Below are 72089 nucleotides of genomic sequence, written 5' to 3'. Positions count from 1 at the left end.
AATTAGAGCATCTTCGGTGGGGGTTGCTCCCCAGTGTATGAATTACTTAAATTTTAGCAAAGTTGTTTGTATGCAACTCCCAGTATTACATCATGCCACATCATATTTATGAGTTGCTTAAATTTTAATAAAATTGTTTGTACAATCAATTTTGCTAAAATTTAAGCAACCCATAAATCTAATGTGGCATGATGTGGTACTAAGCAATCCCCACCCGAGATGCTCTTATGAATAGCTATTCCATGGTTTAAGGGAATTCAGAAAGAAAAAAAATGGGATTAATTAAGTTGGAAACTTCAATATTTAAATTTAAATTTACTTTACTTTATTTTAAAGCTGTGCATTGCATTGTAGAAGCTGCTTTCCTCATTACCTCAAACATACTGCACATCTGATTGAGCATGTCATTAAGTGGTAGCATTGATTTATACCTGACCTTTAATTAAAAAATGACATGTTGATAAATAAAATTAGTTTTTAATTGAAGGAATATAAAATGAATTCAAAATACACTAAACTTTTTTATTATCACTAGATTAGAAACCATCATATATATATATATATATATATATATATATATATATATATATATATATATATATAATTTTCACTGTGTGCTAAAATTCTGAGTCAACTAGCCATAATCTTGCTAAAATTCTGAGTAAATTTATATCCAAACAGACCGTTAATTTTTTTATTCAATGAACTAACATATATCTGTAACAGAATCAAATGAATACATAAAAATATATGATTAAATTATATAAAAATCTTTAAACTATTCTACACTGGAACTACATTCATAAAATAAGTTAAACAATGGTAAGGTAAGAAGCTAACTTAATTGCAAAGTGCAGACATAAAAATCTACACAAATTCACTACACCTGATAGATTTATTCGGTTGTGTACTACTTCGTAGCTATTAAGGAGGCAGCTGAACAAGTAAGCAGGTGGTAATAATCACAGTCCTCTTTATTCAAGCTAGTTATATACACTTAATTAGTACATGGTGACAACATGTATAGTCAGAGAGGTACAATAATGCAAAAAAAAATGCAGCATTCTTTGCCACATCCCTCACATGCAATGTTGGATATCAGTTTAAGTGTTTGTCCTAGCTGGTGACCTGCTGCAACTAGCATGTGCATTCTAAGCTACCCAAACAAATTAAGATTTTGGACATGGTTGGTTATGTCTCCATAAGTGCTGCACATAGTTTTAATTACACCTCCAGCTTTTGGAGGTTAAAGGGTGGACCAGTTTCTTAAGGCAAGACACAAAATTATATGTATAGGTGCCTAGGTGATAGGTACCATATGTCTATGCCCATTTTTTTTATATACCATATAGCTACATGTATTCTATACCAGTTCAATAGAATTATTATGATGGGTAAATCGATTAAATCAGTGATTAAATCGAAACAATCTCATACTAATTCATCAATGTTCGATTATGTCAATCTAAAATTGAGTAATAATATGCAATTAATGTAAATAAGTGGAGCACATGATGAAAGAAAACACATGCCACTAATGTGCAGTTTTCTTGAGCATTAAACTCTATTTCCATTTATTCTTTTGTCTGTGGTTCTATTAATCATCAAATTAAACTGGTCAACGTCTGATATGTTCTCTGCTGCTGCTGCAGACCCGTATCATTGAATATATGATTTTGGATTTGGCCTGTTAGCTGCTCTCATAGTGCCAATAATTTTTTTCATCGTCTAAGAAGGATACATACGAGCAAAACAATGAAAATTGTAGCGTTTAGACAATACTATCTTTTTGGCATGTGAAGTCTTTCGGATTTTAATAACATGAAAAACTATACTTGTTTCTGATACCTGATTCAAGGTTTTAAATGGGTGTAACAGTTTTATCGCGATCCTTAACAATGTTAAAAATTGTCGATAAAGGTAACCGCAATTGCAGTCAGAGTGTATCTTTTAATGCAAGTATATGTTCCGAACTGATCAAGCTGGAACAAGAGCGAGTTGTTCCATGTGTTCCGTAGTAATAGATAGGTAGGTTAAGTTTATGTTAATGGGGTTGTGTTCCTGTTTATGAAAAATTGTTTCAAGTATAAACTTGGATCGATACCACCAAAAATTGCTGATTTTCGTGTCTACGGTAATCTTTTAGAACAGCGCATTGTTGACAAAAATCACTGACTAATCACAGGAAGAATTAACTGGATGTAAACTAATTATTAGTAAATATATCAGAGTTCAAAAGGATAGATTGACAATTTGACATCAACGCTTTGTTCCTTATAAATGGACAAGAAAGAAATCACATTCTTTTTAATGTATTTTCTATTGTTAGGAATACTTGATGAGAAAAAAAAGTATTTTTCTCCTTAATTTTTTGTGACAGGAGAGTAATATATTTTTTTCTCCTTAATTTTTTGTGAAAGTTATACTCTTCAATTTTTAGCTAAAAGCATTTTTCTAGTTATAAGGACATTAATATATATCTCTCTCAAAAAGAATTACCTTTCTTTCTCTTCACTTTGTTTTACATTCATCTTATTTTAGATATAACTTAAAAATCTATTTATTAATGTCTTGACACTTTCTTCTTACTCGTTCTTTCTTTCAATTTTTCCTTTTTTCATTTTCATTTTCAAACCAAAGTGTAGAAGAAAGAAACGGCCTCTAAACAAAAAATTAGAGTTTAGTTAACAGAGAATGAAATTAAATGCAAGAAGATAAGTATAGAAGTGTTGTTACAAAAACTGTATAGTTAAAACACATAAAACAACAAAGTAAGCAATTTATAGCAGGAAAAAAAATAAAGAGAATTATACTCACGTATTTGAGCAATGTGTTGTAAACTCTCCAACAAGTTTAAATTTATGAATAAAAAATTTACTAAAACCTAAGTATAGAGAATTGAAAGAAAAACCAAAAAAAAAAAAACGTAAAATCATAAATTAACTTGCATTAAACTAGATAGAAAAGATATATTTAGAAGCAACTTAATAATGATGGGACTTTTTTTGATAGGAAAAAAAAAAAAAGTAATATGAAAAAGGAGGCTAAATTCCGTCACAAGATAGTCACATAACAAGAAATACAAAACCTGACAACCAAAAGAGATGTAAAAAATAAACCTACACAACTAGTGAACTAGACCATCATCATGGTGCAACTACCATCTGAATAATAATGCATAGCAGAATTCCCTCTTGTCTTCCAATATAACGTGACATATTACTATATGCTTATAACCAGAAAAATAATGGCCATGTAGACTCTTCCATTCAACATTATTTACATATCTAGTTCTTTCATATCAATCTTTATCTATGAAGATTCCACTTGGATTTGTTATCTAGGTTAGTCAGCTTTGCTCATCATAATGTCGAGTATGTATTGAGAGGCAAAATCCAACCACATGATATATAGCAGCTTACACTAAGCAGGATATTGACCAAATGAAATCAACACTCACAAGCTCCCTAAACAGCTTTCTACAGTACCTTCTTCCTAAGGTTATGACTAAAACATCATGCAACTTCCCACTACAACAAAATTTATTATTAACAACAATTATTTAATGATAATAATTTAATTTCCATTATTTAATTATATAATAAAAATATTAATGACTAATATATAATAGTCACTAAAAATGTATTTATATTACATTAAAATTTATTATTAACGATAATTATTTATTGAAAAAAAATTAAGTCTCACATCGATTAGAGATAAGATAATTAAATAGTATATAAGTGAGTAATAACTATCACCTTACAAGTTGATTTTGTAAGGTTGAGTTAGCCTCCTAATTCACTATTATAAATTGGTATCAAATCATTCACTATTACCAAGTTCAATAATGCTATAAAACAATTAGAGAGCAACTTTCACCTTGCAAAGTTGCAAGTCTCACATCTCTTAAGAGACAAGACAATTAAAAAGGTGAAAGTGTCACATCTCTTAGGAGACAATACAATTAAAAAAAATAAAAAAATATATAAATAGAAGACAGCCCTCATCTTACAAGTGTCACATCAACTAGTGATAGAAAGGAGACAATTGAAAAAAAAAACTTTTAATAGCCTTTAAAATAGCTACTAGAATTTCCACTAAAAAAATAAATTTTCCTAACAATTTAGTAGGTCTTTACCAGTATTTTATATAAATTTCAGTAATAACATTAACGACCCTGGATACACCAGCCATTATTTAAATGCTGGTAAAAAAAATAATAGTCTTTTATATAGCCGCTAAAGAATAAATTAATTGCCACAAAAGACTAATTTTGGTGTAGTGCCCCACATAAACAATCCTTAATCCTAACATTTTGTCTATGATAAGCTTGTTTGGATACAGTTTAGAAATTTTTCTTAGAGTTTTCTATTGAAAATAAAAAGTATTTTTTAATATAAAAAAATTCTTAAATTTTTTTATAAATTTGTATCTAAACATGTTTTATGACAAGAGAACACTAAGACTTACCTTCTATGATGAATATCTTATAAAATCTAAAATAAAAAAGTGATTTGCAACTCCCTACTAGAGACAATTAATACAACACCTATAAAGGAAGTGTAACATCCCATTATTGTACCTAGATGCAAAAGAGAATTTCTATTACTTTGGCATATTGATATTAAAAAAAAAGGTGAGGTCCTCTATTTATGCTTGAAAAAAATGACTTAAAAAAAATAAAATTATGAATATGGTTCAACTTGACCTTAACAAAGACATATATAAATCTTCTCTTAACAAATGGCTACCTACATAGAAAAATTGTGATACTTTTTGTCCCTCAAGTATTTAAATATAATAATTAAAATTACTTTTTCAATAAAAAAAATATATCAAAATTTTCAAAACCTATTCGCAAAAGATAAATATTCATATAACAACAATATGAACATCCTTAATTAAACCAAAAGAAAATATAAAGTTAAAATAAATAAATGATTGACACTCGAAAGATCATACAATTGTTTTAAAAACTAAATACAACTAAACATAAAAGTAATCATAACAAGGTTTAACAAAAACTAGAAACTCAAGCTCCAATTACATCGTATTAAAGTAAGATACTCAAATTCCAACAAATGTGAGGTTTAAGTCTCTATCTTAGTATCAACATCTAGTTGATTATTACCTGCAAATAACATTTAATCCAAAACACAAACAAGATGAATAAAAATAGAGAATGAGGTATATCTCACTTATACTTCCAATGTGAAACAAAGGTTGGACTATACCAAACATATATAACAAAGCATATAAAAGTCACAACAATACATTTATAGCTCAAACACATTTGGTGTAATAATTATGTGATGCAATACTATATTATAATGCAATTTTGCCAATGACATCATCTCAAAAACTCAATCTCAATTAGCATAGCCTAGGAGTACATGTAGGTAGACGTAAGCTAATTAACACATAAAACATTTCCAAATGAAGTAGAACCCCTCAAGGTCTAGATTTGAAAAATCCTTAATGTGGCCTCCTTACATAAGATTCCACATTCATATCTTAAAACTTAGGTTATATGCATATGGTACATGTCATGTATCAATTTGTCTCATACAATTCTCAATATCTCAATGATTTGTAGCTCGCTCATTATCTCATGTCTCATGTTCAATTATTCTCATGACAGATCCCATTCTTATAGAATAATTCTCCTTATGATGCACCTTAAATGCCTCAGAATTCTTAAGATTTTCATAAACCATCATTCATAATTACATCAGTATTAAAAACATACATATCAACATTTCAACACAATAAAAGAACCCACTAAATCATACAATAATCAATATGCTCTAATTCTACATATATTCTCATATTATAGCAAGTATTTGTTCATATTTGATGTCAGTGACGGATCCAGAAATTTTAAGTAGTGGGAGAAATATTTAAATACATAAATTTGTAAAAATATAAAAAAAAATTTTATAAAGATAAATACATATCATAATTGTTCTCTACGAGTTTTCATAGTTTGAAAACATTGAATGATTTGCTCATTTTCAATACTATCAAAAACCTCTCTCTCTTTATAAGTAACTAAACAATCATTTAACCATTCATCTCCCATACGATTGCACATTCGATTCTTGATGATATTCACAGTAGAAAAAGCTCTTTCAACTGATGCAGTTGCCACTGGTAGTATCAAGGCTAGCTCTAAAAGCAAATACGCCAATGGATATACAACATGTTTTCTTGTCTCCACAAGCTTCATAGAAAGATCACCAATCCCTTCTAATTTTGAAAAAGCACTGTCAAAACATACATCTATGAAATAATTTTCAAGTTGATTATCTAATGCCAAAAGTTCAACTGGAGAAAATTCAGAAGAATAAAATTGAGCAAAACGAATCAACTTCTCTTTGTCAAATGTAGAAAATGAATCTCTTGGATTTAAACATGCTACACAAAGAAGTAACTCGGTATTTGCTTCTGTGAAACAGTTGTTTAACTCTTGAAGTTGTTGATCAATCACTTGAAAAAATAATTCAACTTGAAAATGATGTAGATTAGAAACTTGCTCTACCCTATGCCTTGACCTTCCTTGTGTTTGAAAAGTGTCATTCATATTTAGAACCACAATGTTATGGTTTTCACAAAATGATGAAACATTATTGAGCAAAGAAGACCAACCATCATCTCTCATTGCTTGTAATCTTTGTTTGGACACTGAAACTAATTTCATAGCATTTACAATATCTTGATCACTTCTTTGCAATGCTTGAGATAACTCATGAGTAGTTCCTAAAATATTTTTCATCAAGTGCAAGGTGAAAACAAATTCAAAAGTTTGCATAGAATTCAATAAAGCGCATTCTTCACCTTTTTGCGCTAAACTCATGCCATCTTCCTCAACTATTTCAAGCACATCAATCATGGAAGGGAACAAGGAAAGTAGACTAAGTAATGTATCATAATGTGAGCTCCATCTAGTATCTCCCGCCTTTTTGATTTTAGTTTCTTGATTTAAGCCATGTCCACTAGAGATTTCTCCTTTTTGCAATGCTTCTTTCACCTTTGCAATTTGACTTTCTCGAAGAATATCTCGACGCTTACATGATGCTCCAACAACATTAGAAATATTAGCAACCAAGTTAAAAAATAATGCAACTCCAACATGTTTTTTTGCCACTGTAACAAGAGCTAATTGAAGTTGATGGGCAAAACAATGAATATAAAATGCGGAACAATTTTCTTTTAATATCAAGCTTTTGAGACCATTAAATTCACCTTGCATATTACTTGCTCCATCATATCCTTGTCCACGCAACCTTGATAAACTTAATCCATATTTTGAAAACAATGAGTCCAAAGCCATTTTCAATGATAAAACATTAGTATTAGAAACATATGAACAAGACCAAGAAAACGCTCTATAACTTGTCCCTTTTATTAACATAACGTAAAACCACAACCATTTTCTCTTTCACTGAGATATCTCGAGATTCATCAATCAAAATAGCAAACAAATTATCTCCTAGATCATCAAGTATAGCTTTAGTAGTTTCACTAGCAGCATATCTAACAATATCTTTTTGTATTGTTGGAGCTATCAACTTAAGATTTCCACGAGCATTTTTTATCACTTTATGAATAACTTCATTGTGCTTAGCAAGAAAATCTAAAAGTTCAAGAAAATTTCCCTTATTACTTGATGACATTGACTCATCATTACCACGGAAAGCTAATCCTTGGCATAATAAGAATCGAATGCAATCAACTATTACAGTCAAATGAATTTGATATTCCTTTTTAGTTTGATCAGACTGCTTACACATTGCAACTTCAATATGTTTCTTTTGTTTCATCAAAGATTGACAATTCCTCCATGCTTGATTATGAAAACTATTTGGACCTCCAACATGAACTTGAAATCTCTCATTTTTTTTCCAATTTGGAAAGCCTTCTGTTATGAATACATCACCACTACCTTTATGTTCCTCAACATGTGATCTCATAAGATAACAATATAAACAATATGTTGCATCCTCCTTTTGACTATATTCTAACCAATTTCCATATTTTAAATACCAATCCGGATTAAATTTACGAATGGTATCTCCAAATTGTCTTTTTGGAAAATTTATCCCTTTTGGTTGATAAGGACCCTTTTGCAAATAATATCTTTTAACTTCATCTCTATCACTTGGATGATAATCTGATATTTTTGGCCTTAGACAAGGATCATCAGGAAGCCTTTCTAAATCACATTCTAAAAATATTTTTTTGGTTGGTGGACCTAATTTGACTTCTTTTTCAACATGTATTTGAGGAGAAGATGGTTGCTCTGAAGATGATTTTCTTTTAAAATACCTTTCCATTGCTACAACTAAAAGAAATATAATTTTAATTAATGTAATGTTCATAACATACAATGTTTCTTCTAAACATAAAAATAGAATGAATAAATTAAAATTAAAATACTGAATTTCTCATTAAAAATAAAAAAAAAATAATTCAAATAAAGAAATATAAAAATAATAACTTTAAATACACTAACCTCAAAGATCACTTTAAATGTATAGTTTAGTTATTCAAACCAAAAGGAGCAGAGATGGAAGAAGAAGTTTGTTTGTTTTTTTTTTTCCTTCCAATTTCACTCTTCTACACTTTAAAATATGTTAGAGGTAGAGGGGAACCTCAAAATATAAAAAGAATTGAAAAAAGTAAAAATAAAATAGAAAAAAGATATAAAATATCTAAAAAGAGGTTAATAACAACTTATGGTTTTTTTTAAACTTAAAATACATACATTATTAATTTATAATTTTTTTTATCTTGATTTACAATTTAAATGCATAACAACTTTTTTTTCCTAAAACATGTAATTTGTTGTTAATTATTATAACATATTAAAATATATTTTTTAAATTTTCTTTCTCACATAAAGATAACTGCAACAAAACTTAAATTCAGTTTTAATTTTATAACTTTTTAAATTTTTTTTGTTTTTAAATTTTAAATGAAAATAATATAATAATATATATATTATTAAAATAAAAACTAAAAAGTTAGTGGGGGCAACTGCCCCCACAAGTCACTACGTGCGTCCGTCCCTGTTTGAACCCTATATATCATTCTTTAAGTTCTTGGAAACTATTCCTTCATTTTCTATTATCCTTTTATACCTCTATGGGGTGTTAACATGATATCTAGAATTAGAATAATGTATCAAGTTGATCTTTATCTCATTGAAAATCTAAAAAGATTATCTACAACTTTTATGTTGGCCTAAAGATTTGGTCTTACCATCTATTGTACTTAAAATTAGAAAATATAACATTTGTATATAACTCTGATAATTTGACTTTTCCTTGCTAATTTTATCAATATATCGATTATAGAAGTAATATTTAGGTGATTTCAAAGTTGGCATTTAGCTAATATCTAAGGATACATTTTATATGAAGATCATTGAGCAAATTAATTTGATCATATAATTCACTTAACAAGACATGAAACTTGTTAAGCGAATTTTTACTTAACACAACTTAACCATCGTAAAACAAAATATATGATAGCAATTGAATTTGAAGCATTATAAATAAAATAAAACAATTTAGTGGGGTCTTGGTCAACCATTTTACCCCCAATTTACAAATCAATAGATCATCAAACAATGATATTATTATTTAATCGAGTCTAGGGTCAACCTTTTTCACCTCCAACTCAAAATTACAACAAAAAGGCTTTTTGGCCAACATAAATAAAAGAAAATAAAATTTTCAAAAATAAATTATTTTAAAAAATATTTACCCAAATAAATAGTTTTGACCATGTTGGCAATGAGATAAAGAAAATGCTACTAGTTTCCAACATTTTGTGTGTATAACAAATTTACACGCATAACATTTAGGGGTCTAGGCATTATCAAGGGAAAAATCATTACATAGATAATGCCACGAGGGTGTAGTGTTATGTGTTAATTTTCTTTAAGTGAATAGAAAATGTTCAAGGGAGACATTTTTTGTTCAATACCTTTTTGCAATTTTTATGCAAGCTCTACAGATAAGGGGGAAATTGGCATAATAAAAAAATGTCCAGGGAGCATTTTCAATTCAATTTTGAACCAAAACACAAAATACCTCGCCTCTTAGGCATTTTGTGATGATCCTCAAGCAACAAAAAAAAATGTCCCACTCCTTGGGTGTTTTGTGTTCACCCCCCCGCCCCACCCCCCCCCCCCCCCCCCCCCCATTTTCACTTGTCAACAAATATAATACCTATACCCTTGTGTGTTTTTATATTTCCTCTTCCTTGCTAACCTTGTGGAAACGACTCACGGTTGCTCATGGGTCATTTTTTAAGTAGATAAGTTCCCTTGCTTTCCTCATGAGATTTGTCTATATATTGAATCCTCACATTGCTTGTTAAATTTCATAACTAGCATGTTCTTTTCCTTTTATAAATCTTTTCTTATCTCCTCCATTTATCCTTTTTAATATAAAATTTCATCATTTTCTCTACATTTTACCAATATGATATTTTGGTTAGGTTAAATTTATTTTAATTTTATGTACATTGCAATGAACTAATTGTTTGTTTCTTTTACAAATGTTTCTTTATATTTATAGTTTACATTATGTTTTATATGATTTTAATTATAACTATTATTATTATAATTTGTAGGAATGTCTCACAAAGGAGTTGATTATATACCAGATAGGGACTATGAACAAGATATTCATTCCAAAGAGAGTTAAAGATCGCTTGCTTGCAACATACTAAAGGGCATTAACAATTGAAAAGAAAAATGAAAAAGATTTTATAAAATCTTCATTGTCACCCCAACCCCAAAGCCATGGGGATGATAATGATGAACAATTTTTTTAATGAACCACAACCTTTCAATCAACAACAACCATTTGTTCAAGGTTGTAGCTCATCTAGCTCTACCCCTCTAATTCCTGGGCCAGTTGGTGCGGTCCAAGCTATCATGAGAAATAGGCAACCGATCAACCTTTACCAACCCAACAATTTTTTTGCAGATATTGGTCGAGCAATAAACATGATATTCAATATTAACCCTTGATGTTATGTTATTCCTTATATTAAATCACAAGGTAAGTTTCTATTTGAACATATGGGATGAAATTTATGTTTAATGTGTAAGTAAAAAGTTTGGTGTATTTAAATTCATATTATATAATTGATACTAATTTGATTTGTCATAAGCCACCCCCATTGAATTGTATTGACCATAATTTTGAAAGAGTATCTATTATTGTTATTTTTGTTTGTAATATCCCAAATTTTATTAAATAAAACAGGTTATTTTGATTTTAAATATTTAGTTTATCATATTTTTATATACGTATTTTACTATTTATATATACGTATTTTATTATTCACATATACGTATTTACGTATTTATAAATAGTAAATATATTATTATTTTAATGAATAGTAATTTCCAAAAACAAGAACGTAAGCACTTACGTTTGTTTCAAATTATTATATTATTTTTTAATGAATAGTAATCCTAATATAATATTATTTTATGAATAGTAATCCTAATATAATATTATATAAATAGTACTTTTCAATTGTTATAAATAGGAAGCAGGAGGTTTTGAAGAATGATACGGCCGAAGTAGAAATTTAGAAGAAAAAAAAAATAGAGAGAGAGAGAAAGTAAGAGGGAAAGAGAGGGAATTCAAAAGAGGAGGTTCTGCTCAAGTTGTAGCTCTTGTTTATTTAGGTAAGGGGGAGGAGAACCTTATCTTTTTAAAATTTTATATACTATTATGTATATTTATTTATGTCATTTACTTGATTATATTTATTTAGTGAGGTGTTACTAACCTCATCTAACTACTTAACTTTTAATTACTATGTTATTGTTATAATTATTCAGTGAGGTGTTCTTAACCTCATCTAACTACTTAACTTTTAATTACTATGTTATTGTTATATTTATTCAGTGAGGTGTTCCTAACCTCATCTAACTACTTAACTTTTAAATTACTATGTTATTGTTATATTTATTCAGTGAGGTGTTCCTAACCTCATCTAACTATTTAACTTTTAATTATTATGTTTATTTATTTACGTTATTATTTAGTGGGGTGTTTCTAACCTCATATATTTGTTTAACCTTTAATTACTATTACTTATTCTATGATTATTCTTATCTATAATAATTATTAATATATTCACATTTTATATTGTTTAATTATTTTATAATAATTGTCATTGTCATTTAATTAATTAGTGCTCTTAATATATTTTATTTAAATTTGTGTTATTTAATTAAAGCTTAAATAATGATAAATTCTTAAATCTATTTTGAGTAAATTTTTTTATGATTAATATAATTTGTTAAAATATCTTTTACTCATTTTAAAGATAATTAATACTCTATGGCCATAGATGATAAAGTTTGAATTATTTGTAGCTGGAGGTTTAACCTTGGGGATTTAAATGAGTAAGAAATGGAGGTGAAATATCTTTTGGTTGGTGTTATAATGATGCTCATTTATCCTGACTAGTCACTACAAGTATAATTCAAATTTTATTGTATCAAGAAAATCTAATATTTAATCTGTATAAATATATATTTATATATATATATATATATGTTAAAATTTTATACATAAATAATTATGTTTATTCGTTCGAATTATTGTATTTATTGGATATTGTTCTTACTCCTTTCTTTTCTTTGTTTTTTTTTTAATTAAATATATTATAAATAGATGGATCAACTTGAGATTCCAGATCATTTTGCTGTTATTGTTACTACTGTCCTACATGGAAGGAAATTGGAATACGGAGGCTATTTGATGGATTTGTTATAACTTTACTTGTCAATCATATTATTTTAATTGTAATTTTCTTTCCGTTATGAATATATATATTGTATTAATAGAGTAAGGAAAATGAATAATGTGTAAAATAATACGTTATTCTAAATATTTTAGAACGATATGTTATGTATTAAATTCACAAGATATTCTTTTCTTTACTTTTATTTTTATTAAATAAATATATAGATATTGTTAATGATATAATTATAAAATATTATAAAATTTTATAATTTTATATGTATAATTTGGGTATTAGAATTAGGCGTTACATTTAATGGTATCAGAGCAACGTTCCATGTGTAACTTGGGGAAATGTGCTAACCATGTTTCTATTATAAGCTAATCTATAAAATTACAGATGGCAGGAAGAAGGAATACCGAACTAACAGAGGCTGTACAAGCTATTAGGGACATGGCTGCCGCCTTGTTAAGGAATCAACCACCAGGAAGAACAGGAGAGTCACAAGGACTTGTAGAATTCAGAAGCAATAACCCTTCCCAATTTGATGGAGGATACAATCCTGAAAAAGCTGAATTATGGATTAAAGAAATAGAAAAAATATTTCGAGCTATGAACTGTCCTGACAACCAAAAAGTAAATTATGCAGTATTTATGTTAGTAGGAGAAGCAGAATATTGGTGGGATAGTACCAGGAGATTATTAGAAGGAGGGGGAATAATCATTACATGGGAAGTATTTAAAACCAAATTTTTTGAAAAATATTTTCCTAATGATGTTAGGAGGGCTAAAGAAATAGAATTTATGCAGTTAAAACAAGGGAATATGACAGTGGGAGAATATGCTTCTAAGTTTGAGGAATTGGGAAAATACTCTACTTTCTTTTATCACCCTGATGAGAGGATGAAGTGTATTAAATTCGAGGATGGACTTAGATCAGAATTAAGAAAGGCAGTAAGGATATTGGAAATCTCTGATTTTCCCACATTAATACACAAGTGTCGATTTTTGGAAGGTTTTGATCATAATAAGGATAATAGACCAAAATCTTTTGGCCCTCAATTTAGTAAGAAAAGGGATAATGAAAGAAAACCTTATGTTCGACCACAATGGAAACCCCAATCTTCTCAATTTGCAGGAAATTCCAGTAGGTCCATTAATAATCAAGCCAAGTGTTTTAAGTGTGGACAGGGTCATTATACTAAAGATTGTCATCTCAAAGGACCTGTTTGTTTCAAGTGTGGAAAGCCTGGTCATGTATTTTCTGAGTGTGGACAACCAAAGACGCACGTGAATATTTCCGGATCCAAACCAAGACCTTCTACAACTGGAAGAGTTTACACCATGACCGGAACTGAAGCTGCTCAAAACAATGATCTAATACAAGGTAAATGTTTCATTAAAGGCAAAACTTTAAATGTACTGTATGATTCAGGCGCAACTCATTCTTTTATCTCCAATAATTGTGTTCAATACCTCCAATTACCAATTTCTTCTTTAGAGAATAATTTGATTGTTTCAACCCCTACAAACAAATCTGTAATTGCCAATAAGGTTTGTTCAGACTGTCCTATTTTTATTGGCGATAAAAAATTTCTTGTAAATTTGATCTGCTTACCTTTATCACAATTAGATGTGATTTTAGGTATGAACTGGTTATCTTCCAACCACGTTCTTCTTAATTGTGCAGAAAAGTCTATAATATTTTCTGATCCTAAGGACCTATCGATTTCATTATCTAAACCAATAAACAAGTTTCCTTGGGGTAAAGTTCAAGGATATTTAATCTTATCCTCTATGGAAGCTAAAGAGGAAGTCAACTTGAAAGATATAGCTGTCGTTCAAAATTTTCCTGAAGTCTTTCCTAATGATATTCCTGGTTTGCCACCTGACAGAGAGATTGAATTTTCGATTGATTTAATACCTGGAACTGGACCAATTTCAATGGCACCCTATAGGATGTCACCTTCTGAATTAGCTGAGTTGAAGAAACAATTAGAGGAGTTACTTGAAAAACAATTCATACGCCCTAGTGTATCACCTTGGGGGGCTCCTGTTTTGTTAGTCAAAAAGAAAGATGGAAGCTTTAGACTGTGTGTGGACTATCGGCAATTAAATAAGTTTACCATAAAGAATAAATACCCTCTTCCTAGGATAGATGATTTGATGGATCAATTAAAAGGAGCCACTGTATTTTCTAAGATAGATCTAAGATCAGGATACCATCAAATCAAAGTGAAAGCTGAAGACATACAGAAAACTGCATTTAGAACAAGGTATGGTCATTATGAATATCAAGTAATGCCTTTTGGAGTAACCAATTCACCTGCAGTGTTCATGGATTATATGAATAGGATTTTTCGTCCGTATTTAGACCATTTTGTGGTGGTCTTTATAGATGATATCCTCATATATTCTCGAACTCATGAAGAGCATGAAGAACACCTTCAAACTGTTCTCCAAATCCTGAAAGACAAACAACTGTATGCCAAACTTTCTAAGTGTGAATTTTGGTTAGAGGAGGTTAAGTTTTTAGGACATGTGATTTCCAAAGATGGAGTGTCTGTGGATCCATCTAAGGTAGAAGCAGTTCTACTATGGGAACCTCCAAAGACGGTAACAGAAATCCGTAGTTTTTTGGGTTTGGCAGGATATTACAGGAGATTCATTGAGGGATTTTCTAAAATAGCTATGCCTTTAACTCAACTCACCAAGAAAGGACAACCCTTTGAGTGGACCGAAAAATGTGAGAATAGTTTTCAGGAGCTTAAGAAAAGATTAACTACTGCACCAGTCTTAGCCTTACCCAATCCTAATGGACAATTTGACATATTTTGTGATGCCTCAAAAATGGGATTAGGGTGTGTTCTTATGCAAGATAGAAGGGTAGTAGCATATGCTTCTAGACAGTTAAGAGCTCATGAAAGGAATTACCCAACCCATGATCTAGAACTAGCTGCCATTGTTTTTGCACTCAAAATATGGAGACATTATGTGTATGGTGGTAAGTTTGATGTTTTTAGTGATCATAAGAGTTTGAAATATTTGTTTGATCAAAAGGAACTGAATATGAGACAAAGAAGGTGGATGGAATTTTTGAAAGATTATGATTTTGAATTACATTACCATCCAGGGAAAGCCAATGTTGTGGCTGATGCACTGAGTAGAAAATCCTTACATGTCTCCTCATTAATGATTCAAGAGATGAATTTGATAGAAAAATTTAGAGACATGAGTTTATCAACTACGGTAAGTCAAGATAAAATACAATTGCATGCGGTTCAAATTACTAGTGACTTACATGAACAAATTGGTGAGGCTCAGGTAGTTGATAAATTCATTCAGAAGAAAAAGAGGTTGATAGGTCAAAAGGATGGTGAAAAGTTCGATTTAGATCAAAGAGGAGTTTTGAGATTTAATAATAGGATATGTGTACCAAATGATTCAGAAATTAAGAAAATAATTTTAGGTGAGGCACATAAGAGCAAGTTGAGCATACACCCTGGGGCAACAAAGATGTATCAAGATCTCAAAAGAATGTTTTGGTGGCCCAAAATGAAAAAGGAAATAGCACAATATGTGGCTACATGTTTGATTTGTCAAAAAGCTAAGATAGAACACCAAAAGCCAGCAGGAATGTTACAACCCTTAGATATACCTGAATGGAAATGGGACAGTATAGCAATGGATTTTGTAGTTGGTTTACCACGAACAATTCATAAGTTTGATTCCATATGGGTTATTGTGGATAGACTAACAAAATCTGCTCATTTCTTACCCATCAACATTAGGTATTCTCTAGAAAAATTGACTGAACTGTATATAAGAGAGATTGTAAGGTTGCATGGGGTACCATCTAGCATAATATCTGATAGGGATCCTAGATTCACTTCTAGATTTTGGGGAAGTTTACATCAAGCATTAGGAACTAAGCTTCGTCTTAGCTCTGCATATCATCCTCAAACAGATGGACAATCAGAAAGAACCATACAATCCCTAGAAGATTTATTGAGAGCTTGTGTGCTAGAGAATTCTAGTAGTTGGGACAAATACTTGCCTCTGATTGAATTCACTTATAACAACAGTTTCCATTCTAGCATAGGTATGGCACCCTATGAAGCTTTATATGGAAGAAGGTGTAGAACTCCTTTGTGCTGGTTTGAGACAGGAGAGAATTTAATCTTGGGTCCTGAATTGGTGCAACAAACCACGGAAAAGATCAAAATGATTCAAGAAAAATTGAGAATGACTCAAAGCAGACAAAAAAGTTATGCTGATAAAAGAAGACGACCTCTTGAATTCCAGGAAGGTGATCATGTATTTTTGAAAGTTACACCAACAGCTGGTATTGGTAGGGTAATGAAATCAAAGAAACTCACTCCTCGATTTATTGGTCCTTATCAAATCCTTAGAAAAATAGGTCCTGTTGCTTACCAAATTTCTCTACCACCTTTTCTTTCTAATCTCCATAATGTTTTCCATGTGTCTCAGTTAAGAAAATATATTTCTGACCCTTCTCATATAATAATGCCTGATACAGTACAATTAAAGGATAACCTTACATTTGAAACAATGCCTGTACAGATCGTAGACAGGAGGATCAAGCAGTTAAGAGGCAAACAGATTGCATTGGTAAAAGTCATTTGGAATAAAGACACTGGAGATGCTACTTGGGAACTCGAAGAAGAAGTTAGAAAAAATTATCCTTATCTATTTTAAGCAATAAAAATTTCGAGGACGAAATTTCTGTTAGTAGGGGAGAATTGTAATATCCCAAATTTTATTAAATAAAACAGGTTATTTTGATTTTAAATATTTAGTTTATCATATTTTTATATACGTATTTTACTATTTATATATACGTATTTTATTATTCACATATACGTATTTACGTATTTATAAATAGTAAATATATTATTATTTTAATGAATAGTAATTTCCAAAAACAAGAACGTAAGCACTTACGTTTGTTTCAAATTATTATATTATTTTTTAATGAATAGTAATCCTAATATAATATTATTTTATGAATAGTAATCCTAATATAATATTATATAAATAGTACTTTTCAATTGTTATAAATAGGAAGCAGGAGGTTTTGAAGAATGATACGGCCGAAGTAGAAATTTAGAAGAAAAAAAAAAATAGAGAGAGAGAGAAAGTAAGAGGGAAAGAGAGGGAATTCAAAAGAGGAGGTTCTGCTCAAGTTGTAGCTCTTGTTTATTTAGGTAAGGGGGAGGAGAACCTTATCTTTTTAAAATTTTATATACTATTATGTATATTTATTTATGTCATTTACTTGATTATATTTATTTAGTGAGGTGTTACTAACCTCATCTAACTACTTAACTTTTAATTACTATGTTATTGTTATAATTATTCAGTGAGGTGTTCTTAACCTCATCTAACTACTTAACTTTTAATTACTATGTTATTGTTATATTTATTCAGTGAGGTGTTCCTAACCTCATCTAACTACTTAACTTTTAATTACTATGTTATTGTTATATTTATTCAGTGAGGTGTTCCTAACCTCATCTAACTATTTAACTTTTAATTATTATGTTTATTTATTTACGTTATTATTTAGTGGGGTGTTTCTAACCTCATATATTTGTTTAACCTTTAATTACTATTACTTATTCTATGATTATTCTTATCTATAATAATTATTAATATATTCACATTTTATATTGTTTAATTATTTTATAATAATTGTCATTGTCATTTAATTAATTAGTGCTCTTAATATATTTTATTTAAATTTGTGTTATTTAATTAAAGCTTAAATAATGATAAATTCTTAAATCTATTTTGAGTAATTTTTTTTATGATTAATATAATTTGTTAAAATATCTTTTACTCATTTTAAAGATAATTAATACTCTATGGCCATAGATGATAAAGTTTGAATTATTTGTAGCTGGAGGTTTAACCTTGGGGATTTAAATGAGTAAGAAATGGAGGTGAAATATCTTTTGGTTGGTGTTATAATGATGCTCATTTATCCTGACTAGTCACTACAAGTATAATTCAAATTTTATTGTATCAAGAAAATCTAATATTTAATCTGTATAAATATATATTTATATATATATATATATGTTAAAATTTTATACATAAATAATTATGTTTATTCGTTCGAATTATTGTATTTATTGGATATTGTTCTTACTCCTTTCTTTTCTTTGTTTTTTTTTAATTAAATATATTATAAATAGATGGATCAACTTGAGATTCCAGATCATTTTGCTGTTATTGTTACTACTGTCCTACATGGAAGGAAATTGGAATACGGAGGCTATTTGATGGATTTGTTATAACTTTACTTGTCAATCATATTATTTTAATTGTAATTTTCTTTCCGTTATGAATATATATATTGTATTAATAGAGTAAGGAAAATGAATAATGTGTAAAATAATACGTTATTCTAAATATTTTAGAACGATATGTTATGTATTAAATTCACAAGATATTCTTTTCTTTACTTTTATTTTTATTAAATAAATATATAGATATTGTTAATGATATAATTATAAAATATTATAAAATTTTATAATTTTATATGTATAATTTGGGTATTAGAATTAGGCGTTACATTGTTGATTTTGATACTCCAAATGGCATGGGAGATTATATTATTATTTTGAAGGTATTGTCGCTCCAATTATATATCCCTATAAATTAACATGATTGTCCATTTGTTATAGACTAATTTTAAATGTTTTGTATTTAATATTTAAAACTCTTTTTAGGACCTAACTGGTACGATAGGTGCTAGTGTGCATCGCAAAGTTGCATCACACCCACGTCATAGGAAAAACATAATTGTTGGTTATGTGTTAGTAATTAAAGAGATATAATGTGAATATTGTTAAATTCGAGTGATTGTAAATTTGGTTGGATATTAAATACTTAAATTCGGATTATTTGTACCTTTTGAATATTGTATACTTAAATTCAAATGACTATAATTTTAATTAGTAATGGACATGCTATGTTATGTTAAATTTTTCCTTTTCCTATGCTTGTGATGATTTTTATGTTTAACATTTATTAATTTTGATTTTAGTATGTAAAATTAATGCTTTTTTTTTACCTTTGTTATGTATTGAAGACCATAATGAATCAAAAAATATTACAGTTTACATGAACAAGAAGAATATTATAGTTTACATGAACAAGGTAAATTACATAACCAATTGAGACTAAAAGTCGCATCACACTTTAATTTTATTGTTATGACTTACATTAAGTTCTTTACCTAGTCGAGGATAATTTGTTTGATTATGCTCTTTAACCCTACAATGTTCATAATGTTCTCTATGTTGTGATCCTGTTCAATCCATTTCATTGCATATACGAGTAGATTTTGGACATTCCTTTGCATGCATCTTGAATTGATTAGGAATAATACGAGACCCATGACTACGTTGTATGTTGGCATCATTACTAATTGGATACCATTATCGCGAATAAGCTTGTGCTATGTATTGGTTTGAATAAATTGAATCAAAATCATTGTACAAATTGGCACATACATAAGCACAAGTAGCCATGACATGCGAACAATGATATCTATATGTTTGAAAAGCATCACATTCACATGTTCGATCATTAAGCATTATTATCCAAGTTTGTCTACCCCGTTGAGTTAGTGGATTGAATGCTTGTTCAACCTCAAACTTTATGATTTTTTTCATAATCAAATTTGCAAACAACATGAAAGATTGCATCATCTTTGTTTTTCGTATAACATCCATTAGTATTGTTCTCCTCTCTTAGGTGTTGCCATTGCTTCACCTATCTTTAGAAAAGAACTATACCAAACTAAAATATGTGCATTTAGCTAGAGTAGAGATAGACAAATTTTGATCTCCTTTTAATATCTTATTTACAATCTTTGATAAGTTTGTTGCCATGTAATCATATCTATGACCCCTAGTCACCATATGCAATGCTCCATTTCTCTAGCAAAATGACATTAATCTATCAACGTACTTCTAAACTTATTTCTTGAAATTTTTATAGTCTTCTTTGGAAATAATTCTTGCAAATAATGTACCATATCTACAATTCATAATAAAGTGTATATGTTAAAGAAAATTGACTAATATTTATGTTGAAGTTGCATGTAATTCAATAAAAAGTAATGTATCTATGTTAATTAACTTTTCCTCTAACTAAACATTTTTGAAACGATGGTTGAAGTTACTAGCAATGTGGCAAATGCAATAGACATGATATGTATTAGGTGGTTGGTAACCCAAAATTATATTCCCTACGATTGACTTAATACTTTGATTGTGGTCTAATATCAAACAAATGCTTTGTTTTTGGGTGACACAATAATGAATTTTGGCCACAAACTAAGACCAAACGCTTAATATCTTTCCTTTGACAATTGCAAATGTTATTGGAAGCACACGATAATTGTTATCCTAAGTTGTTATGATTAATAAAATGTCTTGATATTTTCCATCAAGGAACGTCCTATCAATTTGTATAATCAGTTTGGTGAAGTTGAATAGATCACATGCAGGTTTGAATGTCTTGACCACATCTAAATCAACAAAAATTTATCATCCAGTGCATCGTTTAAGACATAATCAGTTGTGTCAAGAATGTATGTTGATCCTTGACAAACTTAAAGCATTCTATCCATCCATCTTGGCAATAGATCATATTAATTGTCTCGGTCTCCAAAAACCCTTGATATTACCTTTTGTTTTACCTTCCTAGCCTTCATGTATGATACCTTATAATTAAACTGACCACTAATTCTTTATTGTATTAACAAAATGGAGATTGAAACATATTCTCTAACCATACCTAAAATGATTAGCAATATAGTTAATTATGTTTGATATAAATAACATTTGAAATATTTGTAGATTTAATGATTAAAATAAGAAATCTTACCCAAAATACAACAAAAAGTGAACTCATCATAATCCAATTTATTATGGTCTTGTGATAACATCGTACTAATGCATGTTTGTCGATCACCTCATTTCTTGATGACCCATTTATTATTCAACTTACTTGATATTATTGATCTCATCTTCCAAGGAAAACCATCATTGTTGCTTGGACACTTTAAGGACAAAACCTTTAAACCAGACTCTAACACAAAAAGTTTGATGTGCATTTATTGAATGATGTTTTATAGTCATTTGCATATCATCCTTAGTGTGAACTTGCAATCCAACATACAATTTTTCCCCCACACACCATGAACCAGAGACATCTAAACTAGTAAACATTGTATATGTAATGTGGTATCGAATTCCAAAATGATGTTTTAATTTGTCCTACAAGACAATTAGTTGTTAAATGATTTTTTTGACAATACATATACTATTATGTACAATTACAAAAATATCATTATCTTGTTCATTATTAGTAGGAAGTGGTATGTCAAATGGTGATTGAGTATTTTTCATATAGTTAAGGTTTGCATCAAAATTGCCTGCAATATTTGTGTCTATAGAGTTATCATCAAGAATGTGCCCCTTTTCACGAAATTCCCCACCATCATCACTTAAGTTGGTTGTAAATTCAAAATTTGAATATGGATGATTTGGAGGGGGAAAAATATTTTCTTGTACATGTTCTTCACTTTCCATGACATGTAATTGTTCTTCAATAATGAAGATGTCATGTGTGTAACAAGTTGATATAGTGATATGAGTTAGTCTCATTTTTAATAACATTAGCCAAAGAAGATGAAGGACCAATAATATCAAGTTTGATATATAACTCAATCATTGTGTTATTAAATTGGCTTTGAAAAGCATTAAACATGATCTTGATATCTTCATCATCTAAAATATCATGACCTTCATAATTTGGTGTGGGATTAATGAAATGAAGATACATACAACTGATTTAATTATTTATTTGATGGTCATGTAATTTAAGTTTGTCACAAATTTTTCTTTTTAATGAAAAGTTAATTCCACAACTAGTGCAAATGGTTTTCATTTGATCAACAAATGATAAACCCTGATTATCATGAAATTTAAGGTCCTTAAAATACAATACACAAATAAAAATCATTTTCAATCAAAAAAGGATTTTTTTTTGTTGCTTTAGACCAATGTGCAAGATAAAATGATAATTTTAATTAACATAAAAATAGAACAATCAAAATAACTACCAACCAAATTAATCAACATAAAATAATCACTATAAACTTAAAAAACGAAGATAAAAAACAAACTAAAAATATGAAGAGGAACTTCAACTTAGTGTGAAAGAGGAATATGAGTGTGAAAAGTAAAGAGGTAGTGAAGAAGATGTGTTATAATTAAGCACCAACCTCTTTGGGTGTTCAAAATTCAAATACAGTTAACGCCCAAACCCCCAACGTTTTGCATGCACTTTCCTTTCACCTAGTACAGATTAACCTTGATGAGATGGATGTTTTCTATTCTGCGCAGGTCGCAGCTTCTCAAGGTTTGTAAGGTCTACATGTTTTCATTCCCAAATCCTAATGTGTCAAAACTCTACAAGATGTCTGACACGTGAACAATGATCTTGATTATTTGGTGTCATCTCAACTATTGATTTTCTTGGTGAGTTCTAAACTGTTGCTTTTTCTATAGCATCAAATAAAACTCTATAAAATGTTTGACGCATGAATAATGATCTTTACTATTCATTGTCATCTTAACCGTTGATTTTGTCGATGAGATCTAAACATCAGACAAAACTCTATAGGGTGTTTGACGTGTGAACAATGATCTTGATTATTTGGTGCAATTTTGACTGTTGATTTCTTTAGTGAGACTTGGATTTTTGCTTTTTCAACAACATTTTACAAAACTCTACAGGATGCTTGATAAGTGAATAGTGACCTTCACTATTTGGTATGATCTCGACCATTGATTTTGTTAGTAAAATCAAGACTATTGCTTTTTGTGCAGCATCATACAAAACTTTGTAGAATATGCGTGACGCGTGAATAATGATCTTGACTATTTGGTGCAGTCTTGACTGTTGATTTTGTTAGTGAGATCTAGATCGTTACTTTCTTTGCAACATAATACAAAACCCTTAACACGTAAATATTGATCCTGACTATTCGGTGTGATTTCAACCATTGATTTTGTCGATGAGACTAGGACCGTTGCTTTTTCTGCAACATCAAACAATACTCTACAAGATGATTGACACATGAACAATGATCTTGACTATTCGGTGCAGTCTTGACCGTTGATTTTGTTGGTAAGATTTAAATCATTAATATTTTTAAATGAAACGTGACCGAACTACAAGAATTTTTTTGTATATTTAATAGGATAAAACACATAATAAAAAGTTGCAATCGACATCATAATGGAACTGTGAAAATAAATTGAAAAATAAAGTCGCCACCAATATTTATTTTAGAAAAATATTAGAAAATCTTAAAATAAATGACCTGTGAAAACCAAATTTTAAGTTCAAAAGTCAATTATCGATAGAGTAGATATTAACACCCTACAAGATGATTACCTTTAATTAATTAAGCAAATTAATTATAACTTATAGAATATTTATCTCATCCTAAAAAAACTTGATTGAAAAAGATATTTAAATTATTTATTTAATTAGTGTGCATTTTATTTTATTATTAAAAAAGTTAATATTTTTTATCTTTTTAGCTCGACAAAAGGAATGTCTTACTTCTATGTATCTTCATGTATAATGGAGAATCATATTTACATAAATCTTATAGAAAATATTATGTGTTAAAAAAATTTAATTTTCTTTTTTTACTAAAAAATTATGATTTCTGAACTGTCACAACTCATACATCCTAAAATATAAAATTAACAGAAGTATACATCAAAGTCAACTTATTAAAATATTTAATTTTTCATTATCACTATTCTTATCAATATTATTACTATTATGGTATATATTTAAAAATACTTTGGTTAGATATTTTTATTTTGGAGAAAAAAATTAAAATATCAAGTCGTTACAACTTGCATCTAAAATTCAAAGGTTAAAATGATATCACATCTAATTAACCATTTCTCCAATAAAATCTTTGACATAGTAACTTTAAATATTCATATCAAATATTGTAATATTTTTTAAATACTTAATTATATTGTTGAATTTATATAATAATTTAAAATAACAAGTTATCACAACTTGCATCTTTAAATATTAGGATAAAGAGAATGTCGAGTTCAAATAATCTTTTCTTTAAAAGATATATTTTATTATTATTATTAATGATAAAAAAAAGATATCATAGTTATTATTATTATATCTAAACAAATTAAAATACATGAGAATTTAATGCATATATGTAAAGAAAAAACTTAATCAAATAAAATAAATTACTATATAATAAAATAAATAAATAAATAATTATCAGCCATAATTATAATCGTGAAGTATAATAATATAATAAATCATATATTTTAAAAAAGAGAGGAAAATGAAACTCTAATAGTTAAAAATTTTTAAAATTACCAAATGGACGTGGCCCACACATCTAACCCAAGGAAGAAAGAGAAAAATAAATAAAAGAATTATATTAGGAATCTAGTTAAGGTTGTCACAAGCTCATTCAAAATAGAAAAAGAAACAGAAGGAAAAACTCGAGAAAGGGACGCTCTATGCTAGGGTTTTGCATGCAGTTTCCTTCCATGGACATCAACAATGTGATGATGCATTGGGGCATATCGACACGATGATACTGTTGTGGTTGAAATGGTTGATCATGCAAAGAGAAAAGGGAAAAATAAATACAATGAACGAGAGAAAGATGAAGAGGAGAAGAGGATTGTTGTCAAAAATCACCTCCGACGATGACGCACGGTGGTTTGTCACAACTATGTACAATAAAGGTGCAAGGAAGAAGATGAATATGGATATCACCGCCATCAAAAATTGCCTCTAGCGGTGGCACACAATAGTTTTCACAATGGTTTGGTCTACATAATGGTATGTCATAGCTACGCACATCAAGGGTGCAAGAAAGAAGATGAAAGCATACATTGCTGCCATTGGAAACCTCTAACGGTGGGGTGTGGTGACATTCAAGATAATCGCCCCTCTATTGCATTAATACTATTCACACTCTTTTTTACTTCATTATCATTTTTTACCTATTAGGGGTTGGATTTTTGTTTGTTGAAAAGAGAACTTTTTATTTACACACATATCATTATTTTAGGATACAAAATATCGTAGAAATTAAATTAGACATAATATTGATACCTAAAGTTGTGTTTACACATTGCTTTTGTCTCTTTTTCTGCCTATTTCTGAGTTCCTTTGTCTTCCACACACTCATTCTTAGTAATTAATCATTTTATGGTTTATTTTGTTTTAATTTTTTTTCCAACCCTTTGTTCATGTTATGTTACGGTATTTGTAGACTCACAATTTGATTATTTTTTTATCACTACAATTTAACCCTTCTTTGGTAGTTGGTGCCAAATTCATGATTTTGGAAGCATATCTAGCAGAAGCGGGACCTTAGGGGCTTGTTGGTGGCTTTGGCAGCAAGGCTCAAGCATAACTAGTGGGAGGAGGTTCAAAGGTAGAAATAGAGTGTAGGGTGGCATAAATTTGGTACAGAGGAGGATTTTGTTTCCTTTTTTCTTCCTTTATCTTTTTCTAATATATATATATATATATATATATATATATATATATGATTTTAAATTTAGTTTGTAATTATTTTTATTCTTGAATCAATGATTTATTGCATTGAACAAAATTATTGTTCTAATTAGGTTTGTGAAACCTCAAATGAGAAAAATAAACGTTATTATGATTGGTTTAAATTTTTTAAAAAGGAAATTAATAAATGATAACTGAGTGCATGTGAGGAATATTAGTAAAGAAATAAGGGGACAAAATTACGTGTTTACATAAAGTATTGATCAAAATTAGCTCATCTTTATTAAAACATATAGACCACTTACATTAACAAGTATAATAACGTTACAAATGATTTTGAAATAGAAACATGTGTTTGTGTTAATACATTAAGAACAACAAATTTGAAACATAAAAAACAAATTAAAACACACATTGAAGAATAAATCACAATGAATACAAACATCATCACTTTGAAATGCAACATTTTTGTTTGATATGTAGTTTGAACTATAGTATGTTCATTTGATGGTCAAAACAATCTTCCATCGAATCCTATACCATGTAATATTACATTTAAATATCATCAATAACAATGAAAATATCAATAACTAACAACTTGTGATCTTAAGCAAATTTATTGAACATAAATTTGATGTCATCGTTTTAGATTAGCTTGAATGATGTATATTGGTAGCAACTATTTTCAATTGATATAGGACATCGATAATAAATTTAGAATACTCATTTGCAATCAACTTTGATTATCCTTCATTGTATAACATGTCACAACTCAACAAGTATCGTGTATGCCCTTAGTTTGGTTAATCTTCCATTGTGATTCTCATTCATAACATAGTCAATATTGACCTATGTTTGAGTGATCTTCACATCGTTATAAACAACTCCAATAATTACTAAGGAACTCACTTTTTAAAGAGGGTTCGTAACTAGTATTTGAAAGTGAGGAGTAAAGGTGTGTGAAATGAACAAACAAGACCCTTATATATATATATATATATATATATATATATATATATATATATATATATATATATACACACACACTAGTGATGGGTACTATTTTTTAAAATCTCTACAAAGTCCTCATAAAAATAAATATTTAAAAATTACTTCGTACTTAGTAATATTATTATATGTTCAATTAATTATCTTCTAAACCCTATAACATAATTTACCTAATTTTATGAACATTAAATTAATTGATAATGGATAATAGTCAACAAAAAGGGTTAATGTTATTAAATCTATTTCAACAAAACGAGTTAATAGTCCAAAAATATTACACAATCAACAAAATACATAAGAAAAAATCATAACAAAAAACTTCATCCATGTGATCTCCAAACTAGATCATGCTCATCATGTGAAGTAAGAATACACCGTCTTTCTTTATGTCTAGCATCACTGTCTAAATTCTTCTTGACACCCTAATCATCATATGGATCATCTCCACCGAGGTTAGATTGTTCCGCTACAAATGTTGCATTTAGTTCATAACCTAAACCAAGATGTTGGGAAGAACTACCACCACCAAAAAAAACTTGTTGTTAGTCCAAGACTCGTGAATGTTGTACCCTGCCAAGGTTCTCCAAATCGATAAGGAAAATACGGTGCAAATGGGGTCATCATGTTTCCGACATATGAAATAAGAGTAAATGACTTCAAACATATTCATCGGCCATTGAGACCACATAGTTACTGGTCAGGACATGAGCTACATCAGATGATGAAGGTGTAACAAAATCACCATTATCGCCAACATCAAAACCACCACTACTACCAACGTCATTTGTAGGCGCACCATGTACAAAAGAATTAAACATACTACATGAAATCACCATATGGTGACATTCGGGTAGCATAATATGTCCCTGTAGGGGTCTCATTCGACGACATTAGCAACTCCAATGATTGGTGCTCAACCTACCTGTGTCGATGACTCAAACCGCAACCTTCACATCAACCTGCCCCAATATGCTCGACAACCACTAGATTTGGCTCTATTGTGATGGAAGTAAAGCTAGTAGAGAAGGGTACGCAACCTTGTGCACCTTATGGTGAGCCTCCAAGCAGTTTGCGATGTTCTTCCTCTTAGCAACAAAATTAAAAGAATCTGGATGTGTTGGGTTGATACCATGGTACACGTACTCTAACATATTAACCTAAAAGAATAAATAAATAAAAATATAAAACAACATTGTTAGTCTAAGATACAAATAAAATTTTCAAGCTTAATATGATTCATATACCATAAGTGATATACTTACTAACCTTGCACCTAAAGGAATACTAATGGTAGGTAGAGGTGGATGTGGTGGTGTAAATATTGGGAACTAGTACCATGCTCATTCATGTAGTAGTGAACATGCACCACTTATTTCCTTGTGGTTATAGTTGGTGGACAAGCACAATTCTCTATACATATATGCTAGTATAGTAGATCCCCAAATCGTATGACCATAATGATCTAAGTCTACAAGCATAGGCAAATACATCAAAGGTACATATGTACCAGAATAATCAACAAATAGGAAACTGTTAATAATTCGTAGAATAAATGCTTCACTAAAGCATTCCAAGTGCTTTTGACTACGAACATGCTTAGACACATCAAAAAAATGGCGATCAATCCAATTCTTCAATATACCATCACTCAAGACATTAGATGAGGGTGAAACTCTTAATAGTTGTCCCACAAGATTAACCCAATGACGTGTAGCAAAGCTGGTGATGAGCTCCCCATCAACCTTCAACCCAAACAAATTAGCAACATCCTCAAACATAATAGTACACTTAATGAAGGTCATATGAGACATATGGGTTTTTGATTTCCAATGCTTAACGAATGCGAAAACTAGGTGGTGGTCAATTGGATTATACATGATCTGAGCCATTATTAAAAACCCAACTCAATGCAAAAGCAGTTGAATTTCATCTAGAATTGTCCATCATGAAATTCACTCTTTGTAGCTCTTTTAACCTTTAATATCTTATCTTCATCACCATTCAAAATATGCTCAGACAAATAATATGGTTGCAACTTCAATAATGAGTCATCAAGAAGTCTAGAATGTACGATTTGTCAAAACAAATTACAATCATAAAAAATAAATTTCAAAACTTAATTTTGTTAATATTATAAAATCATGACAAATTTAATTGACCAAATACAAAATTATAACATAATTTAATTATAAGTTTACAATATCAACTAAATATAAAAAAAAAATCTAATATAATATTTTAAACAATTTATTTTCTTTAAATTAATTAAACTTTAATAAATGTATAATAATAAAATTCATCTATGTCTACTTTAAATTTCTTATATAATAATTTAAAACTATAAACAAAATTTCAAATAAATATATGTTTACAATGTCAAATAAATATAAATATTTTTTCTTAAATTTGACTTCAATCAATATACTAATAAAATACATCTAATATATAACTTTATAAGTAAAAAAACAATTGCACAAATTTTATCATATTTCATAATTAATCCTAATTTTAGACCCCAAAAATTTAAATAAACTATAAATGTTTTTTTTTTTTTTATTTCTACAAATTAAGTAATCAAATAAATATATAATATTTCACAAAAAAAATTAGTAAATAGTAAAACAATCAATGTGACAAATATTCAATTCAGAAAATTTAAACTATAAACTAACAAATATTATGAAATAAATAATTTTTTAATTTAAATATTGTAACTAATCTTCAATGCACTACTACAAAAATACTATTCAACGTCGCCATATCTACATCAGTTTTAAAAAAACGATGTAAAAAAGTGTGGTGGTATTTTTGTAACTAAATAGAAGATGCAAGTATATTTACATCGGTTTTGGGAACAAACGATGTAAATATGAAGTATTTTTACATCGGTTTTGGTGGTGACCGATGTAGAATTCAAATCCCAAAAATATTCTACATCGTTTGTGTTGGTGATCGATGTAGAATTAGAAGGGCATAATTATTTTACGACGTTTTTATTGGTGACCGATGTAGAATTGGAAGACATTTCCACCAACACAAGATCGATCTCGTGCGTTCTCATCAGTGCGCGCTTCTCCAACTCCATGCGTAGGAAGCTCTTTGATTGGCAAAACATTCTTCGAGTGTTCATCAACTGATCGTCGACTCTCGTGTAGTAAGCTCATGCCTTTTTCATTCTTTACTAGTGCAACTACCGTAGGTCCTCAAGGAACTAGGGTTTTCCATTTTCTTTCTGAATGCACTGAAGCCCTCTTCTAATGAAATTGTCTTTTTCTTTTTTTGGGTTTGTTATTCTCTAAACAGAGCCAAGCCAGCCAGAGGTGGATAAGGCGTGGCGGGAGAGGAGGTGTGTGAGGCAGAGGAGGCCGAGGAAGAGCGCCATGACGGTGTCGAGGATCTCCTCGACGCGGGAGGTGTCGACGTGGACGAGGCGGAGGTCGAGGTTGGCGACAAGGGTAGAGTCGACGGCGCGGTCGGTGGAGCCGAGGTAGAGGATGAGGTGGTAGGTGCGGAGGCGGCGCTGGGCAGCGTGCGGGAGGTAGGCGAGGGAGTGGAGGAGCACAGCAGTGGCTGACTCGATCTTGTCATCGACTAGCCAGCTAAGGGGGACATGCTCAACGGTGGCGACGCCGACGAGGGATTTGAGTTCGAGGGAACAGTCATCAATGCAGTTGAGGTATTATAACGGTAGAATGGATAAAAATCATGAAATAGAGAATATTAAAATAGAAGGTAGATTCAATTTGGAAGAATGCACGAGATTATTGTAGGTGGCATGGTCACAGCTCCAAAAGCTTGATTAGTATTGATATGAAATTAAATTAATTCATAATCTCTTTAATATCACTTTAGTTTTGTTTTAATAAATTGAATCAATCTTTTTCTTTCATGAATGAAAATAAACATCCCTCTGCCTGATTCATATATATATATATATATATATATATATATATATATATATATTGTAATTCAGAAATCCTGACCTGTCTGTTTTTATCATTTGTTGTATGGTGGGGGTGTGTTAGGGAAAAAATAAAGCACGGTTCTCTGTAAATTTGAAAACTTGAATTTATAGCTAAAGAGAATGATAGATTACTAGTCATTACCTGTTAAGCTTTTCGAGTAAGCTTAGAAACTCTAGACTTGCACACAAGTATTTGGAAATAAACTTTTCATTCCTCATCAATGAATTACATTCCTATTTATAAACTAAAAGAAATAACTAACTAATGATAACAAAATCTAATCATATCTACTACAACTACTTAATTGATAAAAGGATAAGTTAATGATAACAGTCTTATCCGATAAATATTAAGTAACAAAATCTTTTGTCCAGTTGGGTGCTCTTCGTACACGTGTGGGTACCTCCCTTTTTGCATGGGTTGTATCATTACCCCTACTGGATAGACATTACCAATAAACCATACATAGTATTCACAAACTAAAGCAAATTTGGATCTTTTCCCTCTCAGTGGACAATTTGACTTTGATATTTAAGATGAAATGGTACCATATTTCATATTTGGTGGTTTTCTTTTGGAAACTGCATTGCTTATATACCACCATTTCATTTTTCACATAATAGACGTTGAAACTCTGCATTATCCATATGAATAAATATAATTTTCATATTGGAAATGTATAAAAGTTATTTATGGTTAAATTACTACATTTCTTCCCCTTTGCTTCTTTGTTATTGTTGTTTATTATTATTTTGTCCTACAGGTTGGTAAGTTGTTATTCATTAGTCAGTCATCACTCGAGCCTTGGAATTTTCTCTTCTTAAAAGGGTTCAAGCTTGTTTCCATGTAATGGGTTCAAGTATGTTTCCAAGTAATGTATTTAAAATAAGTGCCCCTTCCACTTTAAATCATGTTTCTTAGCAAGACAAAATGTATCAATCAAGAAAACTTAATTTTATGTTAAAAAGATTAATACAAGATTCTCAAAAGTGGAATAAAGAGAAGCATCATTATTTTTTTGGTAACAAAAGAATCATTATTATTTATTCGTCTTTGTAATTTACTTTTTGGACTGCATATTTTTTACATTTATCTGATTATTTTCAATAATAACCATAATTGATGTTCTGTTTCAAAATTGAAACTTATTATTTTTCTTCATTTTTGAATATACAAATACATTAAGCTAAGTTCGATGATGTGCAGGCCACCCATGGGTTCTGGTTGGAGGTGTCGCTCCTAATAAACCTCTTGATTCTGCTGTCTTGACTCGTTTGAAGCAATTCTCTGCAATGAACAAGCTCAAAAAGATAGCTATTCGAGTGAGTATCCACTAGTTATTTGAGATTAGAAGTACATTATATGTTGCAGTATTTAGTGTCTCATATACGGAAAGTCGAAAACCTTGGTGCTCGAGAACTATCTTATTTTATTGGTGAAATTTAATTTTACATATATGGTTGTCAAGACATTCACTATAAATATTAAATTAGAAATCTCCTTGATGGCTTTTAGCTTGTGTGCGGGTAACTTATAGCTAGTGCGCTTGATTCATATACTTTTGTACCATTACCAAGTTTGAACAAGTTTTTTTATTTATTAAACAAGTTAAACTGTATATCCACTTTACTCAAGCATTACAATTGAGTAGAATAGTGCACCATACAATTTTTTGTTTGAGATTTATATATATATATATATATATATATATATATATATATATATATGTTTATTACAGGTAATCAGAATGAATCTAAAAAATAAATGAAGTTTTTTTTTTAAATGCAATCTACATCGATTGTCAGTAGAATTGATGTAGATTTGTGTACAAATCTACATCAGTTTCAAAACCAATGTAGAAGTGTATGTATTTCTAAGTTGCCTTATTCTACATCGATTTTAGAACCGATGTAGAATACCTCGCAGAACCAATGTAGATGATACATCATGTAGTAGTGATGAAAATACAAATCCAAAAGCAATAAGTTATGAGATATGATTAACACCAACCAACTTGCAAAATAATCCAAAAACAACAAGATGAAAAAATACTACCGAAACAAATATAACAAACAAACATATACATATTCAATCCTAATTTTAGATACTAAAAAAATGTATAACCTATGAACATTTCCTTACTTTTACACATTAAGTAATTAACTAAATATACAATATATTAAAAAAAATAATTTCTAAATAATAAAATTATAATATTTAGTGTCACAAATATTGAATTAATAATATTTAAACTATAATTTAACAAATATTATGAAATAAATTAACTTTTAAAAATTAAATATTGTAACCAACCTTCAATGGAAATACAAATCAGGAAACAAGTTATGATATTTGATTAATATACCAACCTACAAAATAAATTGATAATATATATTAAAAATAAATAAAACAACAAAAATTACTACCAACAAAATTTATCAAGAACTACAATAAAATCTAATCTAACAACTAAGAATAAAAATAACAAGACAAAGAAATTAAAAAAAAAATACCAACCAATTAAAGAAAGTACATAAGATGAAACAACTGAGAAAAGATGAAGCAGATGAAACAATAATCTGGAAAACGCCTACGGAGATGAACAACCAAATAATAACAACCACAACAACAAAAAAAGACAACAATAGAGAAGCACTATGAAATATTTTTAATAGAGTGAATGAGAAGAATAAATAAAGGTGAAGGAGAAAAAGAAGAGGTGGCATTTTATAAAGAGAAGGAAGGAGGAGGGGCTATGCATTTTTCAAATTTAAACACTCCCCGATGCATTTCAAAAATCAAAGGTTGCACTCTCATTTAACATGCGAATTGCATGCGAACTATGCAGACGAGACAATGACATAAAATGCCTCAGGCCCTAGGCATTTTATGTGAGATTCAAAAATCAGGGCATTTTGTTTTATTGCATGCCCCCTTTCCATGCTAATCAAATTGATGGGACATGATAGAAGACAAAGAAAATGTTTGGGGCCTATTAAGTCTCATTTATACTTATTTTTAGATATGAATTATTGAACAATTCCACTCACCCCATGCACTCTTGAAATATAATTGTTCTCTTTTGATTCAATTTTATGCAGATATAGCTAACCTAAAAATCATTTGACAATACCCTAATACGCCTCATTTTTTGTGCAGGTATTGAGTTGAAGAGTTGAGGTTGAAGACCCATTGGATTGAAACTTAAAAAAGGTAAGGAGCAGGAGAAGTAGTATCACGCTAGGCACAAGAGTACCTGCGTCGGGCTTACTCAAGACAGAGAGCAACATACTCTACAACTCAGTATCATGTCGAGCGCAAGAGTACCCACGTCAGGCGTGCTTCGAGACAGAGAGCATCTAACTCTCTAGAAGACACTATGCCGGGCGCATGAGTACCCGCACTGGGCGTGCCTCGAGACAAAGAGTAATTACCTCTCTGGAAGACCTTGCATTGGGCGCGAAGTATAACGCGTCGGACGTGTAAACCCTATCCTGACTCATCCAGCTCGTATTTGATCAAATCTTCGAGGCTTCCTTCCTTATTCACACATAGAGCGACTTCTAAGAGTTGTGGAAGGGATTCCCGGTGCTTGGGACCGTGCTATGTGTGGGTCTTTCCTTCAGTTCTTCCATCTTTTCTTTCATCTCTATTTTTGTTTCACCCTCATTGTTTTTAGCGGTTTTACCCAATATTTTTTGGGGTTAGATGTAACCAACTAAACTCTTATGTAATCTTCATCTTATCAATGATATATGCTTATTTCATTCATTGTTGTGTTATGTTTTTGTTATTAATGCTTGCTTTGGATTGATTCTCCTTTGCTTGATATAGAGTCCATTGGGTATTAGAAAATAGCCTTTGAAACTAGCTCTGAAACAAAATACCTAGTGGGAAATGTATCTAGGAATGAAGTTTGGCCCATTAGTAGTCTTAAATCCTAACCCGTAATGCAGGTTTATATATTGGATACTCAAGGGATTGATATTCAATATATGCACCTAGGATCTTGCTCTAAAGGATTAGGTTTGAGTAGACTTATGGGTTGATTGGGCAATGAATGCAATAAGAGAACTGTGATCCATCAGAGTGAAGTTTGGTGATATCTGACCCCACAATCTCACAAATTCACAACATCATTTTCTATCCCTTCCACACACACAAATTATTTTACAAATTTAAAATTCCAATGAATCACAACCTTTGTTTTAATTGCAAGACAACCTATGAAAAAATTGGAATTATTCTATAGTCACGAATAGTCATTAAATGCTTATTTTACCTAACTAGTCCGTGTGGATATGATTTAAATTTACTACTTGTACGACCGGTATACTTGTCGTGTTTGAGTCCGTTGTTAGAATTAAAATTATTTATAACAAAAACAAAAGTTAATTTCAACGGAAACTCAACAGGGCCCCAACATTTTTTATTGTCTGACAGATTGTACACAAAACGCATAGGCCCCTAGTGTTCTCCTATGTACCTCTACTCTCCCATGTGCCACCTGAACAGATTAAACGTTAGCAAATAATGCATGAGGCCTCTAGTGTTTTCTTTTACACATCTCTCATACACACATAACGCCTTAGGATAGGGGTGTTTTATTTGTGACAGTGTCAATGTATCCAAAACTATTTATTTGGATAAATAGTTTTTAAAATAATTTATTTTTGATATTTTTTTTATTTATCTTGGCTAAAAGGCCCAACAAAAACAAATAAAACATCCAATTTTAAAAATAATCCATTAATAAATCATTACTTTAAAGTATCCATAACTAATCTAATGGACATATATAATTATTAAAAAAAAACTTATAAGGTTTAGGAGCAACCACGTTACCCATAATGTAATGAGTGAGATAATTCACTCCTCATTTACTTAAGCACTCTTGCAAAGGCAAGGCTACAAGACAATGATCCTTTCCTAGATATCAATGCTCCTCAATATGTATATTTGTTGGCATGAGGTTTCCAAGAGGTAAAACAAAGTACAAAGTGTAAACTTAATAGACTCTTTTAAATGAATAAAAAGATTATTGGGCCTACAAGACAAAAGTCCAAAAGCTTTAAGACATTTTTATTTTCACTAAAGTATTTTTATTTTTAAACTCTTTTTTAATTATAAAATACCCATTTAAATATAGCTCATATATTTTTCATAACACCACTTTAGCACAAGGAGTTTGAAGATTAAATTTAGAAAGATTATGCACATATAGTGAAAAAATTGCTTAAGTTTGTATTTTTTGATGCTGATGAAAGAGTAGCGACACTTATAAGTTATAATTCTACTTGAAAGAAAAAATAAAATTAGTGATAAAATAATTTATATGAAATTTTTAAAAAAAAATTGTCACTGAAATTTTGCAACCCTAGGATTAAAAAAATAATTTTTTGTCACTAAATTTAATTATTGATTTAGATGTTTTATTCAACAAGGGTAGAAATTTGTTATGACTTAATTTAATTAAGCAGGTCAAGAATATTTTGGAGGGTTTAACGCTTTGATTCTTGAGTGAGGGATCTCAGGTTCCACCAAAGTGTGAGAAATTTTGTAAAAGGTTTGATTCTTTGGGTAAAGGGTCCCAATTATCATCAATGTGAGCTATTTTTGTTGTATTAAATTAAGTTTAGTGGAAAATGCAAATATGTGGAGATTAAATGTAGTCAGCTTTCATTAGTTGAGAGCGAACTAATAAAAAATCAACATGTATTAAGTTATTAGAGTATTGAGTCAATTATTTTCCCTAATACTCTATGATTTTCTTTACCTTGGAACTTTAGTAACATAACCTTTGTTCGGGGAGTAAAGAGTTTAAGGAGCAAATTGCTACTACACCTTTGTCTTTAAGGAGGCATCTTTCCAAGTAAAGAGGTGTGAGTTATCTTGCTCACGAATGTGAATCAAATTATGAATAGTAAAGTTGACCCAACCCCATATATTTTGCATATCTTCTAGATGGGTTGTTTATGTATAATTGCTCGATTTACTAGCTTTTAGCATCTAAAACACAACAATTATCCCAATTTCTTCATTATCTAAAGTGTGGTTTGCTTCAATTTAATATCATTTATATAGGTTTTTATTTTATTCAAGCTAATCTTACTTTTATAGACTAATTACATTTTTGGGCTCTCTTTTGTAGATCAAAGAAGAAGATTTTGGAAGAACACTTTGAAGGTCTTTCATAGCTAATTAAATAGCAGTTTGGTTGAGCCAAACTTCAAGTTAGTTAAGCCAAAATGTCAACACATTTGAAGGTCAATTCAAAGAGCTTAGCTTTGCAAGACATCAACTCTCATTAAGCAAAGTCTCCTTGATGTCCCATTCTAATTCACTAGAGGTGTCAACTCTCACTCGAGTTGATTCATCACAGGTTAGTGCTTTAAATGAGTCAACCTAACCCATCTCACTTTTTGATGAACTAACCAGGAAAATTTCAACCCGACTTGACTTACCACAAGTTGGCGGGTTAGATGAGTTGGCTTACCAATTTTTTAAAATAATATATATATATATATATATATATATATATATATATATATATCAGTTACATATTTCTACTTTTAATAAATAAAATAAAGAGATACACTTTTTTCTATCAAAAAATAAAGTCAATGACTTAAATTTTAATATAAAAAAATATAAATAAAAGTTTCAATGACAACTACATAAAACATAAACACATTTTTTCTAGTTATAGTGTGTTAAATGGGTCAACTCGACTTATATAGGTTCAAACTCGTTTAACTCACGTGATAAATGAGATGGGGTAGAATTTAACAAAAATTGTTACTCTTTTTTTTTTCACCCGAATCGACCCAAACCCATGACAAGCCTAGTTGACCCAACAAGTTGGAGCCCACTTTGACACCTCTAGAAACTGCATATCTCATTAAGCAAATGAACACTCAACACTTATGATGTAAGAAAAAATACAATAACCACGTCAGGGCTTTTGGGGCATCTTATTCATTACACTTAACAAGATATTTTGGCAACTAAAGACCTAAGAGATCCATTCTTCCTCTTTTTTTTCTCTCCATAATCATTATGGTTCCAATGGCTATGAGTAGCTAATTTTCCCTCATTGGGATTAGACGTAACTAGTTAAACTCATGTATTGACTTATGCTTGATTAATCTATGTTTTATTCTTCATTTAGTGTTTTGTTCTTCTCTCAGTGCTCTTTATTAATTATTTGTATCTTGAGTTGATATTTTTACTTGAGAAGTGATTGGAAAAATGATTCTTGAGTTGTGTATGAGCTAATACACCCACTAAATATTTTGTTTAGAGATAAACATGAGTTCATTGGACATTTTATAACTATCCATATTTTTAATATTTTGTATTTCAGTCACTTTAACCAAAGGATTGGTGATTTGGGTAAAATACATGATTTCAAGCATATGAGGAATTATGGTTTCCAGATTTCGATGATAAGTTAAGTGATGGTATAAAATATAGATGAGCATCATTTGTTAAACTAATACATGATGGTAGACTAGTAAAATCCAATCTCAATGGTTCTCTCTTGTTGACTTTATTTTGCCGCCTAGTGTTCGATAAAATTCCTAAAAACAACTTCATGTTTGATCTTAACAAACTACAATTCAATCACGAGTTTAAGTTAGTGTACTGAGTCAATATTGTTGAATCGCACAAGTTCTTTTGGGAAACGATATCTTATTTTGAAATACTACAATGTGATTGTTTCGCTTACCAATCCATTAACAATTGTAAACACCATGAAGCTTTTGTATGTTTTTCATTTTATGTGATTGGGATGCTTGAGATTGGATTGATTTAGTGTCAATGAGACTATGTTATTATAAGGTTATTTGGACTTGAAATTGTGACATGATTGTGGATAAATTATATGAATTATGGTTTTGATGAGCAAATTTGGAATATTATATGACTTGATGTTTGTTAATATTGAATTAAGAATGTGATCATATTTTTGTGTTGATTATGAGAATAATTAGACCTAGTTGAGTGAGTTTTGTGAGGAATTTTCAATTTTGGGATTTTTGGGAGTCTATTCTAAGCGTGAGATCCTTCATGCTAAGTGTGAAACTCCTAGAAGCAAAGAATTGACTATTGTTTATTTAACGCTAAGTGTGAGACTCCTTGAAGTAGAGGATTGGTCATTATTTCTTTAGTTCTAAGTGAGATAAGGGTCTCACTAAGCATAAAAGTCACAAGGAGCACCAATGTTTCTAGCACTAAGCATGGATGCATCCATGCTATAGCCATAAAAAATGATCCTTATTTGGATGCAAAGCAAACCCTATTCTTGTTAAGCGCCATTTTATTCTAAAGAAATCTACATGTTGTGCGCTAAGCAAGATGTATCTTAATGTCATAGCCATATAAAGTTATAATGGTTTTGACACTTTACACGAGATGAGTCGCACTAAGTGTGATGGTATATGTTCTTGGCATTAAGCAAGAAAGCCAAAAATACTAACCTTTACTCTTTTCCCTTTTATTCTAAGTGTAGGTTGATTGGCACTAAGCGTGAGTCTCTTGAAAAACATAAGATATGTATATCTTGTAATTTACAAAATAACTCCTTTAAAACAATAAGATTACATTAAGAATCATGAGAACCTTAAGGCACTTAGGGTGTAACGTTGATATGAGCCATGAGAAGTTGAGCTTGAGGGGACCTAATATAGCTGAGTAGGATCTAGCATGAATTACTTTAAGGCACTTGATATGCAATGAGAATATTGAGAACAATTGAGTAAATTGATAAGATTGTTGCATGTAACATGCATCATATGATTTGAAAACTGAAATTTTTTTTGTATGTTTCATGAATATTATGCCAAGGAGGCCACTTAATGACCGTATGATCTTTACCTTGAGGGGTGGGCTTAATGAAAATTTGATAAATGAAAATATTAAATGCAAGCATTAATGACATCAATAAATACAAAAAACAATGCAAACAAGCAAGAACAACATGAAGGATGTTTAACCGTCATCTTCAAAGGCTACCATAAATATGAAGTTTGATAATCACATAGAAAACTCTTACAAGCTTACTATTGCACAAAATCTCTCAATAAAAATTTGTGGGGTGAAACTTGAGCATTTTTCCCTCATAACTTTAATTTAGTGTTTAAGCTTTGGATGCTTGAAAAGGTTTTATATTCAAATAATACTTGGATGTTTGAAGCTTATAAAAACTTTCTTATCAAACAGTACTTCGATAATTACTTGAAGAGACAAGTAAAAAAATTATTTAGATTGAAGCAAAAATGATTTATGAAAGAATATTATGTAGTGAAAGTTGATAATCTTGATAATAAAAAAATAGATGTAGTATCAATGGTAGAGATCAAACAATATAAAATCACTACTAGAATTTCTCTTATTACATGCGACTTTTCCTGCGAATTTTTCATCAAAATTCGCAGGAAACGTTCTTACAATTTTTTTTGCAAAAATTTATCTGAAGGTAATACCTTCGTGAATAATATATTTTTACGAATTTTAAAATTCGCAAGAAATTTTCCTGGGAAAAAAATTCGCAGGAAATTTTCCTGCAAAAAAAAATCGCAAGAAAGTTTCATGCAATTTTTTTCGCAAGAAATTCTGCAAGAATAATTTTTACGAAAAAAAATTAAAGAAATTACTATAAATTCTTCAACTTTCAAATGCTTACAATGAATTCATCTGAAGTCAACATGTGATACATAATCTTTTAAATTTTAAGATTGTAGATTATAAGTCTAACATTCAACCATACAAATCAACTTGTAAGGTAAATGTTGCCCCAACTTATATACTCTTTAATTGTTTTATTTTCAATCAATGTGGGACTTGAAGTTTTTTAAAATATTAAACTTATAAATTTAAATATTTTTTTTTATTTTTTCTGCGGATTAAAATTGGCAAAAAAATCCGCAGAAAAAGTTACTTGAAAAAATTTTCTACCATTTAGTAAACATTACTTGTAAATTTATTTTTACAAGAAAATCTGCAAGAAACAAAATAAAATTTTTACAATATTTTCTACAAAATTTTACCATGGAAAAAAATTTCTATTGTACTGTCCGTACCGCGAAGCCGAGCTCCAAGCTCGGCATCACAGCACAAGATGAGGTCGGGCACGCGCTATGCGACGTCAGCTCGACATTTAAGCAGATCATAACTGATCTCGAGGGATCCCGCTTCAGACGAGATCCACTATCTAATCTTATCATATCTTATCTCAGGCCCAAGGCCCAAAGCAACCCTAATTCACACTAAGGTACGTGCATTACTTATACGAGATTCATACTCCCACAAACACTAACTTTAGCATCAGAGTCTCTTTTGCAGGTACCACCCCCGTCTTGGAGCACAAGCGTACCAGTGAAGGAGGCTCACCGATCTTACCTGGCGGAGCAGCTCTACAGCAGATTTCCGGTAAGATCATCTATGATCATTAAAATTGTGGCAAAATTTGCAAAAACTTCTTGTAAATTATTTTTCGTAAAAAAATGTATAAGAAATATCTGTAAATTAATTTTCACAAATAAATTCGTATAAAAAATTTTACGAAATTATTATTGTAAGAAAATTCGCAAAAAAATTCTGCGAATATTTTTTTTAGAAAAATTCGCAGAAAAATGACACTTTGCTAATAATGAATCTTGTACCACTTTTACCCTGTTTTTCTTTATTTTTTAGTCTTTGTCATCACTCGTTGTTCTACAAAAATTGTTAACATTTTAATAGATATAATTCAACTCTTATTATGTATGTTTAACTCCACAAGTAAATAAAATATAGTTTTTTCTTCACTTAAAGTAGTAACTTAATTAACCAGAATTACTGATTAATGTAAATCATTAACTAATTAATGTATAAAAATTATTAAATAATTAATGATAAATGATTTATTTATTGAGATTAAAAGTAATGTAATAAAACGATGTGACAAATAGTCTACGTAATAAGTTACGTTACTATCATACTATCGCTTAATTATAATATATAATGAGAGATTAAAAATAATGATTAATAATAATAATTAAAAAAAAACTAAAATTGGACAAAAATAGTGTTGAATGACTATTGATGAATTCGTAAAATAATTATAAATAAAAAATAGTTTACTAGAAACTTTTACACGGGACTATTATATATCATACTAATAAATCATCATGACAACTCAAGTGAGAGTTATATATCATTCCTTAAAACTTTAAAAGCAATGTAGCGGATTTAGACACGATACGAAAATATGATACGGATACGGAAATACAATAAAATTAATAAATATAAGATATATTGACACGTCATATATATAATATATGATATAAATAATTTAATAAAAATATTATGTATTAATATAATAATAATTTATTAGATTTAAAAAATCATTAAGAGATATTATATTTATAATTTTCTTTTTAAATCTCAAATTTTTCTTTAATTGTTTTTATTTTTACTAAGAATTTTTTTTATTATGTGAAAGTTAAATAAAGAAAGATAAAATATTTTTTTCATTATTTTTATATTTGTCAAATTCTTTTTCTTTTTTTAAAAATTTCAAATCTTATCTTCTTTGTTTCTATTTTTATCGAGATTTTTTTTTAAAAAATTTCAAATTCTCCTTTCTTTATTTTTGATTTTATTGAGATTTATTCTTTTTTTTTTTAAATCTCAAATTATCCCTTTTTTATTTTTGTTTTTATTGAGATTTATTCTTTTTTTTTTTTTTTTAAAATCTTGAATCCACGTATCGAATAGTACATCAAAATGAAGACGTGTTCATTTGTAAGTGCTCGTGTTAAAGACACGTTTAGGGAACACATGTCCAATTTGTGTGAACACAGTCTATCGAAGTGTCTGAGGTGCATCCACAGTGTGTCCACTCTCAAAGAGTGTCAAGAACACGACAATCTCATGTGTTCATATAATATAGCTTAAAAGTGATGTTTAAATAATAAAAAAAATGGCAAATGTGGAAAAAAAAAATATATATATATATATATATAAAGTTTGATAAATTTTTATTTCGGTGTTAAAAGTGAAATTTGAAAAAAATTTAAGAGTAATGAATAATTAACTTAAACGAAGAACTGAAAGGGAAAAATTAAAAATAGACATAGAATTTTTTTGGAGTCTTGTGCCACATATATCACGCTAGCTAACTATTAGAAGTGAGGAAAAATGGATCAGCAAATGGATGGTGATGACACTAAGTTAGTTGGGACTGTATTGAGTTACGTTACACTTCGATCTTGTGTGCTGTACCACGTTATGATGAGTAAAACTGGGAACTTTAGTCATTCCAAAAAGGTAGCTTTGATCTGGCTCATCTGCGCCTTCTGCTTCTTCGCCTTATTCAAAATGGCCCTTCACAACTCTTCACAAACACTTTCATCAACCCCTTTAGGTAATCACTTCTTACCTTCTATTTTCACCAATCAATTTTCGAACTTTGTTTTACACCAGGTTTAGTTGGGTTTGTTTGTTATGTTTCCTATGATGATAGATTTTACTTTTGGCTCAATTGTCAAGAGTTTCTTCGATTTGGGTAATTAATATTTTTGTCAAATTGCTAATTATGTGGCCTTTTCAAGGAAAGTTTGAACTTTTACCGTGTATTCTTTGGCTTAACGCGCAAACATGAAGGGTTTGAGTGGAGATGTATGCGAGTTTGGTGCTAAATTATGAAGGGTTTGTGTCAGATTCTCCAAATTCAAACATGGAGCGAAGATCGAAGTTGTATGACAAGATGGGGAGAGATCTGGATGAGCATGGAGCTGCTTTCCTGAAACATGGAGAAACCTCCCAATCATTGTCTCTTTCAGATATCTTCACCCTCAAGGATGGATCTGTAACACCTGTTCTGAAGGTGACATGTAACAACAATTTAGGATGTGTTTCATGGTGTTGTTTGGGCAGCAACTGATGATTATTTTCCACCTGCAGCCGGCAAATCCTCCGGTGCGAGCTAATGTATTGTATTTGAGCACCGAATTCTCTGTCCCTATCGCGTAAGCGTTTTTAGTTTGATTCCTGGACTTTATTGATGATCATTTCATGCATCTATGCTTAGAGGAAGATATAACTTTTCTGAATTTGTCCATGGTTTTAAATTGGATGTTCATGCTTAGATAGTCATGTAAAAAAAATCTCTTTATCTAATAAGGCTGTACCATCTATTTGTCTCTGGTAAACTCTTTTGTTTGGATGTAATGAATACTTGCAAATCACAGGAAATTCATGGGATTCAGAAATACATATTTTTCCTCCATTGAACACCCTTGAAGTTTCAGAATTTACAACCATGAATTTAGTTAATATTGATTAGAGAGGGCAGGCCATCCACCATGCCCACAATCATTTTCTTTGTCAAAATTCCATCAACACTTCCTTTCCTATATTTTTTATTTTAAACCATTTAAGACCAGGATTTCTCGTGCCCCCGCTCCTTTTTTTTTATACAATTTTACCAAAGAACAAATAGGATCTTTGAATAATATGCCTAATAGACAAATCGTGATGCATTATAATGAATACGGTGCTATTTAGGACTCAATTAGTAAACTGTCAGATTTTAAATATTAATCCTTTAAAATTGATTTAAATTTAAACTAAAACTTCATCAAATTAAAGTTTGAGTATTTTCATTTCATCTTTTGCTTTCAATGGAGCATTGTTTACCACATTTGCAAATTATGATTATCGAAATGATGACCATTTATTTTCAGTTTCACATATCCTTCTTCATTGTTGTATTTATCTTCTTTGATTTACTTTTTTTTATATCACTTTATGGCAAACAATTTGGAATTAATATAACTCATTGACGGTTTGCATAACACAGGGAGGCTGTCAAAAGTATTTTTAATCCATACTTTGAAAAAGGTAAGCTATTGTTGGAACCACCAATACGTTTAAATTTTAAACAAATCTGTGCTGCTTCATCCTTTTCTTTATCTTGTTTTTATTTTCTTGGAATTCTTACATGTGTGTCAATTAGCAATCTGGTTTCAGAACTCTAGTCTGTACCATTTTAGCATGTTCCATGCCTCCCATCATATTGTAGCTGTACCTGCCACCAAAGAAGAGGTATACTTCAATTGTGCATGTCTCAGTTTCTTCTTGCCACTATGCTGACTAAGGTCATGGGAATCATTTTTGTGTCAGATAGAAGCTGAAGCATCTTCTGTGGAAGCTGTTGCTGCAACACTCTGCCCTTTGAAAATTGTTTTGGATAGGGTTGTTTTGACTTCCACTGGGGTGCTACTGGGTTGCTGGCAGGTTGTTTTCCATAATCTAAAGGATTTGTCTCATTAGTGTTGACACGTGTATTATAGACTGGCTTGCATAAATGGCATTATTCAATTACTTGGTGCTAGTCCCTCTCTCATGCATAAAGAAGAAGGCAGAGCAATATATTGAGTTCTGTCAAGCGAAGTGAAATTTTAGAATGGTGAAACTAGTGCAACATAAAAAACTGTTAGCTTCTGGCCTTGAGTGGTTCAGTCTTTTAAAAGTTACAACAAAAGTGAAGATATCGATAGCATACTAGCATTCTTAGTTTCATGTATGATTTGTTCAGTTTTTTTAGGTTTACTGATTCTAGAAACATTTTGGCATTATTTTTTTTCAGTGAGAAGAAAACATCAAAGCTGTTTCTGTTATGCTTTTAGATAAAACCTTTTTCTACCTTTTTTGTGCATTTTTATAAGTTGGCGACCATCAAATTTCATATATACTTGGTTACTTTCAAAGCACAGCCTATTGTTGGAACTTTCAACCTGTTCATCAATCAGTATATAGAAAAAATTTGAAACTTGTAACCCAAAAAAGAAGATACTCTTACTCTTTCCATAACTCTTTTCCTGACCACGTTCTCAAGCCTTGTCTGACTAATTATGCATATTTTGTAGGTCATGTCAGGGACAGACCCCATTACTGTTCGTGCTAAGTTGAAGAATGTGCTTCCACGTGCACCAGAAAAGCAACTTGTAAGCATCATTTGAATACTTAATTTGCTAGTGCAAGAAAAGTGTATCTTCCAAGCGCTAAGTCTTAAGTCAGGACTACATTGCAAAATTTCAAGATGTATTTAGAACATTTTATCATCCACATAGAAATTTGGAAGCTTTGGGAATTAAAACTGGGGTCCTGATTTTTGAGTCTAATCTAATGTCCTATGTGGCCGCATTAATTTGAGTTTACTCTTTAGAATTCTTTTATGATATAAGAGTTTCCTTTGTGAACTCCAACCCCATTACTTGGTGATTTGAAATCATATATGCCACTAGAGATGCCAATGGAGCCCTATGGGGGCGGGTAATAGTAAATTTTTCCCTACCCCGTTGAATAAAAATTGGCCTCATATCCGTCCCAGTTAAGCAGGTATCCATGAATTTCTTGAATATCCGTGGATATTTATAAAATTTTTAAGAAATTAAAAAAATTATATGACAAATAATTTTAAGTTTATATTTAATGTCATTGAAATATTAAAAATAAAAATTTAATGTTAATTTTGAACTTGTAATTAACGTTAATTTTGTTGAAATAATAATAAAAAAAAAAGATAATCAATAACTTAAAATACATCAATCTCACAAGTGAAAGTCTCATATCACAAAGTTACAATAATTCAATCTCATAATGTGTGATAACTAATGTGTGGGCTATGCGGCTATGGAAAGAAAATAAGATGAGAGAGTGTAATTTTAGGATTATGTGGTACAAGGATAATTAGGATATTTAAGAAAGTTATTAAACAGGTACCCGCGGGTATGGATACCATCATACGCGCCCCTGCCCGTTTATAAACGGGTAAAAAATTATCCATCCCCATTATCCGCGGGTACCCAATTAGCCTACCCATTTATTATCCGTAACGGATTTTACCCAAAGATACTTGTGGGTGCGAGTATTTTTGCCATCCCTATATGCCACCGATATTACATTGCTTTGTGATGCTTGATAATCTGCATTATTTTCATCTGCAGTATGATGCTGCAATTCTCCACACGTCATTTGCAAGGCTTTTGGGTCCACCTAGTGCTTCATCACCTACGGTAATATGCATCTTCAGTGTTAATTGGAATTTATTAACGTTAGCTGTTAAGTGTTAAGTGACATCATCTCTTATTATAGAAAGAGAATTGCATTTGGTTCCTGACTTGGGAGAATGGATTCTCTCATGGGAGATTTTTACTTGGAATCTTTACAGTGAAAATTTCCACCATCAAAATCTCATATCTCCTTTTTATTATTATTTAAACTCCCCCTCTCTTATTTTTAATTAAGGATTGAGATTTCGTTGGACAGAAATGTCTTAACTTGGACATCAACACATCTCTCCGTTACCTATTGCTGAGCAGTAACAGTTGCTGACATGTTATTTCCTTAGAAGAAGCCAACAAAATACTAATTGAGATCAATTTATGAAGTTTTAGAACTTTTTTGTGATATGACTTTAGCATTTTTTCTCTTTTTGGCAATATGTTTTAAGTATGGTATAGTGTCAAGTGATGTTGGCAAAAAAACTAATGTGAAGTAATTGAGGACAAAAGGTTTACCAAAGAATGACTTCTTGTAATATGCAGGAACAGCTTAAAGCATCGGATGATGTTCATTTTTTCCACGAGCTAGTTAATCGACTTAACAGTCAGATTCGTGGATTAAAGGTTTGTGCTTATCTGTTATTTTATGGGATAGTAATAATTGGAATTGCAGTTAAAAAGGTTGAAATCTGAGAGGTTCGTTAGAAGTTGGTATTGGATTTGCTTTGCCTATTGTTTAAACCGAGGACTGATTAGTTATTGACATTGTTCCCACAATTGTTGGCTCCTCTCTCATGCTTATTAGCTTGACCTTTATATATTTAGCAGACAAATCGAGTGAGTCATTTTTATGAGAGTGAGAAGAGTAAATATAGATCATACAACTATATATAGTCAAGATTTAATGTTAAGTGGTCACTTAAAAAATCATGGCTTTTTAAAAAATTCACATGACTTGATTGTTTTAATTTTGAGTATTCATGATAAGATCTAATGGTCAATGTTTATTTATTTTCCTTTCACTAGATATGCTCTCCATATATATATATATATATATATTGGGGAGGAATTCACTTATTGCAAGAATAATTTTTAGTAGAATTACTCTATTCAATAACTCATCATCTACGATGAATTTTAACGATCTAATCGTTAAATTAGAAGTTCTTAACAAATAGATCAAATCTACAAATTTTATCAAAATTTAAAAATTATTTGATACTTCATTGTTTTAATTAAAATTACCGGTTATTCTCAAAAGCATATATTGCATTAATTTAAATTAATGTAATGAAATATCAAATAATTTTTAAATTTTTATAAAAATTTGTAGATTTGATCTATTCATTAAAAGAATTATTAATTTATTGGATGGAGTAACTCTATCAAGTGTTACTCTTACAGGAAGTGGAGCCCTACCTACAAACATACACATATATACACACACACACACACACATATATATATATATGAGGAGGAATTTACTTATTCTAAGAGTAAATTTATTTAAACTTATTTCCCTTAATAATTTATGTTCTTTATTAAATTTTAACTATATAATTATTAAATTAAGAGTTCTTAATATATAGATCAAGTTTGTAAAGTTTTAAAATATTTGAAAATTATGTGACACTTTATTTCATTGATTAAAATTGACAGATAATTTTTAAATTATATTATACATTAATTTGAATTAATGAAATGAAGTAGAAGATAATTTTTAAATTTTTTTAAAATTTGTAGAGTTGATCCATGCATTAAAAACTTTTAATTCAATAGTTTGATCATTAAAATTTGATTTAAAATATAAGTTATTGAGTGGAGTATAGATCGATAGACTTTGAAACATATTAATCCATTCTCTATATGTATATATAGGATTTTACTATCTTACACTCACCTCTTTTAAAAAGAGAAAATTAGTAAGTTATACCGAATTACATTTTAAAAAAAAATATTGTAGTTATAACTTAGTTAATATACTTAAAATAAAATAAAAAAAAGTGTATGTTAGGAAACTGTGGAAAATTTGCTAACTTACACTTATTTTTATAGAAGTAAAGCTAGCAAGTTACATGGGGGGTGTATTTTAAAAAAGAATGCAGCACACTAACCCTTATTTACGGACTTTGACTCTCCCCCAATCATATTTACAGGCAGTGGTGTCAGAGTTGTGGTACGTGGAGGAATATGATGTGCTTGCCCTTGCACTAAATGGAAGAATGAACACTCGTAAATTTAGACTTGGATGCTCAGGGGAATGAACTTGTCTTACACGTCTAATAAATTTACTGACTACCAGAATATGCACAATGTGTAAAAGAACCGCAAACTTTTTTTTTTTTTTCTTTCTTTCTTTTACTGAATTAAAAGTGAGTCCGAATGATATCATAGGTAGAACCACTATTATACAGAAGACTATGTATTGTTAATGTATGATCATAGAATAATCTTTTATACAGTTAATGTACTCCAATTTTTCACTGTTCTACAGTTATCTGTTTTGAAAACCGGACCAAAAAGTAAGTGAACGGCTCAAATAAACCACCGAACCAACTTGTTAAAGAACCTGTCAATTGGTCAAAGAATTTGAAAACTGAAAAAACTGACGAAAACCGATAAAAATTGAAGAAAAAAAATAGTTCACATCGGACAAATAAAAATATTTAATATAATGTGAACCATTTTTTTCTTTGAAAAAATAAAAAATCAAGTTAAAATATATATTATTTTCTTTTCCGATAAAAGAACTATTACCGAAGAATTCTCAACAAAATTATCACTAAGAAAACTTAGCAAATATCCAAGTTTAAAATATTCAGTAATTGTAATCCGCTCCCTATCTTGGACTCCTATCTCTATACATACAATTCTTGAATCTTAGACTAGAAGATCTTATCTTCTCTCAGCGATAAACATGTGATCTTAACTCTTCCCTTCCTATCTTTTAGGGATATTTTGTTAGTTTGTTTGTTTTTAAGGTTTTTAATGTTTTAAATAAATCTCCTACTTTATAGGGAGTCTTTATTCAATTGCGGGATTTTCTCCAATATTAGTGCCATTTTTTATTGAATATATGTAACTGTCATGCATTATGCAGTAGTTTAGTTTTTGTGTAAGGGCTTATATAAGCCGCACGTTTTCCTTTGAATAAAATACATTCTCTCAGATTAATTATTTGTACGAACATATATTTGTACGAACATATCTTGATCTCAATAATTGGTATTAGAGCTCTGTAAGGGGTTTGATACAGAGTGTGCAAATTCAAAGTGAGTACAAAGAAGAGTGATTACAGAGAATGTTTGAAAAGTTTGTGTAACCAACCATTCCAAGGTTTGATGGCCACGATGATTTCTTGACCATGACGATGGAAAAATTTTTTCGAAGCAAAGAATTATGGCAGCTCGTAGAGGAGGGTATTCCAAAGTTTGGAATCACGCCGACAAAAACACAGCGAAAGAGTGTGGCTGAGGCCAACCTTAAAGATTTGAAGGTGAAGAACTACTTGTTTCAAGCTATTGATAGGGAAATTCTTGAAACTATATTGGACAAGAGCACGTCACAGGCCATATGGCAGTCAATGCAACAAAAATATCAGGGATCCACAAGAGTCAAGCGCGCTTAGCTTCAAGCATTATGTCGTGAATTTGAGTTGCTGGGAATGAAAGAGGGTGAAACAGTGGACAACTATCTGGGACGTACGCTCATTATTGTTAATAAGATGAAATCTAATGGTGAAGTGATAAACACAAGCATGGTGGTTAGCAAAATTTTCAAATCATTAACTCCAAAGTTTAATTACGTAATGTGTTCAATTGAGGAGTCCAATGATCTGAGTATCCTCAGCCTTGATGAACTTCATGGCAGCCTACTTGTTCATGAGCAAAGGATGCAAAATTGTCAACCTGGTGAGCAGGTGTTGAAAGTCGTTTAGGATGATAAATTAGTAGTTGGTCGAGGTTGTAGCAGAAGTGGTCATGGACGTGGAAGAGGACGCGAAAGATACACGCTGAATAAAGCACTCATTGAGTGATTTCACTGTCACAAGTTAGGTCACTATCAATATGAGTGTCTTGAGTTGGAGAAAAAGGCTCATTGTGCATCATTTGAAGAAGTAGCAGAGACAGAGGTAGAATTTTTGTTGGTTGCATATGAGGAAACACAAACTGTACAGAAGAAGGATTGGTTCCTAGACTCCAGTTGTAGTAATCATATGACCGGAAATAAGTTGTGGTTCACAAAAGTACAAGAAGAAGGAATTAACAGAACAATCACACTTGGCAATGATTCAACTTTGGCTATCACTGCAAAAAGGAGCGTTCGAGTTGAAATTAATGGCACCCCTCTTGTTATATCAAATGTCTATTATGTGCCTGAACTTAAGACTAATCTCTTGAGCTTAGGACAACTACAAGAGAAGGGTTTGTCTATCCTAATTCAAAACGGCTTGTGCAAAGTTTTTCATCCAAAGCGAGGCCTCATTATGCAGACCAATATGAAGGGAAATCGAATGTTCTATCTATCGGCTTCACTACACTCCCGCTGCCTTTAAACTAAAGAAATTTTAGAAATAGAAACGCACTTATGGCATCGACGATTTGAACATCTTAATTTCAAGGGTATTGGTACACTTGCAAGTAAACAGATGGTGGTTGGATTACCACATTTGAAACCACCCAAAGAAATATGCACTACCTGCCTGGTAGGTAAACAGCACAGAGATGCTTTACCAAAGCATAACACGTGGCGAGCCTACACAAAACTCCAGCTGATTCATGCTGATATTTGCAGTCCCATCTCCCCGTCCTCTCATAGTAACAAAAGGTACATTCTAAGATTTATTGATGATTATTCACATAAAGCTTGGGTTTATTTCTTACATGAGAAATCTGAAGCATTTACTGTTTTCAAAAGCTTCAAAGTCTGCATTGAAAAGGAATCTGGAGCCTTCATCACATGCCTTAGAAATGATAGAGGTGGAGAGTTCACCTCTAAGGAATTTGCTGACTTCTGCACTCAACAAGGTATATCCAGGCAATTTACAGCTGCCTACACCCCACAGTAGAATGGAGTGGCTGAACGAAAAAATCGCACCATTATGAATGTGGTGCGTCCTGTTTTACATGAAAAACAAGTTCCCAAACCTTTTTGGCCTGAGGTAGTACGGTGGTGTGTGCATGTTCAAAACAGAAGCCCTACATCTACTATAGATCATCAACACTAGAAGAGATATGGAGTGGATCAAAACCATGCGTTGAATATTTTCGAATATTTGGATGTATTGCACATGCTCACATTCCAAATTAGAATAGAAGAAAATTGGATGATAAAAGTCAGAAGTGTGTTTTCTTGGGGGTAAGTGATGAATCTAAAGCCTATAAATTGTTTAATCCTGTTACCAAAAAAGGTTATAGTAAGCAGGGATGTTGTATTTGAAGAAGAGAAAAGCTGGAATTGGCAAGATGACTCTGAGAAAAATAAGACTGATGCTCTTGATTGGGAAGACAAAGCCATTGGAGAAGATGAAAATTCTAAACGTGAGCGTGCATCACAAGGAGTAGTAATCAGCAATGATGCAGATCAAAGCACATCAAAATCAATCTCCTAGCACATTGAATCTCCATATGCAGGGAGGTCAACCAGGATCCGAAGACCACCTACATGGATGGCCGATTATGAGACTAATATGTTAATGGAAGAGGATGATGGATTGCTAGCAATGATGTTGACCGAATATGCAAATCCCCACTCTTTTGAAGAGGCATGGACAAGTCAATAGTGGAGAGAAGCAATGAAGGCTGAAATGGAGGCCATTGAGAAAAATAATACATGGCAGCTTGTAGATCCACCAGCAGGAGTCACGCCCATTGGCATTAAATGAGTTTTCAAGACCAAATTCAATGAGAATGGTCATGTAGAGAAGTACAAAGCCAGATTGGTGGCCAAAGGTTATGCTCAAAGGTATGGAATAGACTATACCAAGGTGTTTGCACCAGTTGCTAGACTTGATACAGTGAGATTGTTGTTAGCGTTAGCTGCTCAGAGTGCATGGGATGTATTTCAGCTTGATGTAAAGAGTGCCTTCTTGCATGGTGATCTTCAAGAAGAGGTATATGTTCAATAGCCGGCAGGTTTCATCTAGAAAGGCAGAGAGACTCAAGTTTACCGACTTTAAAAAGCTCTATATGGACTCAAGCAGGCCCCACATGCTTGGTACAGCAAAATTGAAGCTTATTTTGCCAAAGAACGGTTTAACCGATGTTCTAGTGAACACACCTTGTTCACCAAAAAAATTATAGGTAATATTTTAATAGTCAGTCTTTATGTTGATGATTTGCACTGGAAATAGTAAACACGTGTATGAAGAATTTAAAAGCTGAATGAAGCTGGAATTTGATATGACTGATCTTGGCAAAATGAGATATTTTCTTGGAGTAGAAGTTGTACAAAGCAATGCAGGGATTTTTATCTGTCAAAGACGATATGCTCGCGAGATATTGGCTCGGTTCAATATGACAGAAAGTAATTCAGTGCTGAATCCTATTGTACTAGGAACAACACTATCTAGAGATGAGGAAGGGGCTTCAATAGATGCTACAAAGTTTAAACAGGCAATTGGTAGTCTCGTGTATCTCACAGTTACTAGGCCATATTTAATGTATGGGTAAGCCTAATCAGTAGATACATGGCAAATCCAAAGGAATCACATTGGGCTGCAGCAAAAAGAATCTTCAGATATCTCAAAGGCACTATTGAGTATGGTATCTTCTACCAATAGGGAAGAAAGGTCGATCTTACAGCCTACAATGACAATAATTATGCAGGAGACTTAAATGATAGAAAAAGCACTTCTGGTTCAGTTTTCTTAATAGGCACTGGAGTTGTCTCATGGATCTAAAAAAAAAAAACCAGTGGTGAGCTTATCTACAACTGAGGCAGAGTACATTGCTACAGAATTTTATGGATGTCAGTGCATTTGGCTTCGCAGAATTTTGGAACACCTCGTATCAGAAGAAAAAGATGCAACAGAATATGTGACAACAATTCTACTATTCAATTGTCCAAGAATCCTGTCTTCCATGGGAGGAGTAAACATATTGTAGTGAGATTTCATTTTCTTAGAGATTTAGTAAAAGATCAAGTTAGTTTATCTTATTTATTGTGGCTCTGAAGAACAATTAGCTGACATAATGACCAAAGCATTAAAGCTTGAGCAATTTGAAAGATTTCGCCGCATGCTTGGAGTTGTGGAAATCAATGAAGTAAGCTAAAATGAAGCACTACATATAGCTTAAGGGAGGAAATGTTAGTTAGTTAGTTTTTAAGATTTTTAATGTTTTAAATAAATCTCCTATTTTATAGGGAGTCTTTATTCACTTGCGGGATTTTTTCCTATATTGGTACCATTTTTCATTGTATATTTGTAACTGTCATGCATTATGTAGTAGTTTAGTTTTTGTGTAAAGGCTTATATAAGCCTCACGTTTTTCTTTGAATAAAATACATTCTCTCAGATTAATTATTTGTACGAACATACCTTGATCTCAACATATTTATCCTTAATTTTATCAAGTATGCTCATTCTTATTAAGAGATCCTGTGATATGTGCACCTTTTTTGTATTTTTTTTTGTGCTAACCTTTTTTTTATATTGATGACGTGTCTTTCTATAACCAGAATACCTTAGATTTGCATTAGTGTTGATTATCATAGTCGAAGAATAATTAGTCGTTAGAACTGGTGGCTATTTAACATTCAAGGGACATCATATATAGTTCAATATATAATAATAAGAATCAGGGAATGGATGATTGTAGCTAATATCAATCATGAAATGATTGTAGAATACATTTTCTTTTTTCATTTTAGATGGTAACATGTTATTGTTAATGAATATTTTTGTACAGTTAAAACTTAGAGTTAAATGTCAAGACATATTTGATTTGAACTTTTGAATGTTAATTTTATATCTAAATGAATATTGAAGAGATTTTATAATTTTGTTATCAACAATCTTATAGTGTTGGGATATAAATAAGTCTCATATCGATAAAATAAGAGAAAAAATAATAATTTATAAAGTACACACATACTCCAATGTTAGAGAGGCCTTTTGAGTAGTGACCAAAAGCAAAATCGTGAGAACTTAGTCCAAAGCGAACAATATCTCATCATTGTGAAGTTGTGTATGAAATAATCTTTATACAAATAACCCTTATAAAATATTTCCTTAAACAAATAGTGTTATCAGAGCCGCAAGATTAGATGGGGTAACAAACCCTCTGTTGCATGAAAGGTTAGATCCCTTGTTTGAGGGGAGAATTGTTAGGATACAAACAAGTCACACATCGATAAAATAAGAGAAAAAATAACAATTTATAAAGCACACACATTCGATAAAATAAGAGAACACATACTCCAATGTGCCTTTTGGGTAATGACCAAAAGCAAAATCGTGAGCGATTAGGCCCAAAGCGGACAATATTTCATCATTGTGGAGTATTTTTGTGTAATAACTATTCTTACCGGAGATTGGTCGTGAGGGACGATCTGTTAGGCAAGATTGGTGAGCCTTCCTTGTTGGGTACGTCGGTTGCTCCGAAGTAGGGGTGGTACTTGCAAAAGAGACTTCGATGCTAAAGTTAGTCTTTGATAATGTAATCGTCTCATATATATAGTGCACGTACCTTGATGTGAATTAGGATTTTCCTCCTAGGCGAGGGTAGTTGACTTGGGCCTGAGGTTGACCTCGACCCGATAGATAGTGGGCCTTTGCTCTGGCCAATGTCGTGTGGTGTATATCCGATGTCATTTAGTGTTTCAGTGCCGAGCTCAAGCTCGGCATCTCGATATGGACAGTACACTAGCCCCCCGAGATCTGAAGACCTCGGGTCGAGGAGTTAATACCGAGTTTGGTGAGGGGTCGCGACTCTTCGCCTCTGCCCCTTGGGAAAAACGCCATGTGTCATAAAGTGTCGCCTCGTTTCCCGAAACTCATGGGCGGCGTGTAATGAAGGGTGGCGGTTTATAATGATGGGGTGCACCCTGTCATTATGAGCTCCATTTAATGCCTTTTCCCTTTTGTCGTTTTCCATTTTTCAAAATACTTGGCCTCTCTCTTTCCTCGCGCACTTGCGCTCTCACACATTTAGCTTCCTACTCACGCCCATTTTTCGCTCTACGTCTTCTTCTCTCTGTTCCCTGTTCCATCGCCTTTCTTGGTAATCGTCGTCGCTGTTATGTTATTATTCAAGGAGTACCAGGTACTTCTCCTTCACCGTTCCCCTCTTCCCTTTCTATTAGTGTCGTCGTCGTTTCCCTCTTCCTTTTCTGTTAGTGTCGTTGAGAGTAATGGTCGGTGAGGGTGGTCAAGGTTCGATTCCTCCCAAGGGTGCCGCTAGGCAGGCTAAGGGGAAGGGTAAGGCGAAAGCGGTCGTCGCCGATGACGATCCTAAGAAGAAGAGGGGGGGTAATAACCCCAAGGATTCGCACCCTGCCATCTCCGCCCCTGGGTATGAGTGGGTTAGAGGGGATGTTGGAGAGTTTGAGAGCGGGTTTAGGTCTTTTCTTCATGTGGATGCGATGTGGAAATCGTTGAGAATTTGTAAGCCGACCATTTCCAAGCTTATCCGGGTTGAGCCCTGCCAACCCGGTGAGCGCGTGTACATGGGGGGTACTCCAAGTACCCCCTTCTTCTACATGTATCAGTGTTTTTTTAGGGATCTCGGTATGTGTTTACCATTCACCGAGTTCGAGTGTGCTTTTTTGAATTTTTTCAACGTGGCCCCCTGCCAATTGCACCCCAATAGTTGGGGTTTTTTGAGGGCTTTTCAAGTTTTGTGCTCGGTCCTGGGGATAAGCGTCTCGTTGCCCGTTTTCCTACATTTTTACCAACTCAAATTGGGCAAACCTCCCCTGGGTTGGGTGTCTCTTAGTGGGACTAAGGTTGGGGGTTGTTCCAGCTTTATTCCCAGTCGTATAAGAACTTTAAGAAGGAGTTCTTCCGAGTTTGACCTGTTGAGGCCTACCCGCGGGTCGACGAAGTCTGTCACTTCGGTGGGGAGCCGAGGTTTCCCTTTTTCTGGTAGCAGAATCCGATCAATTTTAATGGGTCGAGCAACCTTCAACTGTCGGATTCCGATAATACTTCCATCACCAACTTGGTCGCGCTTCCTCGCCCCTTGGACAGCAAGCTCGTCCTCTCGCTTGCTAACTTGGCGAATAAGGAGAGGAGTTTGGAGAGTGAGTACCTTGTCATTTTAGTTATTAGGTTCGTTGTGTCCTTGTTCACTTTTTGATGTGTTGTGTTTTTTGTGTTTGCAAGTCTGATAGGGAAAAGCAAATGGCGCGAGCTGAAGGCGTGCTACAACACGGAAGAGCTCGAGGTGCCTGAGCCCGGCGAGGAGGAGGTTGCTCCATTAGAGACTCGCTGAAAAAGGAAAAGGTATGAGAAGAGGGTCGGCGAGACCTCGGGCCCTCCCATTCTCGAAGAAGTGACTTCGAGGGCCACCGACGCCGACCAGATCGATTTAACCGAGAGTCCTCCGCCTGAGGGGTCGCTAAGGGTGCCCGCGGTAGAGGTCACGCCTGAGAAACAGGTTTGTGCCCTTGCCTTATGATGTTCTTTTTGCACTGTGTATTGTTCCTTCTTGGTAACTTAGAGGTGTTTCCCCCTTTGAATTTTTTCATAGGTGGGTTCCATGCCTTCCTCCGTCGAAGCCCGCGGGAAGGGGCCGAGTTCTGAGGTGCCAACGCCGACTCCTCCTGCTGCTGCGCCTCCTCATCCTGGTGCTTCGAGCTCGAAGTGTATCGTTCAATGCTTCAATGTCAGCCGTCCAATGGCAAGGCTGGATCATGTGAGTGTGCCTCTAGATGTAACGTCGTTGTGGAGTTCCAATATGACTGCGGAGGCATTTTTTAAGGAGGACCCAGCCTTTGTTGCTGACAAGGCGATGATAGAGAAAGTTGGTCCGATGGAAGGCTTAAATTCCGTATAGGTCTTTATTGATGGAATAACACTAAGGCCAAGAAGTCCAAGAGGTGATGTATTGAAGGAAGCAAAAGGAATGGGTTAGTGTTGAAAAATCATAGGAGGAGTGAGGCCACTTTTGGACCTTAGCTCCTAAGTTTTTATTAGCATAGCATTTATTTTTATTCATATTTTGCCCTTGTCTTTGATTTCCTATTTTACCCTTGTATCTTGGGGTATTTTAGTCTTATAATTTATTTTACTTGTATTTCCCATTTTACCCTTGTATTTTGGGGTATCTTAGTCATATGATTTATTTTCTTTTGTATTTCCTATGTTACCTTTGTATTATGGGGTGTTTTAGATCATAGGATTTTATTTTTGGGCTAAGGTATTTGATTAGGGTGGGATAAAAGCTAGATGCATTTTTGGTGGTGTTTGGACCTATTTTTGGACTTGGAAAGGCTTAGGCCCAAGTGGAGAGCATTAGGTTGCATGGTCTTATCATGCACCTAGATGTAGCCTAACCAAACCCAAAGATTCCATCCTTGGCCACCAAGTTGCATCTATAGGGTTAATTTGGGTTTCATTTGGTGTGCATTTGGCATTGTGAATTTTGGCCATGCAACCCTAAATGCAACCCTAGATGTCTCCCACTCCTATAAATACCCTAGGCACCACACCTTGTAAATACTTTGGATATTGCATATAAAGAGAGCCTTTTGTGCCTTTATATCTTTTCTTAGTCACCCTTGGCTAATTCGGCCACCTCCCTCCCATCTCCACCTTGAGAGAAACAACCCTAGAAGTGGCTTTCATCATCATGAAGTGAGCCAACCCTAGAGTACCCTTCTCAAGCATTTCTTCAAACACCTTCTACCCAACCTCCATTTTCATCCATTCCATCATCATCCACCCTAAAACCTTGTACCACCTTTGAAGAACTTGATCCTTGGAGAAGGCGTCCTATTCTTTGTTGATCATCTCAAGTTCATGCAAGCTAGGATGCCATCATGTGGTATCTAGAGCCTTGGTTCTTCAAGGGTAACTTTTCCATCTTTGGTATTTTCGGTCATGTCATTTGTGTCTCCTTGAATGTCTAAATTTTTGTGCGTGATTGAGTCATCATCTTGTCATATGTCATGATTCTTATTCCTCCTTTTCATGTATTGATTCATGCCTCATCATTCTTGTGAATCATCTTGGTGCTTTAGGCTTCCTTGCTAGGGTTCCTACCATTTTTTCTTTAAAATTGAGTTGCTGGAAATTTTTGGGCTGCATGATATAATGATGTTTTTCATTTTATAATCCATATGGTTTTGTCGTAAGCTTGTTTCCTTTGAACTATCTTGAAAGAAATTCCAAGTTTTTATGTTTAGCCTTTGAAATGAACAAAAAATGACATGCATGCCACTTGTTTGATAAAATGGTCGTGAGTCCTTGATGTGCTTTAGAGAGTCAATCATGCATGCTAATTAGTTCTAGCATGTTCTACATTCCTAAAATATCATGTGTGATTAATTTCTTTGCACATACTTGCTTTAAAATTTTCGGCCACTTTGTGTATTCCTTGATGCACTTAACATGCCTATGTATTGTTTGATGTTTTGAGTATGAAAATGCCTTTTATGTGCAAGTTCTTTTTGTTGGACTTTGCACATTAAAAACCTTAAGAATACACTCAAAACTTGTCTCTTTAAGCCATTGTAAGTTGCTAAAAAGATACTTCAAGGACTTACTCATCAAACTAACAAACACAAGTGTAAAACCCAAGCAAAGGAGAACTATAAAATTTAAAAAAAAAAAGAGTATTGGCTGGACTTTTGGACCTCAAAACCGTGACCTAGTCAAGTGTCAAAAGAAACAAAATCAAAAGAATCAAAGACAAAAGAAAAAGGGAACCTTTGCTAGACTTGTGGAGTTTGGACCCAAAATTTTCATACCTTGGCACTTGGAGTTAATCTTAGACCATTGGACAATGCTTATTTACCTTATGAGACATTTAATAAAACACCTTAAGTGCATTATTTTCTTTTAAGCCTATTTGTTGAATTCTATTATAGTGTCATTCTAGGACTTACTCTTTTGTGTGCTTGCCTTTTGTTAATGTGCCTTAATTTTAGTTTTTGAGTCTTTCTTTCTACTCTTAAGTTTGTCTCAACAAATCGACTTGAGTTTAGCCTTTTTAATTGTGCCTTTTTAGTTTTCTTCCTTGGCCTCTTGTACTCTTGGGTTGTGTTCTTCTTGACCTAGGTGAGGAAAGCTTCTAAACACCACACACTTTCTTGGTGGATTGAGTGGAGGGGCTGTCCGATTTAAGTTCAAGGAACTTTGGAGGATCACACTAAATCAAAGAGTGCAAACACACCATTGAAAGGCTAACATTCGGTGTTCATTATGAAGGGGTGGAGATTTGAAGACTTGGAGATTCAACAATTTCTTTTTCTTACTTGTTTCTTTCTTGTTTTATTTTTGGCCTTCTTGTATTTGGCCTTTGCTTTCTTCCATTTTGGGTTGTAATTGGCCATTTTAAACCTCTTCATTTTTTGGTAGTAATTTCATGTAGTTTGAAGGTGATTTGAAAACCTTCACCTAGGAATCCGACTAGCATATGTTTTAAGTGCTTTCCTTTGCATGCTTTATAGCTTTTGTAGTATAATTGCCTAGGTCTTTACTTTGTCTATTTGTTTCATCTAGAAGGCTTCAATTTGCTTACTAGGGGGCCGTGCACACCACACACCTTTTTCTTGTGCAAAAAAAAATTGTTTTGTGAGAAATGTGTGAAAAGGCTTAGTGATTCTTACTTGAAAAGGATTTTCTAAGAGACTGAGCGAGCCGTCTTGGTGGAGCATAAGAGATGATTTTCTAAGGCGGCTCGCTAGGCCTGAGTAATTGCTCCCGGGGTGGACTTCTTTTTGATGCACATTGACAAAGATGTGTTAAATGGGAAGCTGGTGAATGAGGACGACCTTTCGGAGAGCTCGAGCGAAAATACCGCCACTTAGGCTGGCATATATAATAACTTAGTTTATTTGGTTTGTTTTGGATGTTGCGTGGAACTTATTATTTTTGTTGAATGAATGAAGTTGTTGTGTATATATATATATATATATATATATATATATATATATATATATATATATATATATATATATATATATATATGTTGCTTTTCTCACTGTTATTTGAAAGCGAGTAAGGTGTTGAAGGTGTAGTCTTGACCTTTAGTTTTCGTCGTGGCCCGTGTTTGGCCTTAAGGTTCAAACTTGACCATTAACATAATCTGCGCAAAGGTCCGAATTTGACCTTGATTTAATAATCATGCCAAGGTTCGAATTCGACCTTGGCTTAATATGAATCGTGCCAAGGTTTGAATTTGACCTTGGCTTAATATGAATCGTGCCAAGCCAAATTTCGCATTCGACCTTCGCTTAATATGAATCGTGCCAAGGTTCGAATTCGACCTTGGCTTAATATGAATCGTGCCAAGGTTCAAATTCGACCTTGGCTTAATATGAAATCGTGCCAAGATTCGAATTCGACCTTGACTTATTATGAAATCGTGCCAAGGTTCGAATTCGACCTAGGCTTAATATGAATCGTGCCAAGGTTCGAATTCGACCTTGGCTTAATGTAAATCATGCCAAACAGCGTGGAATTGGGGAAATATGAGAAACGTGAGTCATTTTTATTGATATTGTAGGTGTGCCTTGTTAAAAGCCCTCTCAGCCAAAACCCATTTTTCTATTTTTTGGGACAAAAGACTGAGTAGGGAAAAGAGTGAAGCAACCCATTTATACAATTTAGCTAAAATAAAACTTGAGATGAGTGGCATTCCAAGTTCTCGGGATGGTCTTGCCGCTGAGCTCCTCTAGTCGGTATGCTCCGTTTTCTAAGTCTTCAGTGACTCAGAACGGGCCATCCCAATTGGGTGCGAGTTTCCCTTCTGATGGGTCTCTCCTTGCTTTGCCTTGCAGTCTCCACACTAGGTCGCCTACCCGGAAAGAGCGAGGTCGGACTCGCGTGTTGTACCTTCTAGAGGCTTGAAGTTTGCAAGCTTCTTCGTGAATCCGAGCCTCCTCTCTAAGTTCGTCTATCAGGTCAAGGTTGATCTTTGTTTCTTGAGCGTTTTGCTCACTGTCAAAGGTGTGACGCCGATGAGACGTCTCGTCGACCTCTACTAGGATCATGGCATCGGCCTCGTAGGTCATCCTGTAAGGAGTTTCTTGAGTCGTGGATTGGGGGTGCAATGATATGCCCAGAGAATGCTGGGGAGCTCGTCAACCCACTATCCTTTGGCACTTCCTAGTCGTTTTTTGAGCTCCCAGAGTATGACCTTGTTTGCAGCTTTGACTTGGCCGTTGGTTTGGGGATGTTCCACCGAGGTGGGAAGGTGTTTGATACCGAGCTCTCAGAGGAAGCTCTCGAAGCTCTGTGCGATGAACTGCCTGTCGTTATCGGTAACGAGGGAGTGTGGGATACCGAACCTGCAAATGATGTTCTTCCATGTGAACTTTTGCACGTTCTCGGGGGTGATTCTCGTAAGTGGGCAGGCCTCGATCCACTTGGTGAAATAGTCGACTGCCACAAGGAGGAATTTGAGTTGACCTTTCACGGGGGGAAACGGTCCGAGGATGTCCATTACCCACTGGGCAAAGGGCCATGGGGATGTCATTTTGTGGAGGGCTTTGGGTGGTTGCTGATGTGTGTTACCAAACTACTGACATTCTTTGCACCTTTGTACGTAATCTCTGCAATTTGATTTCAGTGTGGGCCAGTAGTATCCAGCTCGGAGCACCCTGGTTGCCATCGAGCGTGCTCCAGAGTGCATACCGCATATTCCTCGATGGATCTCCTCGATGACGTAGGTGGCTTGGGACTTTATTAGGAATTTTAGCAGGGGAGCCGAGATTCCTCGTTTGAATAGTTCGTCCCCGATGACGACAAATTTGGATGACCTTACCCTCATCTTCCGAGCTTCATCTTTGTCTTCGGGTAGAGTTCCCTCCTTTAAGTAGCTCCATATATGTTTCATCCAGCCTTTGTCCTCGGTATCATTGGTATTGACGACTTTATCATCTAAACTGGGAGAGTTGAGGGTCTCTTGGATGATGGTCTGATGTTGCCCAGGGCGCTTTGTGCTGGCGAGCTTGGACAGGAGGTTGGCCTTGACATTCTGCTCTTGGGGTACATTTTACTCTTGGGGTACATGATGTATGGTGAACTCTTCAAAGAATGAGATCCGCTGGGATGCTGCATGAAAGTACCTTTGTAGTAGGGCGTCCTTGGTCTAGTACGTCTCACTAAGTTGTTCTACCATGATTTTTGAGTCATTGTTGCAACTCACCCTTTATGCTCCGAGGTCGTGAGCCAACCTCAGTCCTGCTAGTAATGCTTCGTATTTCGCTTGGTTATTAGTGATTTTGAACCCGAATTTAAGAGATTGCTCTATGGTGACATTGTTGGGTCCTTCTAAAATGATACCTGCACCACCACCAATAATGTCGGAAGATCCATCAACATATAGAGTCCATACCTGCTTTTCTTCTGCTAAGGTTGGGGTGAGTTCGGCCACAAAATCTACTAGGCATTGGGCCTTCAAAGGGCCTCGATTTTCATATCGGATGCTGAACTCGGATAGCTCTACGGACCATGCAATCATGCGTCCTGCGAGTTTTGGCTTTCTCAATATTTGCTTGATTGGGTAGTCCGTTTTGACGACGATTTGGTGGCTTTGGAAATAGGGCCGAAGGCGTCGGGCCGAGGTGACCAATGCTAAGGCCAGCTTCTCGATCGTTTGGTACCTTTTCTGTGCGTCTTGAAGAACTCGGCTAATGTAGTATACAGGAGTTTGGTTCTTGTTACGCTTTTGCACCATCATCGCGCTAATTGCACTTTTGTCAACTGCCAAGTACAGGAGGAGGTCAGAATGATGATCCGGCCTCTGTAGGACTGGTGGGGTGGCGAGGAAAGTTTTGAAGCTTTTGAAAACTTCTTCACATTGGTCAGTCCACTCAAAATTTATTGGCTTGCGAAGTAGGGTAAAGATAGGTCCTGCTTTCTCTGGCAATCTGGGAATGAAACGAGAAAGAGAGACTAACCTTCCTGCCAATCGTTGGACATCCTTGACATTATGGGGGCTATGCATCTATATGATGGCCTTGCACTTTTTCGGGTTGGCTTCAATACCCCTATGGGTGATCATGAAACCGAGGAACTTGCCTCCCTAGACTCCGAAGATGCACTTTTCAGGGTTTAAGCATATCTTGTGCTTCCGTATTTGGTTAAATACTTCGGCTAGGTCAGCAACATGGGCGTCGACAGATGTGGTCTTCACGACCATGTCGTCCACGTAGACTTCCATGTTTCATCCGATCTACCGGTGGAAGACTTTGTCCATCAGCCTTTGATAAGTAGCTCCCACATTTTTGAGGCCGAACGACATCACGCGATAGCAGAAGTTGGTGTGGTCGGTGATGAACGACGTGTGCACCTCGTCTGGTGGGTACATCATGATCTGATTGTAACCGGAGTAAGTGTCCAGAAAGCTATGGAGGGCGTGACCGGATGCTCCATCAACCAACCTGTCAATGCTTTGTAGGGGGTAGGCATCTTTAGGGCAAGCCTTGTTCAGGTCAGTGTATTCAACGCACATACGCCACTTCCCTGAGTTCTTTTTAACAAGCACCACATTGGCTAGCCACGTAGTGTATCGGACTTCTCGGATGAATCCTGCTTTTATTAGCTTTAGTGTTTTAGCTATGATGGCTTCTCGTCTCACACCACCAACCTTTCATTTCCTCTGAGCCACCGGTTTTGCCTCTTTGTGGATTGTCAATCTATGACAGATAAGGTTAGGGTCTATACCTGGCATGTCGACGCTGGACCATGCAAAGAGGTCGGCGTTTTTGGAAATTTCGGCTACAAGTTGTTGCCGCAACTCCGTGCTCAAATGTTGGCTTATCTTGGTGCATTGGCCAGGAAGTTTTTTGATTTGCAGATCGACAAGCTCGTCAATTAGACTCGGTCGGTTGTCATGAGATTCCGACCTCAGGTCTAGGTTAGTGATGTCATCCTCAATGATGTGAGTGATAGTAAGGGAGTTATCTCGGCGTTGCTCCTCTGCTGGGGATGATGCCTTTAAGCTTTCAGCATAGCATTGCCGAGCTATTCTTTGGTTTGCCTTAACCGAAATTATCTGGCCATTACCCCCCGAAAACTTCATCGTCAGATGTGGGGTAGACACCACAGCTCCGAGTTGGTTTAAAGTCGGCCTTCCTATGATGATGTTGTATGACGTGTTAGCATCGACAAGGAGGTATTTGACCATGGTTCTTTTTGAGTTGGGAGGCGTCCCAAAGGTTGTTAGCAGCTCTATGTATCCCCGAGTGTGAACTCGTTCTCCTACAAAACTGACTAGGGATTCTGTGTGAGGTTGAATAAGGGAATGAAGGATGTCTAACCTTAGGAATGTCAGCCAGTATAAGACGTCAACTGAGCTTCCCTGGTCGATTAGTGTCTGTGGACCTCCTAGTTAGCTACCTCCATCGCAATGACCATGGGGTCGTCTTGGTTGGGACAGACACCGACATAGTCGTCGTTTGTGAAAGTGATGGGCGGCGTGTTGCATTTGGGAGCCGAGGCTTCTGCATGGACGTTGTTGATGCTTCGCAAGTGTCTCCTACGCACCGAGCTGCTTGAGCCACCTCCTACAAATCCTCCTGCAATTGTATTGATGACCCCCCGCAAGGGAGTCGTACCCGTGTCTTGGCTTACCTCGGCCTGCACTGCACCACTGATGTTTTGTTGAGATCCGGATGGTTGGTATGCCTGAGTGCCGGAGCCTCGGCCACGTCCCCGTCCTCGTCCAAGGTAGCCTCCCCTGTGAGATTGGGACCGTTGGACGTATTGTCCGAGATGTCCCCCTTGGACGAGTTCCTCGATGCGGTCCCTGAGTGTGCGACATTCTTCGGTTGTGTGACCATAGTTTCTATGGTATCGGCAATCTTTGGATATGTCCGCGCTATTGGGGTTGTGCCCGGGTGGAGGCAGGGTAATGAGGTTGGTGTTACTGGCCTCCTCTAATATGTGTACTCGGGGTGCGTTCAAAGGGGTGTAGAAGCCGTACTTTTCGCCTTTGTTCAGTCTAGTCTTTTTGAATTGACTATCGTTGGAGACCAGCATCTTGTCCTTATGGCCGTGGTCTGGCTTCCCTTGCGATTTCCCACAGAGTTGGTCACGGAATGCTGTGTGCTCTTCCATCTAAATGTACCTGGCAGCTCGGGCACGAAGTTCGTCCATGTCTGAGGGAGGTCGTCAACAAAGGCTATCGACGAAAGGACCTGGCTTGAGTGCCATGAGCATGGCGTGTAGGGCAACCTCGGGGTTCAGGTTGCAGATTTTAGCGGAGATGCTGGCAAATCGCTCCATGAATTTTCTCAGTGGTTCGTTGTCGCCCTGTCTAAGGCTGGCCAGGGCAGTGGACGTGATGTGATGTGGTCGACTCGTTGCGTACTGCGCCGTGAATCGCCTCACCAAAGTATCGAAGCTATCGACCGGTCTCGCTGGCAATTGAGTATACCAGGCGAGTGCCGATCCCTTGAGCGAGGTTGGAAAAACCCTACACAGAATAGCATCATTATTAGTGTATAGGTTCACCTGTGTGACGTACAGATCGACGTGCTCATCTGGGTTGGTGGTGCCATCATAGCGGTCAATGTTGAGGGGCTTCCATCCAAGGGGAGAGGTGTCTCCATGATGCCGTCGACGAAGGGGTGATGGCGGATGCTCGCCCTGTGTCTTGGAGCCTGGGTCGGTGCGTTGCTGACCTCATGGTCTGATCTATACGTCGGTACATGTGACCGATGTGCGATAGACCTATGGGTCGTCGCCTTGGGCACAGTCGGTGGCGGGGAAATCGAGTGTCCTTCTTCCTCGTTTTGGTTGCTTGGTTGAGGGGGCTGATCTGGGGGGTGCTGAGGAAGCTGGGCACGGATGCGCTCGTTCTCAGCTCGTAGCGCGGCTAGGTCAGCTTCGTGCTGGGCGCGCATGTTCTCCAGGTTAGTGGTGTGTTGTTGTCACATTTGATCGACTTGCTCGATCAGGCGTCTCAATGTCGCTTCTCCTTCCATTCTTGCTGCGTGATCTTGTTTGTCTGTTGCTCGTCTACTATAGCTTCAGGTGAAAACCATAAGCGTTGCCGATAAGAGGCTTCTTAATCGGCCCCACAATGGGCGCCAAATGTTCTTATCGGAGATCGGTCGTGAGGGACGATCTATTGGGCAAGATTTGTGAGCCTTCCTTGCTGGGTACGTCGGCTGCTCCGAAGTGGGGGTGGTACCTGCAAAAGAGACTTAGATGCTAAAGTTAGTCTTTGATATTGTAATCGTCTCATATATATAGTGCACGTACCTTGATGTGAATTAGGGTTTTCCTCCTAGGCAAGGGTAACGTTGAATTGGGCTTGAGGTTGACCTCGGCCCGGTAGATAGTGACTTTTGCTTTTGCCGATGTCGTGTGGCGTATATCCGATGTCATTTAGTGTTTCAGTGCCGAGCTCAAGCTTGGCATCTCGATACGGACAGTACAATAACCTTATAAAAATAACACTTATAAAAATATTTCATCAAACAAATACCATAAAATAACCCTAACATATAGTTCTAAAAAAAATATATAACAAGCACGATGAGAAAAAGATGAAAGTGGAAGCGTACACTCTGGTATTTGTTTGCGCAATTTTTATTGATTAAAATTTATGTAGGTCCTGTGAGAAAAAAAAATCATGTAAGGTTTGAGTATAAAGGTCTGTCATATTTCTCATTTAGTATGCTATATTTCCAAGCTTATAGAATCCACATAAATTTCAAATAATAACAGTGTATTTGAAATATATTTCTACTGCTATCTCTAACAAGAGATTTTTCTATAGTTTTTTAGAATAACAACCGGTTCTTATTTTTTATATTAAAAAATTCTGATGTAGATGACACGTGTAAAAATTACTGTTATAAAAAAATCAGATTTTATTAATAAAAAATATTTTTATTATTTTCACTTAAATGATTCGAGAGACTAATCAACCAGCCTAATAAAAATATTAAAAAAAATGTATTGTCCATTTAAAATTTACATAAAGAGAATTAAGGACTCAAGCTAAAATTTTTTTATTAGAGTTAAAATAAAATAAACCTTTAAATTTTAAGTGATATTAATAGACTCAAAAAATAAATTAAGAATAAAAATAAATTATATCGCATAGAATATAAAGCAAATATAGATGATGACAGGCAGAGCTGACTTGCGTGAAGACACTCACAAGGGAATGGTTGGCACGCGCTTTAATGACCACATCGTAAGCTTTGGAATGCTTCACTGTGGAAGCCACGCGATTTTTTCATTTATTCCTAATATTAATTATTCATTCATGACCAAAATGTTAAGACTTTAGTAATCCTCTCTTATTTCTGCCTTTTTCTTTAATCCCATTTCATTGTTTAAAAGTGGGAAACGATTTGCTATAAAAAAAGAAAAAAAAAATAAAAAATAGCCCCACAGAAAAATGTAAAATCATAAGAGAAATTTTACGATACCCACTATAATTGTGGGATACCGGAACAGTCATTTTATTTATTTATTTATTTTTATTTATTTATTTATTTTTATTGTAATTATTTGTTTTATTTTTATTTTAATTTAATATTTTTAATAATTTATTTGTATAAATTTTTTTCTATATTTTTATATTATTTTTATATTTTTTAATTTATATCTTAATGTAGTATCTATTATAATTAAAAAGTTTAATATTAATATTTTGTTAATATTTTTTAATTTTTCTTTGGTGATAATTTTTTAAATTTATAGCATAAATTAGTTTTTCAGTTGTATTATTTTTTTTTTATTTTAATGTTTTTATAATATTATTATGATTTTTTGTTTTTAATTTTTTAATTTTATCATATATAAACAAAATTTATTATAAAAATTGACTTTTTAATTATTTTTTTTAATTATTCTTTTTGATTGATTCATTTTATACATATTTTTAATCTAAATTTTTTTATTTTAAACTTATTTTATAAAATTTATTTATTCACATAATTTAATATACCAAAATTCTTCAGTTTCCATGGGTACCATAGCAATTTTCAAATCATAATCATTAAAAAAAGACTTTAAATTTTTATAAAAACATGCCAATTAAAAAACTAAAAGTCTAACTTTATCTTTTTAAAAGGTTTCTAAAGTTGATATAAACTATCATAAAATAACTTATTGCACATATAATAATAAAAATAGTTAGAGAAAGAAAATGACGTGTGAATTTCAATGGTGTGGTGGAAGGTAGCAAAAGATCAGCATGAGGTAGCCACGTGCCTTGCTGTGAATGGTGACCTTCCGCCACACTCGCCGTCTTACAAACCGAAAGTGTTTCTCATTTGTAGGTAGTGAAATTCGTCTTTAACAATTGCAAGTAGTTCAGCAAAAAGCTTCTTTGAGATATGGGGTCGAAGACTCTTCCTCATGTAGATGAGAAGGTCAACACGTCACAAGAAACATCAAGAAAGAGGTTTGATATATCCATTGCTCTTGATAACTTCATGGACAAACCTTTGACATGTTTGGATTGTTGTAGTTAGTAGCTTGACATGTTTGGATTGTTGAAAGAGAATGAAAAGGAGGAAATTAAATATAATTATATTATGTCAATTGTTTAGATGGGTAAAATGAAGATGAAATATAAAAGATACTAATGAAATATAGTTGAAGAAACGTGATGGAGTGAGAATTTTGTTTCCTTTGATCATAGCATGTCCAAAATTTATGGGAATAATAGCTTTAATGTCTGCATGCACTTTCTGTATGGTGGATGTTCTGTGCAGGTCTTATCCCAGTAAAAAGAAAGTCCCCAAGAGAGTTCACAAGGCTGAAAGAGAGAAAATGAAGCGTGAACATTTGAATGAACTCTTTCTTGGTCTTGCCGATGCACTTGGTAACTTGATCTTATGCCACATCGCAAATTTTAGTTATGATTATGACTTATGTTTAGTTTGAACCTTGACAGTCACTTTGTTCTCTCCATTAAACATTTTGATTATGTTTGGATTTTACGTTATAGCTAGATCAAGTCACCTTTGACATGTTGCAAGATCTAATATTAATGTTGCTTTGTTCCTTTTTCTTTGGGGAAGGGGTAACAGACCTTAATGAACAGAGCAATGGAAAAGCTTCTACATTGAATGAAGCTATCAGATTGTCGAAATACTTGCTCGGTCAAATCGAGTCCCTAAAAAAGGATAATGCATCTCTGATATCTGAAACTCATTATGTAAGGCCTTGACAAACTTTTCCTTGTGTAATATTTATGAGGAGAATACTCATTTCCTTGAAACTCATTTTTACCCTGTGGAGAATACTAGCATGTGTTAATATTTACGTATCCATAACTATTTTTATCATTACCCCTTGATATCCTTTCTTTTTAAGCAAATAGTGAATATATTGTTTCAGAAAGTTAATATCATTTCATCAAACATTGGAAACTATATTTCATGAGTTCATGCAAGATTAACAGTATCTTCATTGTGCAGGTGACTATGGAGAAGAATGAGGTGGTGGAGGAGAATTTTGCTCTAAAATCTCAAATTGAGAAGCTTAAAGATGAGATAAAAGCAAGAGTAGCCCAATCTAGAGCTGACTTGAATGTATCTCCTCACATGGAACTTGAGCAACTAGAAAAGACAACAAAGTTTTCAGGAGAGAGTTTCCAATTGTCTACCATAGAACCTACATTGCAACAAGGGCATGCAGTTTTGGTTGTCCCCTTAAGTCATGATCACCAAAATGCTTTATCAGCTCATAATGTTGCTGAGTTGACCCCAAAATCCACCTCCACTATCAGTAAACCGCATGCCAGGTATCCCACCCCAATGGATTCATGGCCATTAGAACTGCTTGCTAAGCAACCAACTTCAAGTTAATAATATGCTAATGTGTAAGGTTACAGGAATGGATATTCTCATTTGTCTTGTTCAAATCTTGAAGTCTAACGCATCAAATATGGAAATGTTTTGTATATTCTTCTTCCTCCTACAGAAATTTGGAATTTGGGTAATAGAAAAGAAGTACAAATATTTTTTTGTGTTTTTCTTCCTCTTCTTTTTATTTTTTCAATTTAAAAGGTGTGAATGAATTGGCTACTTTGCTTTTGGAGGGACCAGCTGAAACTATGTTCGATATTTTTATTTTAACAATATTCTACGAGTCAAAAGGATATACTAGTAAAGTAGTAATCATGTAAATTCTAATCATCGGATTATGCCTGGAGTTGTTTAAAAAATTGTTGATCAACATTAACTAGGTAATTATAATCAAGAACAAGAAATATAAATATAAAAATATATATAAGGTTAAACATCTTCACTTTTCCTATAAATATATGAAGGTTCGATTTTATTCCCGCATTATTAAAACATCAAATTTTGATCTTCTGTTATAAAAATGTGTCAAATTTTATCTATGTAATAAGTTATGTTAATATATTTTAATGGTAATGTTCAACCACTAAACACGTCATACTCATATGCTAATTTAATTTTAAAGGCTCAAAACTAGTGATGTTGATTGATTGTCACCGTTAGATTAACAAAATTGGTGATGCAG

General features: G+C 33.0%; 3 protein-coding genes and 1 pseudogene across 5 annotated transcripts; 3 read left to right on the top strand and 1 right to left on the bottom strand.

Annotated features, from left to right (window-relative positions):
• Positions 1-5959: 5959 nt before the first annotated feature.
• LOC145958552 (uncharacterized) lies at positions 5960-9537 on the bottom strand (annotated as a pseudogene).
• Positions 9538-43571: 34034 nt separating this feature from the next.
• Positions 43572-49943, top strand: LOC109814537 (uncharacterized). 2 transcript variants are annotated; one of them, XM_020378991.3, is made up of 10 exons: positions 43572-43809; positions 44105-44271; positions 44349-44413; positions 45247-45287; positions 45403-45491; positions 45570-45683; positions 46316-46393; positions 47396-47464; positions 48002-48076; positions 49609-49943. In XM_020378991.3, exons 1-10 carry the CDS (start codon positions 43584-43586, stop codon positions 49714-49716), a joined length of 1032 nt encoding a protein of 343 aa, XP_020234580.1. In that variant the 5' UTR covers positions 43572-43583; the 3' UTR covers positions 49717-49943. The 2 variants fall into 2 exon arrangements, with proteins under 2 accessions (XP_020234580.1, XP_020234578.1); XM_020378989.3 differs by having other exon boundaries at positions 43573-43809; positions 47996-48076.
• A 1173-nt stretch (positions 49944-51116) lies between these two features.
• Positions 51117-52007, top strand: LOC145958551 (uncharacterized). The gene is made up of 2 exons (XM_083076054.1): positions 51117-51363; positions 51508-52007. The coding sequence occupies exons 1-2, from the start codon at positions 51117-51119 to the stop codon at positions 52005-52007; spliced, it is 747 nt and encodes a 248-aa protein (XP_082932180.1).
• Positions 52008-69753: 17746 nt separating this feature from the next.
• On the top strand, positions 69754-71572 carry LOC109814545 (transcription factor bHLH47). 2 transcript variants are annotated; one of them, XM_020379000.3, is made up of 4 exons: positions 69754-69996; positions 70310-70419; positions 70619-70755; positions 71018-71572. In XM_020379000.3, exons 1-4 carry the CDS (start codon positions 69929-69931, stop codon positions 71405-71407), a joined length of 705 nt encoding a protein of 234 aa, XP_020234589.1. In that variant the 5' UTR covers positions 69754-69928; the 3' UTR covers positions 71408-71572. The 2 variants fall into 2 exon arrangements, with proteins under 2 accessions (XP_020234589.1, XP_020234590.1); XM_020379001.3 differs by having other exon boundaries at positions 69757-69996; positions 70628-70755.
• Positions 71573-72089: the final 517 nt, after the last annotated feature.

This window comes from Cajanus cajan, chromosome 6 (assembly GCF_000230855.2).
Source record: "Cajanus cajan strain Asha chromosome 6, NIPB_CcT2T_4, whole genome shotgun sequence".
Classification (NCBI taxonomy): Eukaryota; Viridiplantae; Streptophyta; class Magnoliopsida; order Fabales; family Fabaceae; genus Cajanus; species Cajanus cajan.
This window is presented reverse-complemented; position numbering and strand designations above follow the sequence as displayed.

Bases quoted from the DNA above. Each gene is read 5' to 3' on its own strand.
- LOC109814537 (XM_020378989.3), top strand. From the start codon at position 43,584: ATGGATCAGCAAATGGATGGTGATGACACTAAGTTAGTTGGGACTGTA. The intron at 43,810-44,104 runs GTAATCACTTCT...GGTTTGTGTCAG, and splicing joins ACTTTCATCAACCCCTTTAG to ATTCTCCAAATTCAAACATG. The intron at 46,394-47,395 runs GTAAGCATCATT...TTTCATCTGCAG, and splicing joins GTGCACCAGAAAAGCAACTT to TATGATGCTGCAATTCTCCA.
- LOC145958551 (XM_083076054.1), top strand. From the start codon at position 51,117: ATGAAAGAGGGTGAAACAGTGGACAACTATCTGGGACGTACGCTCATT. The intron at 51,364-51,507 runs GTGAGCAGGTGT...GTCACAAGTTAG, and splicing joins GATGCAAAATTGTCAACCTG to GTCACTATCAATATGAGTGT.
- LOC109814545 (XM_020379000.3), top strand. From the start codon at position 69,929: ATGGGGTCGAAGACTCTTCCTCATGTAGATGAGAAGGTCAACACGTCA. The intron at 69,997-70,309 runs GTTTGATATATC...TGTTCTGTGCAG, and splicing joins CAAGAAACATCAAGAAAGAG to GTCTTATCCCAGTAAAAAGA. The intron at 70,420-70,618 runs GTAACTTGATCT...TCTTTGGGGAAG, and splicing joins TGGTCTTGCCGATGCACTTG to GGGTAACAGACCTTAATGAA.